Genomic DNA, 70550 nt, shown 5'->3' on the forward strand with positions numbered 1-70550 from the left:
ATAACACCACTTAGAAGGTATAAACATGAAGCCCACAAAGGAAATGATTAACGATTATGAAATGAAATGTGTTATGCTGGCTCACGAAACAGAAATATCGGCAAGGAAAAGGTTGGAGGCATTTTGGATTCTTAAAAGAAACCCTTCATTGAATAATAGGAATGAATGATTGTAGACAACGAATGAGTTCTTACCACTTCTACCGCTTTATGACCTATAACTGCGTGATATTGTGAGTGTAGATCAAATCGCTTGTATCGTTGCGATCTAGTATTTTATTTATCTAGCAATCCACACACAGCAATATTCATTCGCTGGTGAAATGAGCAAGTAACAACTGCGCGCAATTAGCCGCAGCTTGCCCGGTGGAACACTACGTAAGACTATTTCAACGTATATGGTTTCCATTTTTACTAGCTTGAACAATTATCGAAACACTGACGCAAATGTGGTGTGACACTTGACGGATTGAACGTGAGATTGTTCTAATCAATCTCAATTTAGGCCTCTGAAGACAGCGAAAAAGCCGAAACATCATGCAAATAAAAGATTCCATCCAAAAACCAGGCATATTATCATGCTTAGTCCGTGTGCGTGCGTGCGTGTGTGTGGGTGGAGGTTTGAGAGAAACATGAATGCTAAATCTAAATTCTATTGTTCTCCAAATACAGAACTGACGCGCTTAGAGGAAAACCATAAAATATTTCATCTATGCTTAAATGTTCGGGTGAAAAAATTGAAGAGAGCGTTGATAGAAAAAAGCAATTCTGATTTTACAAAAAAAATCGCTACTGGTATTTCCTATTGATCGGTGAAGGCGAGCGAACCGAAAAAACCCTGAAGTCCGGGTTTAGCCGGAAGATCGGGCTGGTCAGAAAATATAGACAGAGGTATGCCGAGATTTCAAGAAAATAGAACGTTTGAATTAGTGATTTGATTCATCGAGTGACCTCCGTGAGTCATTGTATTGCCCAATATGCGTTCATAAAACCTCAACGATTCGGAATAGAATAACGTATGACAAATCATAACAAATAATTAATAACTGTTTCAGCAGAATAATAGTTCCCTTCTCTTTCTTTCCTGCTAAGCAGGCGCCCGTCGCCGTTTTCTATACTTTTCTCGCGCGACGTGCGTCAACGACTTTTCTGACGGTAACATTCTTTTCTGATGGAGGTGTACTGGGCAAAAACGAAATCCTTACAAAAACACCTACCATGGAAGAATGTGGAAGAGCTAAAAAGAAAAATGAGAACTCGTGTGAATTTCATCATTCTTCAAAGGAAATGAAGGAAATTGGAAAAAAAAAGTTTTGTGAGCCACATATAACTAGGGGGAGTTACTTGTGAAAGAGCAGGAAGAAGAAAGCGTTGGAAATTTTTCGCTTTCAACATCATTTCTTGTTTGTTTTCTAAAATCATTATGAAATTATAATTGAGGTCCTGTGATAGATAGTGATAGTGACCAACATTTTATCACATTCTCGCATTCTGTTGATTTGGAGAATTTGAGCACCGGAAATTCTTTCTAATACGTCAATATTCGTCTGAGTGTAGTAAAAAGAATTCCATTTCCTTCATAATTTGTCTTTTCAGTGTTCACAACAGGTATCATCCATTTATTGTGATCCAGTCAATTTGCTAATTAGTAATCTTACGGATTAAATTAAGCAATTATTTGTTAGTATAGCATTAATAATTCGACTAAATGGTTATCTATTATGTCTAAATAGTTGAGTTACGGAGTCAAAATCAGAGAATTAACCTTATGCCGTTATCATTCCATGGGTGAAATGTGTAGAAATCATGTGTCTGTCCTCCGAAAACCAAAAAAAAGTCCTTGATTTGAAAAGAAAACTTCGCGCATTAATTTTCCCCACCCGTACTAAGTGCATCAACTGACAATCACCGTGAAATATGAGAGGGCAGTATCGTACTTGTTTCTATTGAGGTCATTCCATCAATGAGCCGTTCATGTCATTGTCGGTGCTCAGTGTGCATCGACATTTACAGCTGTAAGTACTGCGACAGGAAACAGGAATATTTGTTCTTGCCCGTTACTTTGTTACCGCGCCACCCTCGTGCACGCACCGCATCTACGAGCGAGCGGTTGAAAATCAATGAAGTCTCCTCAGTAGCATATTCAAGTAAGATCAAAGAGTAGGCTGAGAGGACCAAAGTATGTACAAGGGGCTCGTTCTAACGTACTTGGAAGGTCTAAAACGATTCCCACGCCGCTTTTTACGACTACTAGGAAGAAATTAGCAGAATCACCGATACCGTAGTCTACAACCCAACTTCGGATCCTCTCACCATGTCAGACTCGTGGTATTCTGCCTTTAAAGACAGCGTATCACCAAAGTGAAGATGTTGTGGTCGTTGTGGAAAAATATAGAGTTCGGAGTGTATATTACGAGTATGAGCGTTGGTGCCCTCAACTCCGGGAATCCTGAAAAACGGGATGGGAAATGTTTGTTCTTACGAGGTACGTTAGAATGAGCCCGCTTGTACACGGTCTAGTCCATTTAGCAGCCTACTCTTTGGGTTTAGTTGAATAGGCTCTTGAGGAGACTTCATTGATTTTCAACCGCACGCTCGTGCATGCGGAGTGTGAGCAGGGGCGCTGCGTTTGGAGGATTGGAGAAAGAAAGGATTTTTCTCACGTCCATTTGCAGGACGACTGCAAATGGACGTGAGGGCAATTAAGCGGCTGACGTACGTTATTTTTACCCGACTCTACATTTCCGAAGTGTTCGGTAGGGAATTATGAGCTTATTTTGATTCCCGTGAAAGAATTATGAACGGTTTAAAAACCAAGCTATTTTGAGCATTTGCAAAATCCTACCTTTGTTTTATATGCTATCGGTTGTATCTAGTAGGAAAAAGGAAGTCAAAATCTACGTGACCGTCAAGCAATACAGAAGATGTACGGGACAATATTTATGAACATTTATCATGTGTTTATTTTTCTGTGTACATCTTTCAGCAGTGAATTTGTTTCCGATCTAAATCATCTCATATGAGCGCCACAAATTCCAACTAAGCTATGACTCGTCCACATGTCGTGGGTAAATAGAGTAACATTCACACTTCTTCATGAAAAAAAGATGTTCGCTTGGCAATGCAACACCTTTAAGTGCAACCCTTCGCTGATGTGTTGTGAAGGGTTTACATAAAGTTATGACGCTGCTTTATTTTACAGTCCCATCCATTCTCCACAATGGAATGTGAAATCTCCAATGTTTCTTTGTAACGTTGGCTCAATGTCAACAATTTCCAGTGGTTTCAAATCTCTTTGGAATTTCTCATTGAATGTATGTGACAAAATCAGCAAAGGTCGCAAAAAAAAAACAGAAGGGATTCATCTTTGTATGAAGGTGTTGAAGCCGTGCATACGAGTGAGTGAGCGGTCTGCTCGCGATGGCCCCGCCTGTACCGAATGCAACCGGCATGTGAGTATACGCGCTGGCACGTACCATAACTTGCACGGTTACAAGCTCGAGGTTACCCAGATAGTGCAAAAAGGTGCTGATATCCAACAGACTCCCAATGCCCACCTCAAATACGTCAAATACGTTGAAAGAGCATGGAAACTACGGCAACAATCTTTCGTCTCGTTATGCTGAAGTGCCGAACATTGTCGACTTGAAGGTACTCAGGTCACTCGGTGTCGATACGCAGTTCAAGAGCATCAACTCCTGCAGGGTATGAAAAATGACGGACGGAGCCGAACTGTGTTCAAGGACAACGACGCCTCGGCGAAGATGCAGCTAACCAAGTCAGGCGATAAAACCAGTCCGCCACTTCACTTTAGTAAGGAATTGTGGTTGGATGAAGGCGAATTGTGGAATTTATAGCAATACTTCTGTATTAGAGATATCTGCGGTGTTTCTGGAATACGTAATACTACGTTTACGTAATACTCAAATATCGGAATATTAAAGGATAAGGATAGTTTCTGACGTTAGTCAATCCGCTTGGGATGCGCCCCGTTCACTTCAATTCAGAATCGTTTGAGGCTCACGAACGTGTAACTGGCCTATACAATGACTTGCGGTGGCTAGCCGAAGCGTCAAGTCAATGTTTTTATCCTCCCAGACAAGTCTGGTACCAGCTTATCGACCCCGGAGGGATGAAAGGCTTGGTGAGCACTAGGGCGGATTCCAACCACCGATCGATCGTGCAGGCAGCGGAACCTCTAACCACTACACTACACCCGCCTCATCGGAGTACTAGTCTGCGAATTCCTCGGAGTCGTTAGTATCTAAAAAAGCTGAAAAAACACGAGAGAAAATGCCGGTTTGAAGGTGGAAACGATTTTAAAATGCAAGTACTTCCAAGATAAATAATGGCACTATTCTGCTTATCTGGGTAATTGTTGATTTCTAAAATTTATTCATAACTACGTACTACGATGGGCTTCGTCCTTCGGTGCTCATATCAATCACATGGTAACGAAGGCGTAAACAAATGTAGAAACAAAAGAATTATGAAGAATGGTGGAAAATTTTAAGGGGAAGGAAAAATATCTAGATCGAAAATCACGTTTGCTACAAATGATTTATACCTACGCAGAATGGCTAGTATTTCTTCTTTTCAATTTCAAATCCTTCCACTTTTTTGTGATTATTCACCTGTCTATTTCAATAATTTTTCAAAGATAAGATTTCAAGAGCAAAATATTCATAACATACACAAATTGTTCAAAAAATATAAATAATCATGTAAATACAATGATATAAGTAATGTAAATAATGATAATGATATAAGTAATGTAAATAATGCAACACCAGTAGATTTAAGGTGATGTGAATGATTATAAAAAATATAAAAATAATGTTTGAAGCAAATGATATGTAGCTAACAGCTGAGGATTATGACAAATAAATTGGCTACAAATCTGTCACGTTGTTTAAATAAACAAATGGAAGCCAATGTTGCTTGTCTAACACAAGCGAGGCTACAAAAGAGGCTTGGAATAAGACAGAGATCCGAAGGTTTCGTTGAAATTTGTGGAATTTCTGATGACTAAGATTTCGTAGGCTGACGAGACTCGAAAGCACGAAATTCTAGAAATTTGGGTTGAAGCTAGAGATGATTGATGAAAAACTCCGGTTTGATGACAAATTGCTGTGAGAATCAGTAGCTAACCACTTCCAGCTACTATGTCCCGGATAAGAAAGGATTAACAAATAAGCTAAAGTGCACGATTAGAATGCGAATATCACCGTCACCATGCAAAAAAGATATGGATGATCATGTGAGGGATTAGACGCAATTTGCGAGAATCCGGAGAAGTAGATCCGCGTAGCAACGGAAGCTCAGATCCAAACACACACACACCCTAATAATTGCATGATACACTGCTGCTAACGTTTTTTGTTCGGGCATTAAGCTGAGCAACCATCGGATTTAGTAGGGGATCAAAGGTCGCTCTCAAATCCTGCCTACTCTCTCAGTTTGCTTTAGATTTTTGACTTGAAAACCTGAATTTTTTTAAACATACTCAAACATGAGGACGTTCTCTACAAACAGATAACAAATATCTATGTATAACAACAACCATAAAACTGTTTTCGGTTGTAAATATTGCATATTTGAAAAAGTACAAAAAAATTACGGACATTTACGGAGTGTAGGGGCTGTGGCTCTCTCGGTGATTTATTTAGACGCGGATATTCAATGGCATTAAAACAACTGAACAAATTTAATTAAAATTTAAAAGCATGAAAACCAACAAATATAAGGATATTGAGCCGTACTTAATGACATCTGAAATACTATACCTGTATCCAGAAAACTGGCGCATAAAAACCGACCATTTTATTTCAGGATTCTCCGGCCGCTTGTTTTCCTTTGGGGTTTACTGGCTAGACTTGAGTATAAATCAATAAGAAAATAAATAAACAAAATAATGGACAAATGTGAAAACAACTTTGACTCCAACGTATAGGACTCGTAAAAGTTTTGACAAACTTTTAGATGTTATATGTGAGTCGCGCGACATTAACAAAATAATGAATTCTGCCGAGACCTTCTAAAGTTGCCCCACCTTGAACTCATAATTATTTTCCAGTTTTTCAAAGACATAAGGAGTTCCCTGACGTTGCGGCTGATACTACGGCTAGGATTTCTTGCTCCCATGACCATTAGGTATAAAAAGTAGTATGGCAGCGTTAAATGAGATAAAAATAAAGTGGAAGTTAATTTTCTACTTAATTATGTAATTAATATATGACTAGTGCATTATATGATGCATAACATGAATTTCTGCCATTTTCGACGTGTCTGTTTTTCTCCAGAGCTTAAGCAATCAGAAGAAAACGATATAGTCGAGAAGGAAGAGAAGAAACCCTACTGCAAAGATACATCATGTGTCGTACATTTCAAGATATCGGAAAATATTATGATATATCTTTCTGCATGATGTCAGTTTCTACCTCTAATGAGGCAGGAACCCAGCGGCACCGAGGCGAAAACAACTGGCTGATTTTAGGTGGAAGTTACAAAGAACGCAGTGCAGGCCCTTTCGACTTCGGTTGTGCGCTCCTCAAAAGTTTCCTCGTTCAGGGTTCGCCTGTAATTGGTGAATGTCATATAAATAGGAGTTTACGTCACGAAACTTTTATATATTCAAAATCGGAAGGTAGCAACTCAAAAGCGTGGAGGTATGCGAATTTGAGTGGTAAACGTGGAGCAAAAAGTCGAACTCGTAACATTTTCTAATGAGCAACTCGTTCGTAATCCGTCGACATTTGATTACTCTAAGCGGATTATCACCGAAGAGTTGATGTGTTCTCTGTGAGGGAAATAATATTTGTTACACACTCAGAGACATTCTGTGAGGGGTTGGCATCGTTCTTTTGATTCCGAGCACTCGCCACTTCTATTATTTTGGACTATAGGATTATATTATAGGACTGAAGCACGACCAAAATCCCGTAATGTATCGTTTATAGTAGATCTATGATTGAAACAGGCGCGTAATTTGGTCGTTTCACTTCGTTTGAAGTCGTTAAGATCGCTTCAGTAGTTAGTTAGGCTGATTTTTCTATTTAACAGAATTTTTGATTTTTTTTTCGCGAATTTTCCTACTTTTCTAGTTGCTCCTTAATTTGCAGAGCATTATGAATGCATGAAGAAATAAAAAGGAAAAATAAATAAACAAAATAAATAGTAATCAATTAAAGTTCTATAACAGTAAGAAGTAATCTTTAAACGAATCTGTTGCTGGAGAATCATAAAAACGACAGAAAATCCTCTTTTTTCTGAAAAGTACAACAAATGAAAGGTGTTTTTCGGAAAACTGTAACGTTTCCAAGGAAACGTAACAATTTGCTGTTTATGGACTACAACATTCATTTGAATTCTTTCTTCCTGGAAAAATGAACGAAAGCGTAGACAGTTGCCGCAGAAAAAAAATCTACGCTACTTCTCTGGTAGCTCAACTATTCACTAATGCTCACAAATTTTCACCGAGTGCAGGAACGGGATGGCACTTAGGATGACCGAAACCACGATGTTTTGACCAAAAGTCAATTCATAACGCATGGAAAATCAGCTCATATGCACTTCGCCGAGTGGAAAACGCTTACGTAGGGGAATAGCCAAGGATGATATGTCATCAGCTCGAAGAAGAACTCCTTACGAGGTCAGAGAGCGGATGCATGAGGGCCGAGCAACGACGAAGGACCAGCCGTGCGACGAGAGAAGGAATCGTCGCTCGCTCAAATTAGCACAGCTCAACGCGAAAAATAATCGTCAAATTAACTGAAATCATGCAGTGTTCGGGATGCAAAGACGATACTCACAGTGAACTCGCAGCTATTCGTGTTCAACAGCCTCAAAAAATTCCGAAGACGGAATTACAGCGATTATCTAGGCGATTCAAATCTGAGAAGTGTCCTAACAGTTTTTTGTTTTTGTTTGTTTTAGTGCAATTTTCCATTATTTGTTTCTTCTACACAAGAACACGAATTGTTAAGCGCAAACAGAGATGAGTGGAAGGAATCAAAATGTGAGAGGAGTGAAATTCTGACGTTGGCAACTTTCAAAACAAAAATGTCTAATTCCGCTGAGATTTTGGCTGCTCTCTCCTCCCACTCAAAACAAATCAAATGACTGGTTTGGGAATGTCCAAAGACCTCCATTATCAGAGTAAGTGGAATTTAAAATACTGGTTCGGGAAATAAATGATGATTTCATGGAAGCTTAGTAATTTTCTTGAACACATAACACAGCTAATTTTACCCTACGGAAAAAATACGGCTACACATGACCAAAAATGCAAAAACATCCTCGTTGAAGCTTTGTATTATTATGTGGAGAAAAAAAAGGATCCCTTTCAACTGGGACGACGATTTTCAAGCTTTCTTTTCAAGCGCAGCTTCCTTTCCATAAGGTAATTGACCTCTCAGGACATCTCAGCCATTTCACGCAAAATGTGCACTTGCGAAGTAGGTGCCAAAAGTTTCTTAAACTTTAATACGTCCTAATATTTGCCCTCAATTTCCCGAAACCGGCTGAAGTACGATGTTATTATGGTTATGTAATGGAAGAGAATACGAAGAAAGTGTTGTTCGTTGGATTTAATTTTTTCGGAGAAAGTTCGTCCCTTTGCTTATGTACATAAAAACACAACAGTTTTCCAGCATCGCATAAATATTTTGAACAGTGCAGAGGAGAAGGGTTGTAGAATTAATCCTTAGAGTGTCCAGTAAGGATTAATCTGGCAGAGAATTCGAACCATTGGGAAGCACCGGTCAGAGATCGGCGAACCCATTTCTTGGGCGATTTTATTTACGATTATAAAAAAAAACAATGCAAGGGAATTACTGTTGTGAAAATTGTATTGTCTACTCCTATCATCGATGTACCAGCGGTGTATTAATATGTTGTATTATTATTATATTTCAATTAATCCACTCGTAGGTTTAAAATTATTATCATATTAATGACCATTATTAATATTACTACATATTAAGTGATTCTTATTTGACTTCTATCCTAGCCTAGGCAAAAAAAGAATTTTCATTGAGAAAGGCGCGTGCAGCGTACTCGGTAAGAGGTTGGACTGTGCTGTACGATGGAACTGCCCTAGTGTCCACCAAGCTTTTCTTCTCTGTGAGGTCGATAAATTGGTTCCGGAATTGTCTGAGAGGAGAAGGACACTCGCTTAATACACGGTCAGGTCCCGCAAGTCATTCCCTGGTCGAACACGCGAAAAACCTCAAAGAATAGTAGCCAATCGCAGTGGCGCATCCCAAGCGGATTGTGGCGCCAAAAATTCCTCAAAACAGTAACTTTTTCTATTTTGACATGGATTCACAGAAATGTTTGTGATCTAATCAATAATAGGGCATTGAGAGAAAATGACCACGGAACTGAGCAAATGATAAAATCCTCGGCTGACGAATTTAACTCGGTTAATAATCTATAATAAAATATATATAATTTATAATATGACATTTCCAATAATTTAATAACTTTTAACTTCATCGAACCCGGAGAGATGAAGGGCTTTGTTGGGACTAGGGTGGTTTCGAACGGTCGACCGTGCACCAGCGGACCTCTTACGGACTGCACTACACCTGTGTCATATATCTGGCATCAGCTAAGAAAACGGTTAAGATGTGGAGAATTAAATGAAGGACAAGGGATAAAACGCTTTCCACTGCTCAATCCGATAGGTTTGACTTCAATTCAGAATCATAGAAAATTACGAAAATTACGACCGTTTTTGTGCGGTCTAAAAAACCACCTCCGAAGGTCATCAAATCGGCGTCTGGGTCTTCCCAAACAATACTATTACCCAAAGAATCAACCCCGGATAGGAACTAGCAGGAACTGAACCGTCTATTGAGTTGACGCGATAGAACCCCTTAGAGACAGTGTATCACGAAATTGACGATGACGACGATGACTTCAGTACGGATAAAGGATAAAAGATAAAGTTTCTGGCGTTAATCAATCAGCTTGGGATGCGCCCCCACGTTCACTTCAATTCAGAATCGTTTGAAGTTCACGAACGTGTGACTGGCCTATACAATGACTTGCGGGGGCTAGCCGATGTGTCAGGTCAGTGTTTTTATCCTCCCAGACAAGTCTGGTACCAGCTTATCGACCCCGGAGGGATGAAAGGCTTGGTGAGCACTAGAGCGGATTCGAACCTCCGATCGAGCGCGCAGGAAGCGGAACCTCTAACCGCTACATTACACGCGCCCCATCACACTTAATTCCGTCGGTAAATCTAAAAAAAATGCTTGCAGCCGTGTTACTCCTTCACCACAACACGACTTATTACGCGGTAGAACACGAACAATTCCGCTTTTGCAATAGTCATGAAATCTCCAAAATGTTTTTATAAAAGAAGTAGATGTACCACGGGCGTCCATGCATAGCACAACACGAAAAATTCAACAGAAAAGCATTCAACAACAGTATCATTTTGAAAAAGATGTTGAGCATAAAAATAGTAATGAAGTCATAAAACGAGCAAATCTTGAACTGAATAAGAAAAGTTCCTACTGCGTATTAAATGACTTGAAACTTATGGGAAAGATTTTTTTTTTGGATTAGATATAGTAAACGCATAAAAAATCACATGATAAAAATAGATGATTATCGAAATAATAAATGAGAATAACGGAAAATTGCACGGCGTTCAATCCCTATGGGGATTCGTCGACGCAACTCGACTTAAATTCAGAACTGTTCCATGCTCCATCGAACTTTAAAAGGAAAAGGAAACTTAAACTTTAAGGAAAAAGTAAAAGTAAGTGAGGGAAAGAAAGGTCGGGACGACTCGCTTAGGCTATCTATATCGTATCTAGGGCAAGGTTAATGTCGGTTTACAGATTTTTGTTAGTTGTTTTGTTTGTTGGTTGTCAGATCATCGTCTTTTGCTACGAAGGAGACCACATCAAAGAAAATGAATAAAGAAAGCTGCCCTTCAAATAATCCAGGAGTATCACTATTAATAGGATACATGTCATGAGCTTTTGAATGAGAATACAAATTATGGAACAAAAGGTACGAAAACATGGAAAAGAATCGAAAATTTTCTAATCCTAAGAAATGGCTCATCCAGAATCGGCTGTGCGCAGCTCATGAACACGGGTAATAGCTAGGTGGATGCACAGTGATGTAATAAAACAGCAGAACAAAGACATGTTTGAGAAATCTATGTGATTCCGTGGACAAATGTGTGAAAATTGCAGATCGCGTAAAAATAGGAGACGTAGGCGAAGAAGACGTGAATCCGTTTACGTATGCCACGAACTCTTTACACGTATTATCGTTACATGGTACCAAGATCATGGATTCTGTCTGTTGCTGCAGAGCTGGATGGAGAAGGAGAAAGAGTGTGGCACGTGATTCATACGGACACGTAATGAAATGAAATAACTTGCGGACATACGATACGATGAACCTCTGACGCAGATAACTTTGGTCATCGTTGTGCGTAAATAAATCTCTGGGAGCCAATTTGAAGAAAATTGGAATCAACTGACTCTTGAAAGACGTTTTAGATTCGGCAAAACATGTTTTGTGAGAGGGCCATTCTACTCCTCGAGCAGGAGAACCATGTGATCCCTACCTACCACAGAAAGAACCGTGTACGCAAATATTTATCATTAGGCGCGTGGATAAATGCGAAAATCTTTTTTTTTTCTTACCGAAAAACAATATTGTTTTCTTTTTATTGCATTTCCAATGCATGTAAATAAGCGAAAACGGATTTTTTAAAGAAAATGAGAAAATAGTGCAAAAAAGTTAGCGCACATCCAGGAAAGTCACCAATATTCGAGAATATCGTAGTCGTATCACAAGGTCACTCATTAAGCTTGAGGACATCTTGGATGACGATGGCGAGGGAACGAAACGTGAGGAAAAAATGCTAGTACCCGCACATTCACTGGATATGGGCCGTCTATGCAAATAAGTGCATCATAAATTGTTTCTCATTTATACAAATTATTTCCTCAATTAAAAGGCGGCTGTGGCGCAGTCGGCTAGAGGTCCGTTGCAGCCACACGGTCGATGGATCGGTCGAAACCGCCCCTGTGTCTGCAGTGCTCTCCATCCCCCCGTGGTCGAAAAATTGGTACCAGACTTGTCTGGGCGAATAAAAACACTGACTTGCTCATTGGCTGGGCCCCGCAACTCATGGTATAGGCCAACACGGGTTTCAAAACCGCAACGGTTACGAATTGCAGTAAAACGCGTTGGAATTGGATTGATACGCGTGAGACTTTATCCTTTAACTTTCTCGAATTGAATTTAGGACATTCAAAGGGTCATAAAAATGCATCATTCACTAGATGTGCATAACTCTTTTCTTTTTGGTTTGTTGAGTCATAGAAGAAAACACATCTATGTACGTATGCACGAGAAATAAAAGGTGAGTAATAGGATACTCAGCATTCACACAACATCCTCACTGTAACAAGATTTTTGAGGACAAATTTGGACTAGAACTTCTATGTTCTTCGAGCTCTTTCCTACGAAAGTCTGACACAGGAGTAAAGAGATCGAATCCGTTCGGGCAGAATTTGAACGATTGAGTCAAGAGCTTCAAGGAAAGAATTTAAGATTAATAAGAAACAAAATGGGAGAAAAGGGAATAAGAATAAAAATAAGAAATGAGAATTTCACGCATGACGAACGACGAAATGTTAAATTTGAAGAGCGAACAGGTTCACAATACCTTTCTTGGTACAGAAACACAAAAAAGTTCTTTTCCGTTAAGATCATCAGACTGGATGATTGCTCATTTTGTCCTTTTTATTTTCTTGGACTGATTCTTTTCGATCACGTTCAGCTTTTCTGTTACAATATTTTACTAATTTTCTGTCTTTTCTTTTATTATTTCAGTTGATTTTTATATTTGTGTAGGATCCTGATTGTACAATTATATACATAAATAAACAAATGCATAACTAGCAATATTGAAGTTGTAAGGGTCTACTGGAAATGATGGCAAATCAGAAAAAAAACTCTGCAAACTCGATCAGTCACACACTTTAAAAGCGTATTTTTGGATACAGCTGACTCAAACGTTTTTTTTTAAAGAACAACTTCATCCTCCTCATCCTCCTTTGAAATGCTATCTGCTCAGTTTAAATATAAAGATGTAAGCAACTTAAAACATCCTAAATTCTAGCCATTGTGTGTACACTCTCATTACCTAACAGACGTTGTTCTTGTTTTTCCTCCGTCATCCATAGAATCATCCAAGAATTTTGCATCTCGTGCACATGATTATTTTGCCCTTATGTGCACACTTTAAAAAGGTAATCGTTGGAAATGTGTGAAATAACTTGCTTTCCACAGAAGCCAAATCATAGAAACAGGTTTCTTTCTTTTCCTCTAACACGGATCGTCAAAGCGTTCGACTCCTCCCGTGCTATTTGATCCACGGCAACGAGTCGAGAACGAGTCTATCGCCATATTTTGTGCGAAAATAACGAAAGGCTATAGACAGTGAAGGATAAAAAATATTACGAAAATTATACAATATCTAAAAATGCAGTAATATAATAGCGAGAATTTAATTTAGAGGAATAATATAATTTGCCTTTGTAGAACATGAAAAGACGACTTTTCTCACAAAAAGATGGAAATAGGTAAGAACCACCGCTAGCTAAGTTAGAATTTGCTCCTTGTCTGGGAATTTTACGTTTTGCGTTTCATTTAATGCAGTCATATTCAAGCATTCTTCTGAATTCCATATCCAACTAATTTCTATGTACTTCGAATCCAGAATCCACAATACATAGAGGACATCGACCAAAGCGAAGCGAGTTTTTCTATGTTGAAAACTAACAATGTTATTCAACAGAAGAGGATTAAAAAAGAGATGGAAATAGGACGAATGAGTACGATAAATAGAAAAATCACCATAGATTACTTAATCGGTGACATTTGCCAGTGGATAAAAGGATCAACTCGGTTGAAGAGCTTGAATCAACTCTGTTGATCCTCAACATGCAATTTTCATCCCAGCGTTAGCTGATTAGAGACCAGATTTTAATGGAGCATAAAATAAGGAAGCGGTCAGCTTGAATGCGAGGCCCTTCAGACCACCGTCAAAGTGGACGCAAAAACAACAAAGGAATAACCGTACAGTGATGAGATCGTCCTTGGCGAACATCGAAAGGTAACGAAGGTGGCGCGGCGAACGAGACACGACGGGCGAGGAGAACGGAGCTGGCGAAAGAGCGGTCATGGAGCGAAGTGCACGCACCCACTCGGACCGAACAGAGCTCTGCATCCAGACGTACGTAAGCGAATATGCAATGGCAAGAATGTTTCAGCGATGCGGTCCTGGGAGGGAACGACATCGTCGGTTGCGATTTCGAATTCTTGGAATGGTGCCATTTAGCCGTCGATCCTCATGACATCGTATTTCAAAACATCTCATGAATTAGTAATAATTCAGGCGGAACACTCGTGAATTACCCAAACAACAAACCAGCTATCCGGCTACAATTTGAACGCCCGCTGACGACGTTGTCGTTGTACGGATCATGACGTCGTTTCATCTCGTTCTCGGTTTTTCTTTCCATATTCAAGTTTCGCCATCTTTGCGTTCATGCATATCAATTCTTCACAAAAACGAGGGAACTTTGTCTCGGGCGAACTGTCCTGTCATCTCCCTTCTTTGAAATTAAAGTGTTCCACTTTTCTATTCGTGGATTACGGTGGGCGCCGATCCGGGGAAAACAGTGTACAACTTTTTTGTTGTTATTTTCGGTTAATACTGGTTATTGATCTAACCCTAGCATTTACGAATCGCTATCATATTTATCGAACTGAATATCGAATATTATTCTGTCATTCGTCCAAACAATTGAATAATCTGTTTCTTTTCTTCACATTTCTCAAATCCTAATTGCATTTATCGTATAGGATTTCTCTACGGAATTTAGTGAGAATTTTATGAATGCGTACATTTCGGAAGTGTTTACTTGTACAGCATCAGCGGAACCGCGTTGATGCAATTCATCTTTAACGTTACTTGGTTACTGCATTAATTGCTGCGTCAACATAGTATGTAATGTGGTGGCAGATCGCCGTAGCGAATGCCAATCAAAAGATCAATCACTATTCTCACTTCTAACGTTAACGTCCGTTTCATCGTCTATAGGCAGAGAATTATGATCAGTCTCATTCTGCTTATGTCCACTTCAATGCAAACGTTTTTGAATCGGCGGCATAAAAACAAAATAAATACTCGTAAAATCTTAGGCATTCATGAATCGCATCGAGCGCATACATCAAATTGTCGAAAACGACGTTCATACGATGCAGCACAGAGCTGAATGAAGGCTGCACGCAGAGCGCGTATTACTTTGCTTCTCACTGGTTACGACGTCTGTCAGTGTGATTCAAAGTGATAGGTGATGGTAGATAATTAATTAAATATCTAGTAAGTAGAGAAAATGTGACTAACAATAGAATGATATAGCAATAAATAAAAAAATAACTATTATATAAATCCTGGCTATGAATAAACAGGTGTGAGAGTAGCGCAGTCGGTAAGAGGTTCCGCTTCCTGCACGATCGATCTGAGGTTTGAATCCGTCCTAGTGCTAACCAAGCTTTCCATCCCTTCGGGATCAACAAACACGAACCAGACTTGTCTGGGAGGATAAAAACACTGACTTGGGACATCGGCTAGCCCCCGTAAGTTACTGTATAGGACAGTATACAATATACAATATAGGACACGTTCGTAATCTTCAAATTCTGAATTGAAGTGAACGTGGTGGCGCATTCCGAGCGGATTGATTAACGCCAGACATTTTATCCTTTATCCTTTATGAGCCATAAAACAAAAAATAATGATAAGAGATGGAAAATAATAATTGCAGACGCAATGCCACAGTGAGAAACGTCATCCAAGGAAAGAAGGCGGTCCCCTCTGCCTGCTACTGGCTAGTGTTCATAAACACCTCTCGAAATCCAGCTTAACGGATCTCTTAAACGCTTTTGTATCGTTCGTACTGCATTCCTCGGGGGTTTTTTCCCGTCAATCATGTCCAAGCATTCGTGGCCCAGAAAGAAAAAGAAGAAAACACAATACAATAATACGGCAAGAAAGCCCTCACTACAGTTATAACCACTTCCAAAATAAAAATTTGATGAGGCTGCTGGATCCTAGTCTTCGCTTCGGAATTTCCGATGAATCAGATCATAGATATATATCCAAATCGAACATTCAAATGTATATTAGAGGAATTTTAACATCAATATTTTAGCAAAACGGGCACAGCGTGCACGAACAATTCTAAAGAAAAGAACTTCCAGCAACCAACTGCAAGTTGATCGAAAATCGACAGACGAAACCTGTAAATCTTTTGTGTAAAGTTTGTAGAAGTTCTAAGAAATCAAACGCTAAGAAAATCACTGTTAGTATTTTGTACAGAGACAGTCTGGAACAGAACAGTTCCCTTCTTATTTGAAAAAAGCTTTGGTATTTCCACTTCAACGACAACGACAACGTCTTACAAAGTGCTTGCGAGTGAAAAATGTTACCATCATCGTTTCTTGACACTTCTCTTATATTCAAAGACGAATTAGGTGGTAAATAAAACTCTTTTTTTGTGACGAGCAGAAATCTCTTTCGTGTATTAAGCGATTTGTTTTTCGTTCAGTTCGATCCATTCAGAAGGATTTGCAGGAGCCATTGATGCAGTACATTTAAAGTCATTTTTTTGCGAAGCCTTGCGTGACAAAAACAGCGAAATCGTCCTTAAATATATACTGCTTCAGAGCATAGTTCTATAATCACAGGGATGCCTTTATTTACGATCTGTAATTAGACCATGATTTGTAGCATTTGTGCAGAAAGAGATGAAATCCGTGGCACAAACCAACGATCCTTTTATTCGGTTGTGTTAAAAACATTACATGAAGTACAGGGTTTCGAAAGGGACTCAGCTCGATACATCACACTCATACTTTGCTAAATGCAAAGCGAACTGCAAACTCACAAAGTTTCGATCCTCATCAAAGTGAAGCCGAGAATAGAAAACACCTCTGTATCCCACTCTCGTCAAGCTTAAAAAACTTCCATTCAATCGAGACACAGAAGCTGTTACGGAAGACTTGGACAACCAAGGCATCTCCTTGGTTACTAAGTTACTATAAATATAGGGCACATCAAGATAATTAGAGTTATACAGTAAGTTTGCGACCGGAGCTCCGCTAGACAGTTTCGCACAAACTTATCTAACATATTTAGTGCCACTTTTGTGAATGCAATGCTAAAGGTGGAATTGGATGACAGTGAAAGTTGTTGGTCGGCAATTACACCCCTGGGCTTTGGCTGGTGAGACAGTTCTCTGTATAGAATCAGCCAACGGTGACCGAATGCAACGATACATATCAAAAAATCAGTTTTCTGCTGAGTCTGCAAGAGGAGTAGTTCATGAGAGACGGATGCGTTCCGGGTGTTCAACTCACGTTCGCTCAGAAAGAACAACATATCCAAATCCACCACTTATGTCCAGATTGGGAAATCGACATGATGAACGATCCTATCTCCGAACCAGGGAGGAAACTTGTGAAGCGTAGAGATGCGTAGAGCTTCCTGTAGAGTAGAAACGACTAGCAACAGCCGACTCCGCGATGGACCTCTTCAACATCGATAAACAACGGGTGAAATACGGATTCGAGGCTCTTCCAGACACCAGACGATCGAAGATTAAAGACACCAAGGAAAGTAAAATAGGGTGAGACGTGATGCTTTCCAACATCTCCGTCGGACCAGAGCCGTGAACTACTGGGTTTCTCGCGTTATTCGAAGCATTACATGAATGGTGCCGGTCCGCTTTTCTGATTTCTTCAACAAGTCCATCAAAGAATAACTGGATTCTCTTTGTGTCCCTTCCTTACGGAGCAACTCTTGCACGCATTCGGACAAACGGAGATGTTAGAGAAAGGTCACACATACATAATGTACATCCATAAATACACTCGTTCACGTGTACGGGTTGTTACCTCCACGAGGATGGACATGATCGTGTTGAACCAAAGTCATAAGTACCTTGATAGGACAAATGCGCGAGGCGAGCATTTGCATATTTGACAACATCTGCACGTCTCGTCAGACCGAACTGTAAGCCGCGGTAGTGTTAATTTGAACAAACTACAATTTCTTGGATATTGCAATATTTGTTGTACCTTACAGGTGTTGCCGCTGGGTACGTGAGACGCGAATAAGAGAAGTCCCGCCATCAAACTCGTACAAGTCCATTCATTGCACACTTACTGTAAACAAAGAAATAGGAGGCTATGATGAATGACTACAGGTTAAAAGAGTACTAACTTATGATCGCAAGTGCTACGCTCTTGCCTAGGCACTAAAGATGGCAAAAAAAGATGCAGTCCATAACGGGTTCAATAGTGATGCCCAGGATACCCATCAGATCTGCTTGGAAGGGATTTTATCCTGCACCACCAAAAAGTTTATCGCCCCAAACGTCAGACAACGATGACCCTCCATAAACAAAGATGTTTCAAAGATGCTTCAGATTCGTATTGGAGACAGAAATCCTGATCTAAAATGGAGGTTCTGAAGTGAGGTTTTGGAACAACATATAAGAGCACTTCGCGTTGCTTCTCAGATGTCAGGTTTTGCAAGATATGGAACAGCTTCAAAAGATTCTTTCTATGCTAACGTTTAGTTGAACTGAACACAACTATGCTCATGCATGAGACCCCAGCGTATATATATGTATATTATATAATAAAGGATGGGGCCACGTATACGAGTCTGATTGCTACCTGCACGTGGTGGCCCTGCTTTAACTAAACGCAATCAGGCGTTCGAGTGTACGCATTGGGAACGTACGAGCTATATAACCTGCACTGTTATATGGCGAAAGCTTCCCATACATTGCAAAAAGGTGATGTCGTCCAGCACATCGCCAAAGCCCATAACCTGAAAGGTCAACTGCCTGAAGGGAGCATGGAATCTTTGGCAACAACCATTCGTTTCGTCACGCAGAACTGCCGAACACTATCGAGTGAACTCCAACAAGCCGCTCTATCCAGACTTCTGCGATATCTCTGAGTGCCTTTTGCTGCACTGCAGGAAACACGCATGAAAGATCGGCCTGTCATCAGCATCGAAAATTACACCATATACTGCGGCGATGCTGATGAGAACAAAGTAGGTGGCTGCGCGATAGCTGTGAGGAACGATTACAAGAACCTGATGGAGGAATTTGGCTCAACGTCGTCTATATGCGCCTTTTTAAGACTGCGGGATCGCAGAGGACGTAAACTCTGGATCGTAAGTGCCCACGCACCTACGGAAACCGCTGAGCACAACACCAAGGACGCCTTCTATGATGAACTCAAAGCTTTGATGTCTAAAATACCAAGCCAGCAGGTGGTCATTGTCGGGATCGACGCAAATGCGAAGATGGGACTCGAACAGCAATGCGATGTGGCACGTCAGAAAATGGTGACTATGTAGCTGAGTCGCACTGTGCGAACAGACGGGCCTCATCATCGCCTCCACGTTTAAGAGGAATCATCGACGCCGTTAGCTCATGTGGCAGGGGTCAACCCTTTTAACGTCTGAAGAGCAGCGCAAGCGGAATATGAAGACTCTTAAGCTTCATCTCGACTACGTTCTCTGCTCGACTGCGAGGAACATTCCTCAGTCAGATATCCGAAAATCTAGAGCTGTTTGGGACGTCGCGTTCGACTCTGACTACCGTTCAGTTCTTCTCAGCTTCAATACGGCTCCACAAAAGAAATCGAGGAGTTCCTCTTCAATCGAAAATCGACATGGCAGGTCTGAAAGACGATGAGTGCAGAACAAAATTCCGCCAACGTGTGTCAATTCATGTTGGAGTACGGACCAGGAAGAAGTTTAGCGATGCGGATTCCTTCACAAAGTGCATCCAGGACGCTGCAAGGGAAACGCTCCCGGTTCTATTGCCGCGGAAGAAGCTTGCCTTTGCATCTGCAGAAACAAAATCCACATGCAATTCTGTATGTGTCACGCACAACGCTGGTCACTTCAACCAGGAAAAGCGTCTTAGAAGGAAGCTGCGTCGTCAACTGCAATAAAACCGCGATAACGAGTGGACGTGAAGAGCGATGGAGTTTGAGAAGGCGTGGGAGGACAGGAACCCGCGGAAAGCCTATGCTCTACTAAGCAGCAAAATGAAAAGGTGTTCTCCTGTGCTCAACACTGCCAATGGAGTTGCTGTCGGCGAAGCAACCCTTCCAATTTGGAAGGAACACTTCAAGACTTTGCTGAACCGGCTAGCACCGTCAGCTCCTGAACTCGAACACGTTCATAGACCGACATATGCGGTTAACGAGGAGCCACCGGGTCGGAGGTCCTGGTCTGTATTCAAAAAATGAAGAATGGAAAATCTGGTGGAGACGACGGGATTAGCGCAGAAATGCTAAAATATCTTCCTCCGTCTGGGATTCGTGAGATGACAAAGAACATCCGTCCAATATGGATAGACGAAAGAATACCCGATTCGTGGAGACACGCTATCATAATTCCCCTCCACAAGAAGTTAACCGTCACGGACCCCAGGAATTATCGAGGAATCTCTTTGCTGCGTGTTATGTACGAGGTATTGGAGCGCATTATCCTGGACCGACTCAATAAACATAGCGAAGAAACAACGCGCGACGAGCAAGCTGGCTTTCGTCTTGGCCGATCCACGATTGACCAGGTGTTCATCGTCAGGAGAGTGATCGAAATCTGACAGCGGTATTCGGAGCCAATGCAACCAGCGTTTCTGGACTTTGAAGCCGCGTTCGACTCTCCTCGCCGGGGACGTCTTCTCAACTCACCGATGGAGTACCAGAAAAATTCGTTCGCTTGCTTGATGACATGAATCAACGAACAACTGCTGCAGTTCGAACATCAGCCGGATGTACAACACCGTTTGAAGTGGTAACTGGAGTAAGACAAGGGGCAGTGGCAGGACCTTTCCTGTTCAATTTCGCAATCGACGACATTATGCGAAGAACAATCGACAGGTGTCCTGCCGACATTGTCTTAGCACCATCAGGTTAAAATCCCACCACAGTCAGAGCATAGCCTTCCTCTGATGAATATCTACTTTGGATACGATTTTAGAGGATTCAACACTTGGAACAAAGACCGTTGGCGTGCCACATTCTCGTAAATAATCCATTTCTCATCACCAATTGTGCAGGAGTTTTAGGAAAAAAACGGTATCACGTTTAATGAAGACGTGTGCCATTAAATAAACTTCATTTAGTTCACGAGGAACCCAAATATTGTGCTCGCTTACGTATCCCAGTTTTTGTTATTACTTTCTCGACACCAACCTCAGTTTTCCCTTTTGACGGCCGAGAGTTCTGGAGATTAAAATCACTGCACAGATTTTTGTGAACCATTGTTGGCACTGACGTCCTTGTGGAATACTTTCACCGTAGACATAACTCTTCAACTTTTCGTAAGCATGACGAGCGTTCTTTGCTTTACGGAAGCAGCACAGTAAAATATGGCGAAAATGGGCCCGCGTATGTAAGTCTTAGTGCAAGTGCAAATGTTACCTGCAGGTGGTGATCCAGCTTTTACTAAACGCAATCAGCGGGAGCGTAGGAGCTATATAACTTGCTAACTAACTATATAACCGTCATATGGCAGAAGGTTCCCATCACCTTGATCACGTTGACTCCCGTTGATCTTCGCACTGGTCGAGCGGGCGCCAGTAATTCTTCCATTTGTCCCGATCGCGTGCCAGAGTAGCCCAGTGGTTCCTCCTTTCGCATGGGACATGAAGAGCATCATATTTTTCTTTCAAGGACTTCGTGAAGAAATCTGACCATCGGGTCGGCGGTCTTCCTGTAAAGCGCTTAATATCGCAGGGAACCCAGTCGCTCACGGCTCTGGTCCAACGGTTGTCATTAAAGCGCATCACGTGTCCGGCCCACCTTATTTTACTTTCCTTGGGAAACGCGGCGGCGTCTCTAATCTTCGATCGCTGACGTAGGAGAGAACTTCGAATCCCGTCGCTCACTTGCGTGAAACGGGATACTCCTAGCATCACTCTCTCAATTGCGCGTTCAATGACGCTCACCGCGTTTTCTTCCTGCTTGCGAAATACCCAGGTTTCCGAAGCATAGGTCAAAGCAGGAAGGAGTGCTTTGACCTATGCTTCGGAAGCAGGTGGTGTTGAAGAGGTGAGCACGGAGCCGGGTGTTCCTGGTCTTCTTCAATAAATCCTCGATGCTCTTGTACGCTCCCCAAGCCGCTCGTCTCCTCCTGCCCAGCTCGGGGGTCAGGTCATTCATCATGTTTATTTCCCGACCCAGATAAACGTAGCTGGTGCATTCGGATATGTTCGTTCCGTTGAGCGTGAATGGGGCATCCGAGACCCATCCGTTCCGCATGAACATCGTCTTTTGTAGATTCAGCTGAAGACCGATGCATCCACATGTTTCGTCGAATTCGGTCAGCATTCGTTCCGCTTGGCTGATGCTAGGTGTTATCAGTACGATGTCATCAGCAAAGCGCAAATGGTGTAGCTGCCGACCATCAACCTTCACTCCCATGTCGTCCCATTCCAACTTTCGCATTGCGTTCTCGAGGGTGGCTGTGAATATTTTGGGTGAAATTGTATCACCCTGTCGGACCCCCCTCTTCACGTCAATGATGATGTTCTTGTAGAATGGCGAAATTCCGGTCGTGAAGTTACTGTACAACTCTCGAAGTACCTTTATGTATGAGTAGGGACGCCTTGGTTGTCCAAGGCTTCCACGATCGCTTCCGTCTCAACTGAGTCGAAGGCCTTTTTCAAGTCGATGAAGGTGAGACAGAGCGGCATCTTGTACTCTCGGGATACCTCGATGAGTTTCGAAACAGTGTGAATGTGGTCAATCGTGCTGAATCCTTTTCGAAACCCTGCTTGCTCGCATGGCTGTCCTTCATCCAAAACTTTTTCAATCCCATTAAGGATTACTCTTGTAAAGAGCTTGTAGATGACGGACAGTAGGCAGATTGGACGATAGTTGCCGATGTCATGTGGATCTCCCTTTTTATACAACAACACGGTCTTGCTGGTCTTCCACTGTTTAGGAACCTTGCATTCCGACAGATAACGTGTAAAGAGCCTCGCCAGGGTGTTGATGAGTACTGGCGGAAGGCTCTTCAGGTGTTCTGGTCTTATTCTGTCGGGACCGGGTGCCGTACGATTTCTTACTGACATGATAGCATGTCGTATTTCGGACGGGAGAATCTTTGGAAGGACATGTCCGTCTTCCCTCAGATGGTGAGGAGGTAAGTGGACATGGCTGTCGAAGAGAACTGTCAGAGTAGAAGTCGTAGATGATTTTCTCCATCCCCCTTCTCGATGCAATGGCTGTTCCTTTTGGGTTCCGGAGAGCAGTCATCCTCGTCTTGCGACTGGCGAAGTCTCGATGGGCATAGCGGATGCTTTTCCCCGCCTCTGCAGCTTCAGCCAGCACTTCTGCTCTTCTCTCTTTAAGGTCTTCATTTATCGCCTCTCTGCAAAGCCTTGCGAGGTCGGACGTGAGTTGTTGGTTCCCTGCGGCTCGTGCTGCTCCACGCTGGCGTATCAGCTAAGAGTTTCAAGAGACAGGCCCCTCTTGGTGGTTTTAAAACTCTCAGCCTTCTTCGCGCAGTCGTAAAGGTGTTCAACAAGCCGGTCATATTCCTCGTCGATGTTGTCCATTGCGGAATCTTCCCAAAAGCCGGCTAGCGTAGCGAAGAGATCCCAGTTGATGGTAGTCCTGGGATTTCACTCTCTGAACTTGGCGGATTTCTCTGCTCTCCTTGTGAAGGAAAATTTTCCTCGGAGGAGGCGATGGTCCGATCCCGTATAGAACTTTGGTACAACACCGACGTCCGTCAGGCAGAACCTTTTACTGACGATGATGTGGTCTATTTCATTACGATACCCTCCATCGGGTGACTCCCACGTCCAGCGTAGAGAGGAGGGCTTTTGGAATTGCGAGTTCCCATGGATGGTCTTAGTCGTCATGATGAACTCGGAGAGCCTCTACCCCTGGTCATTCCATTGTAGGCCATGGGTCCCGATGTAAGGTTCCTCCGGCGTTCTTCTTGGGCCACCCTTGGCGTTGAAATCGCCAATTATGACCTTGTAGAAGGCATGGTCTTCTCGGTAGAACTTCTCCAGGTCCATATAGAAAGCTTCGACTTCTTCTTCTTCGTAGCTTGATGTTGGAGCGTAAGCGACACAGATAGTCAAAGCTGGTGTTGGGCCACATCTTCTCATCCGCAGACGTCCGATTCGGGTCGTAAGTTGTTCAAAAGAGTCGATGTTCTTTGCCATACTCGTGTTCACAAGGACGCCAACTCCACCAACGCCTCTACTGTCCTACTGCATGTTCCTAAGAACAGTTCTTCTCCAGTTTCATATACGGCGTTGAGAGGGTGACGTCGTCTCGTCTCGGTCAGTCCGATGACGTCGTACTTGATCTTCTTGTCTTGCATCATCAGATCTTCGATGGCCACTTCCGATGCAAGCGTACGTGCGTTATAAGTACAGATCGCCATCTTAGTCCTTTTCCGTTTTGGTAGCCTAAATGACTCCTGCAACCCCGTCCTACCTGGCGCTACCGTACCAGGCTTTCCTCCGGAATCAGGAGACTCTTTTCTATTACTGTGTTTTGCGTAAAAATTTTAAAACCCATGGGCAGGTTGCAAGCCTCTAGTCCCATGAGTTTCTGGGAGAACTTTCGTTCTCCCGGAGTGGACATGTGGAGCTTATTTGTTGGAGGCGACTCCAAACCGCCTCCCTTGCACCTCCCAGTCACTTGATTGCAGGCTTTTCGATTTTAGAAAAAAGAAAGAATTTTAGAAAAAAAAAAACTAAATTCCGTCTGGAATCTCTAGCGAACGCTGCTCTTTCAGTGCAGTTTCAGCTTCTCTACAGCATTCTATGTGTACTGAGAAGGGAAAAGAGAGCAATGATCAGCAACAAATGATTTCATTAACAGTTCTGGGAAGTAACTTGATTTTATAGACACCTAGTAAATGGATGACGATCATACGCTGTTGCATGATATCGATTTCACTCAAACAAAATCCCTGACTAAATATATAGGATTTGCATGACATATTTTTTTTAAAGGAATCAAAGCAAAAGAGTGGATAAATAAAAAAAATGAGTGGGAGGAAACCTTCTCAGAATAAATTCTGAGGAAAAAATTCCGGGGAGAATTCTTTGGATTTCTATGTTGAAGCTGTAGGACGTCGACAGTTTCTAAATAAAAATAGAGCCGAGTGCAGAACTCGCAAATTCGACTCTAGGCAACTTTTTTCAAAAGCCATTATGCGTCGGTGGCCTCACGGAAACGAGAAGTTTTTCCACATCGCATTCGTTTGCAGCAGCTTCTTGCAAGAAATAACACGCTGTGTTCGGCTCCAATTCTTTGCATTATGCGGTTGTCGGAGGAGGAATTTCATCTTTTCTGCACTTCCAGAATTGCACTAATGCTTCTCCGGAAGTGGTGCATCCAGCAAAGACATTTCGTCTTTTACTCAAGGGCAATGTATCACCAAACAGGGTTGCTGAAACCTCTGGAGTTCGAGGTGCGGATGATGTACCACTATGAGCGTAGCCCCACTCAATTCTTGAGATGTGAGAATGCGCCACCTTCGTGAGCGCTCTGCATCCACGATCGAAAAGCGGTGAGGTTTTCTCAGCATCCTGTTCAAGCGAAACCAGTGAATAGGTTGCCGAGGGGAGAGGACGTATACAAGGACGGCACGTTCTCAGGTACGTCGTAAGAAGAAACGGCGTTTCTCACGTTGTTTTTTAAGGCGACTAAGGAGAAGTGAGCATGCTGACGTTCACTGTCGTAGCCTTCACTCCTATCTCTATATTTGCCCACACAGATCCCAACATTGGCCATTGTATGACACGCTACCTTTAATCCCTGGTACGAGGTTACGATAGACACGTTACTGTTAAGAGATGCCCCCTACCAATGCGCGGTCTGAGCCGTTCCAGAAACTAGAACTTTATAGTCGACAAATTCGTGAATTTGAAACATCCGCTGATCACAGCAGTAAAAGTAGACAGTAGTAAAAGTCGAGTGCGAGTCCGTAAACCTCTGCAATGAACTGGGGGCGAATACATTTGCCTAATTCTGAAGGGATTGGTCTACGGTTAGCACTTTACCATATTCTTCACCATTTAGGGCGAGAAGGTAAAGCCCCTAACCGTCTTTTTTTTCAGTGGGGTTACGGGAACTATCGGAGAGGTAGCAATGAATGCGAGAATGAGTCTGGAAGTTTTCTGAATCTGTTAAAAATTGTTTTTGTTTACACTTTTCACATGCTTAGCACATTTTTGAAATTCGCTAATTTGTCACCGGTTACTCCTTTTTTTCGACCTATCACAGCATTTTTGAACAAATGAACTCTAAGAGGTAAATTTTTTAGGGATTGGTTTGAAATCAGTGCAGCTCAATCAAATAAGACTGCGTTTGTATTAACAAAGTGGTTCATCAAGATGATGTTCCTTCTCTGAAATTTTATATAATGATATATGTAGGTGCAAAAAAGTACTTTTTTTTGCTTAAAACTACTAATTTTTCATCTCTAATGATTAATAGTGTTACGACAAACGGAGATTAGCATTTTATAAGTTTAGTTCATGATATGAAAGAGGAAATATGAAGTGAGCCTCGTAGTTGAACACAGCGACGTTGAAATAGAATAATTCGATTGCTGGCAGATTGATTTGCTGCTTAAGTTTGAATCAGATAATTCTCATTGAAAGACAGTGTTTTTCACTTAAAAGACTTCATTGGAAACTAAGAATGACTCGTTTCAATTGAAGTAGCGTTCTCGTCAGAGAAGAAGGATAGTACGCCGTCAAAAAATTACGGATTCCTAACATAGTCCATGTTGTACGAGCAGTAATAAAGGTATGGATGATAACCGAAGTGTGAATGAGAGAAAAACTTGCAAAGATATTATATTGGAGTAGAATTCTAGAAAGTCCTGATGGACTTAAAGCATTTTTTTAAGGACATTACAAAATTTTCGTGCCAGGAGTTATGTATGTGATAAGGATTTTACTAGTGAAAATCTGAAAAATAAGCTAAGTTTGCATAAATTCTTTTCCCGGTGGACCCTTCAGTTTCTATCAAGAAAAATTTCATAGTAGGAATGAAAAACGCAGAAATGCTATGCCAAGAACGTTGCCACTTTCAACTTCTTTCTGTAGCAAGGGCAAGTTTTTCCAAAATTCAATTGCCCGCACACTTTGCCGAGTGTTCCTGCACAACCATCGAAAAACTAAACGGCAAGTGGTAGTAGCAGGAGTAGAAGAGAAAACCGGCTAATGAAGGAAATGGTAGGTATTTACTGTTCGGAAGAAGCAATTTGTTAAGGATGGTGCCTGTCAGAAACTTTCTACAACACGTATAGATGTATTCTTTGGGACCGGAGACGATTTCCCTATCGATATTCACATTTGCTCAGGGAAAATGATACAAAACGATGAACGCAAACTATTTTTCGTGCGAATTTTCTATTTTAAACCGTTTCATATTCATCTACGGGAGAACCAACGGGTCCTTTATAAAAACCTTTGTGACTGGTAGTTGTGGTACGTGATTGGGTTATGAGGTGCTTGGGAGAATAAGTCCATGATGCCTCTAATTTTTCCAGGCTTTGACGAAGGCAATAACGCCAAAACGTCAAAATTCGTCAATTGGCCAGCGGGGAACTCGAGAAAAAATTAAAATCCAAGACGATGCAGATTATCTAGTTGCCCAAATTATTAGATAACCTTAAATCTTGTATTAATTTTATGGACTAAAATTAAAGGATAAAGTCACTGGAGTATCAATCCACTTGCGGATGCGCCAACGCGTTTTACTGGAATTCGTAATCGTTGAGGTTTTGGAACGCGTGTTGGCCTACACAATGACTTGCGGGGGCCAGCCGATGATCAAGTCAGTGTTTTTATGAGGATGTAGCGCAGTCAGTTAGAGGTTCCGAAACCTCGACCGTATGGCTACAACGGACCTCTAACCGACTGCGCCACTCCTGCCCCATCTACTAAAATTATGCATTAAGAATTAAGTGGTAGTATTAAGCGGTATTGCTTTTAAATTCGATCTTTATTGGTTAAGTTAATCATAGAAAGCCTGACAGAGTTCTTCTAAGTACAGAGTTCTGAACACAGGAAAAGATCTCCGTGAAGATTTCACACTTAAGGTTTCAGGACGGGAGCTTGGCTACCATACCGCATGGACGTGCGACTGGAACAACGTCACGCTCCTTATACAAGTTTTGACCAGTACCGTAGTCTGCCTACCTTCTTTATTTCGAATCATTTTAGCTATATTAAATAAATTTTGGGTCGACGAAAAAAATCTAAAGAAACAAACTAATAGGCCAGAGCTTTTAGGTATTGATCAATACCTATTATGTATCATGTGCTGCCTATATAACGTTCTCGAAGCTTCTTTGCAAAAGGTGTAAAAGACCGGTTCTCTTTGTTCACTTAAACCAAGATGTCGTTTCCAAAACAACATCGTTACAAAATTTCAGAAAATTCCGCAACATCGCGCACTGCTCTGTCGACCGCCGAACCATGACTTTGAACCTCTAATTACCATTTCTTCAACGCAGTAAAAATAATTTCTGCTGTTCTTTGGCAGAAAACACCTCCTCTCAGTTCGATGAGATTGGTCCAGCTGTGGCCGACTCCTTTGAGGTCCAGCCTCCCGGTTCAGGAAGATAATAATCGCTAATCTGCCTTTTAGGTGGATGATCACTGTAGTGACGAATAATGGTGACTATACCACGACTAATTTTCACTCCAACCTTCACTGAAAGATATGAAAATAAAGAAAAGAATGTTCAATCTCTTGAAACTTCTTCTTAAACCTAACAAATAAATAAATAAACAGTTAATTAAAATATGAATAAACATTGCGCTTCCAAATAGATTCTAGCAGCGACGAAACGCTCCTTTTCAGAAAAAAATAATGTTGAAAGTTAGATTTGGCACTCTGAAATTCGCTTCACTAATTCCAGATTCTATTCGCAAAGAAAATGGACGGGCCATAACTGCCGAGATGATGTGCACTATTTTGTGGGAAATGCGAAGACGAAAAACTTTGAAGCTGACGAAATGCCAGTGAGAAGATGGTGATGCACCCTCGACTGTAGGACAACTAAAGGGAGAGCTGGGATTTTTTAAACTGCACCGAATATTTGACTTGTTTTAGAAGAAAGCATGTGGGATTCCAATACTGTCGAAAAAAAAGACAGAGAATTACTATTAAGTTATTGTAAAAAAGGCTAGACATCTTAACCAGGTATTCAGGATACAAATTTTTTCACTAAGAAGAGAACTATTTCAAAAGCAGTCGTTTTTGAATTGAATATAGAGTTAAATTAAGTATTTTGTTGTTATAACTTACTAACCATTTTTATTTATTGCTTATTTATATAATCATTTTAATTGATTTCCTTGAGCTGTAGCCAAGATTGGTATTGATCGCCTTTATTAAACAACGGCTAACGTTTCGGCGTTATCGCTTTCGTCAGAGCCTGGAAAATTCAAAGCCATTAGTGATTTATCCGCTCAAGCGCCTCATCACCCTACAGAAAGCACCCAAACGGTAAGCAAACTAAAACAGCAACACATTGGCTAGTACTTACCTCATTAGCTAGACTTGGGAACGCAGCAGACCACCACGTACCACAACTACGAGTCACAAGGGTTTTTATATAGGGACCTCACGGCCCGCCCGTAGATCAAAACCCGCATATATAATCATTGTTCTTTATTTGATACACAATATGTGTTTTGATTGTTCAGAGAATAATCCAATTGTATTTTATATATTAACTTCACATATCTCATCAAACGGTAACTTTCATGACTGACCCCTACAACGACGAATGCAGATACGCCCATAAGCGAGAAGAAATATTGCTGTTGGAGAAGATTGAAGTATGAAAACAATAGAATGGAGTATAAAGGAAGCGAGGAAGCCTATGAAAATAAAAACTTTTATAGATTTATTCTGAATAAGGACATTTTTTCTCAAAAAGGTGACTCCAAAAGATTCGGTTGGTGTTGAAGAGGGCCGAGATGAGTATTCAGCAAGTAATAGAGTTTCGTAGCTGAATTCGTTTAGCTTCTGGAGCGTGAATCGTGAAACAACGCCTGTGAAAGAGACATGATCATCTGTTTCTTATGGATTTTTTCCCAAAAGAAGAATGGGACCATTATTAATTACTAAATATTAATACAAGAATGAGTGTAAAAATTAAATACATAAATATTAATTAGGAAAATGATATTTTATAATATTTTCTAAAGAAAATTCACATGATTACGCTCCCATGAGCTATTTCCAAGAACGAAAAGTATCGTATGCAATTTGCTTTTATATTTTAGAATTCATAGTTTTCCACGTAAATTTTGTTACTTCGTGGTGGAGAAAAATGTTACTGATCATATCTTCAGAGTTTGGTGCATTACATCTGTAGTTTACAGCCAATATTATTGAACTGAATGTTCGTAAATTCGTGCAAGAGGACGCTAATCCGCATGTTTCATGTCAACTGATGAGAAAATTGGTTAATTATAGAAGTTGGACGTAATCTCCATCCAGTGCATCTACGGAGGCTGTCGGCAACAAATCAGCAGCTCTCCAGTTTGACAGCCATTTTTGAACTTTAAACTTAGATGTCCTAAATTGTGTTCTCTTCCACGTTGCGTCCGTAGTTGTTTGTTTCAAGGGTGGTACGCTGGAATTGATGAAAACCACTGATCGTAAAGTATGTCCAGCAAATATTCTCATGTCGTGATGAATTATCTATTTCAAAAGAGCAAAATGAAAAAGAGAGCTCTTTTTTAAAGAAGTTCGATAAAATAGCTTACTTCCCAGATTGAATGACTTTCACATGAAGAATCCTTCAGCGCGATGACAATTTCATTGGTTTTAGATCCATGAATTTCCAATTTTAACCCATCCCACTTTTAAACTACTTCTTTTGTTAAGGAAAAAGCAGAGGTTTGAACTTCTCTTATTTCTCATCTTAGAATCCATTCATACTGCCAGTTGGAAGTTATACAGGTGTCGGCTTGAGACTTCGAGCTGTAATAAGGAACTGTAGCACAATGGCAGTTTTATTATGAAAAGCCACCACTGAAAGTTGTCCTCAGCTCATTTTAAATCATACTCAATAAGTCGTATATGAATGGGTTATCCTTTAAATAATACGTTATTCTATATTCATTTTAATTTCAAATTGTAACAAAAATAGCTACTTTAATAGCAGAAATATGCTCTTCTTCATTTTGAACTATCCTTTTCCATCTTCCTGTTGTCTTTCGAAACCTCTTCTAAATCTCATATATTTCTAAAGAAAACTGCTTCTCTGCTGCCATTCTGGTTCGAGAGTATAGTTTTCGACTTGAAAGTTTTGAAACCACTGTTGACACTACTGGCGTTTGCTTATTCTCTATTCCCCATATATGTCTTACACCTTTCAGTGGTTTTTTGCCGCTGTTAAGCTCATAAAGCAAACTATTTCGGATATGCCGTCAGTTCCATTGTGATTTGCAAGAAAAAGCACTTGAGATCCGCCTGGACTCTCTAAAACTTCCGATAGTACAGTAGCAATTGACTTATTGACTTATTCGGCGGGCTGATGTCATCGCCTGACGCGATTACCCGCATCTTCGCCGAGGTGTGCCGTCCTTGAACACAGCTCTGCCCAACCTTCTCGATCTTCTGCGAGAGCTTGCACAGGACCAATCCATTCGTCGCTGTTCCATATTCTGCAAAGCTTTACGTCTCGCCTGAACTGCCTATCCACACCGAGTGTCCTCAGGTCCTCTTTCACCGCGTCAGTCCAGAACTTCCGTTTTCGGCCAGGTGGCTTCTTCCAGTTCGAACCCGGCAAACTCCTCAGAACTCGTTGAACAAGGCGATCTGCCGGTCTCCTTAAAATATTACCAAAGAAGCGAAGACGATTTACTTCAGCCACTTTCGATGGCGTTGCAAGATGTTGATGTCTTCCACGTGTCATCCGCCGGTATACCACATCAATTTCTACGTATAGGTCTTCATTGTGGCATACCCATGCAGGCCAAAAGTAGCCAAGTAGCCGTCTAAGCAGCAGTCAAGCCTCTTCATAACCGTTGATGGTGCTGCCCAAGTCTCCGATCCGTACAGAGGGGCGAATTACGGATAGGTATACTCGCAGCTTGACTTCGTTGGTGATGGGGGTTGACCACAGGCATTTCGTTAAGGAGTTAAATGTAGAAGAGGCCTTAGCGCATCTTTGCTGAACATTTCTAACAATAGAACATAGCTGCCGTTGTTCTTCAGCGTACATCCCAGGTAACAGAACTCATCGACGAGTTCTATCGGTTGTCCGTTCACCCTGATTCCCGTTCGAGGTCTCGAAGAGATCCACATCTACTTGCGTTTATCAGCGTGTAGACGAATTCCATAGGTTGCACCCAGCTTTGACACAAGATTGACAATATGTTGAAGTTTCCTACCGCCTAATATAACAACATCATAGGCCTACTCGAGATCAGTCAAGGAGCACCCTGATGGTGCTAAGACAATGTCGGCAGGACACTTGTCGATTGTTCTTCGCATAATGTCGTCGACTGCGAAATTGAACAGGAAAGGTCCTGCCACTGCCCCTTGTCTTACTCCAGTTACCACTTCAAACGGTGTTGTACATCCGGCTGGTGTTCGAACTGCAGCAGCTGTTCGTTGATTCATGCCATCAAGCAAGCGGACGAACTTTCCTGGTACTCCATCGGCGCGTTGAGAAGACGTCCCCGGTGAGGAGAGTCGAACGCGGCTTCAAAGTCCAGAAACGCTGGTTGCATTGGCTTCGAATACCGCTGCCAGATTTCGACTTCACTCTCCTGACGATGAACACCTGGTCAATCGTAGATCGGCCAGGACGAGAGCCAGCTTGCTCGTCGCGCGTTGTTTCTTCGCGATGTTTATTGAGTCGGTCCAAGATAATGCGCTCCAATACCTTGTACATAACACGCAGCAAAGAGATTCCTCGATAATTCCTGGGGTCCGTGACGGATAACTTCTTGTGGAGGGGAATTATGATAGCGTGTCTCCACGAATCGGGTATTCTTATGTCTATCCATATTGGACGGATGATCTTTGTCATCTCACGAATCCCAGACGGAGGAAGATATTTTAGCATTTCTGCGCTAACCCCGTCGTCTCCACCAGATTTTCCATTCTTCATTTTTTGAATACAGACTAGAACCTACGACTCGGTCGGTGGCTCCTCGTTAACCGCATATGTCGGTCTGTGAACGTGTTCGAGTTCAGGAGCTGACGGTGCTAGCCGGTTCAGCAAGGTCTTGAAGTGTTCCTTCCAAATTGGAAGGGTTGCTTCGCCGACAGCAACTCCATTGGCAGTGTTGAGCACAGGAACATCTTTTCATTTTGCGGCTATACCGTTTTGGTAGAGCATAGGCTTTCCGCGGGTTCCTGTCCTCCAACCCCTTCTCAAACTCCATCGCTCTTGACGTCCACTCGTTATCGCGGTCTTGTTGCAGTTGACGACGCAGCTTCCTTCTAAGACGCTTTTCCTGGTTGAAGTCACCAGCGCTGCTCGCGACAAATACAGAATTGTATGTGGATTTTGTTTCCGCAAATGCAAAGGCAAACTTCTTCCACGGCAATAGCACCGGGAGCGTTTCTCTTGCAGCATCCTGGATGCACTTTGTGAAGGAATCCGCATCGCTAAACTTCTTCCTGGTCCGTACTCCAACATGAATTGACACACGTTGGCGGAATTTTGTTCTGCATCCATCATCATTCAGACCTGCCATGTCGATTTTCGCTTGAAGCAGAACTCCTCGGTTTCTCTTGTGGAACCGTATCTTGGTGCTGAGGAGAACTGGACGGTGGTCACAGTCGAACGCGACGTCCCAAACAGCTCTAGATTTTCTGATGTTCCTAGCCAGAACGTAGTCGAGCTGAAGCTTAAGAGTCTTCATATTCCGCTTGCGCTGCTCTTTAGACGTTAAAAGGGTTGACCCCTGCCACATGAGCTAATGGCGTCGATGATTCCTCTTAAACGTGGAGGCGATGATGAGGCCCGTCTGTTCGCACAATTCGACCAGACGGTCACCGTTGTCCGACGTGCCTTATCGGATTGCTATTCGAGTCCCATCTTCGCATTTGCGTCGATTCCGACAATGACCACCTGCTGGCTTGGTATTTTAGACATCAACGCATTGAGTTCACCATAGATGAAGTTCTTACTGTTGCCCTCAGCGGTTTCCGTAGCTTCGTGAGCACTTACGATCCAGAGTTTACGTCCTCTGCGATCCCGCAGTTGTAGAAGGGCGGATCTAGACGACTTTGAGCCAAATTCCTCCACCAGGTTCTTGTAATCGTTCCTCACAGCTATCGCGCAGCCACCTACTTTGTTCTCATCAGCATCGCCGCAGTATATGGTGTAATTTTCGATGCTGATGACGGGCCGATCCCTCATGCGTGTTTCCTGCAGTGCAGCAAAAGGCACACAGAGATATCGCAGAAGTCTGGATAGAGCGGCTTGTTGGAGTCCACTCGATAGTGTTCGGCAGTTCAGCGTGACGAAACGAATGGTTGTTGCCAAAGATTCCATGCTCCTTTCAGGCAGTTGACCTTTCAGGTTATGGGCTTTGGCGGTGTGCTGGACGACAGCACCTTTTTGCAATGTATGGGAAGCTTTCGCCATATAACAGTGCAGGTTATATAGCTCGTACGTTCCCAATGCGTACACTCGAACGCCTGATTGCGTTTAGTTAAAGCAGGCCCACCACGTGCAGGTAGCAATCAGACTCGTATACGCGCCCCACAGTAGCAAAAGACACAGAACGAAGTGAGTTTACTTACTGCGTGACTTTTCCAGTTGCACAATTTAAAGTCTGAATAGGAATGGATAATATGCCTCCATTTGTTCTAAAGGACCCAACCTAAGTGGTCTCCAGGATGTCCAAGCTCCATAAGTGGGAAGGAACTTAGCTGTGCTATCACTTGACACAGGTCAAGTCCCTCCTATTTGTTACTTTTGTTTCCACTGTAATAGCTTGCGTACTTTCCCCTAAAGCTCAAAACCAAAACTCAAATCGAAGTATTCCATCTTCCATGAACATCACAGAACACACAACAGAAGTTGAAAGAAAAGTAGCATGGATTTTTTGTAGAAGCTAATTGAACTACTTACTTCACGTTTTTCGATATTGCCAGCTCCAATTAAACTAGATTGACTTCAACCATTTCGCTAATACTTCCACAAAAAGTGAAAATTCCAGAAAGTTGTTCTGGTGGTCAGGTGGACTTGGTGGTTTCAGTGATAATTTTTATTGTTTACAAACCTTTGTGCGGTTTTCGCAACTATCCTAATTCACGGATCGATGTCCAAATTTAGCGTGTTTCTCCCCGAATTCCATTGCTTTCCTGTGATCTTGAGAGAGGAAATTTTTCTTATCTCCGCCATACTTTTTATACCGTTGCTTCTCTTGAAGGTAAACTTAACCGTAGTTTCAGGGTCTACGTAATCACAAAACAATTTCCTCAGTTATCTTCTCTCATCTATCCCGCACTTGCCAGTAAAATGTGATCCGTTTCTATAACAGATTTGTTTTTTTTTGTATCAAGCACCAGTATAGCAGTTCCATGAAGCTTAAGCGCAGCGTATCACGAAATTGACGTTGATTGGAAACTTTCAATGAGAAGATAAGGCTGCAGATCACGAAAATGAGTGGGACCATATCAATTCACCCTAAATGGCTTGAAAAACGACGTTAGATAGGGATTTAGCGACCTTTCCTGAACTTCTTTATGAGCGACCTGGAAGCGCGCCACATCTGCAAGTGCTGGAAATGCGCCGCGTCTACTAGTGAGTGCTACAGAGTCAGCTGCTTATTGACTGTCCGTTCGCTCACAGTCGCGACGCGTATGCCTGCGCTGGCAGACGTGAAACTTTATTAGGTGCCGCGCAGGAAGTTTTCATCGACAAGGCCGTTTTCCCCGGCGTTTTTCAGGAAATTTGGTGGAAAGTGAGGAGGTGAATCGAGCGCGATCGCGCTCATACTCTTAACCTACATACCTAAGCTTATCCTTTCGTGGAGGGACTCCAACATCATCAATTTCGTGGTATACTGGCTTTCATAGTTGTTAGGTTTTTCCAGTCTTTGTCTCCACTACATATTCACTGCAGACTCTACGTCATCTTATGTTGATACCTGCACGAAGACGTTCATTGCGTTTGTATGTTCATTGAAATAGTTCCAATTAGAGAGTATAATTTCCAAATCCTAATCCTTAATTTCTACTTTATAAAGGCACGAAAAATACATTCGTGTCAAAACGACCCAAAGCCTAGTGCAGTTGCGTAAGCCGTTGTGTACGATATGGGGCGGCAGAGCTAGCGTTTGCGATCGAGGTAGGACCTTAGTTCTTATTACAGAGTAATGGGTTAGTCTCACATCGATTACAGTCACTCATGCATTTGCAGTTACGCACTCCAGTTCAGGTCGTTATGACACGAGTAGCACGAAGATAGTGTATTGCAAAAAAACCACACTATTTATAAGGAACAAGTGAATGTTGGAGAACAAGCAGCAAAAAAATGGAGGGTGGTGATGTTTCAGATTCAAATAAGCTGTTGTCTTTATTTTGGAAAATAAAGTGAACATACAATATACACAGAATACAGCACCAATAATTCATTTGAGAATACAGCGATTCAATAATTTGGTATAAACGGAAGGTTATAAACACATTACTGAGCTCAAGTGTATATCACTTTCGCTTCCATATATCTTACAGTGATGCAGGATACAGCACATGGAGATTAAGGGATACTGCTCCCTGATATTTAGTGTACCTGTTCCAGCTCCTATCTACATAACCTAGATGTTTCCCCCTTCTGCCCGCTGGCCGCCTGTGTTTCGTATGTACTCTCCTGCCCCGTATCCTTGCTTGTCTATTGTCTTCTCTATTATTGCACACTGCAGTGTCTTGTAATAAATGAGGTTTCATATAAAACTACTTAAAGGAGGAAAAAGTAGCATGCCATCAAGCTCCAACCACTTGCCACCAATGTAATCTTTTCGTAGAAGCGTTTACCGACCACGCCATTTGCTTTGCCATACTTGCCCAGCACGTACGATTTACGTGCGCATTACTCACATCTATTCATAAAACACAACGCAATACCACTGCATGCAGTCTAGGCGAATGCGATGTAATAGCCGAAGCAACCAAACCTACCGTGATATTGCGAAACCAAAAAAGGAGACAGAGGCAGTCAAACCGGCCTCTTTATATTCTCTGGACTTGAGTGGGCGGAGCTTCGCGTGAGAAGGCACTCTATGCGCCAGCTCGCTGATAAGAGCGCGCACATTTGGCCACCAGCGCAGCAAAGCAAAGCTCCAGGCCAACTTTGATCGAGGGAACCGAGGCGAGTTGCGACAGTTGGAGTTACACTGCGATATAACCCACCGAATAACCACATTCCGATGAGTGTATTCTTATATTTGTAAAATTCAGTACCAATTGTGAGTCCAGTTAATACACGTCTTAATGCTAACTGATACAGTCTTCTGATTGGAAGAAAAGCTCTCTAGTACGTTACGACCATAGTGTGAGACTTTTTTTCAAAAGGTACCTTGGAATAGTGTTTAAAGAACTGCGGAAAATCTCAAAAGATGCATCCTTAGAGGCGAGTGTAGCGCGCTCGGAGAGAGGTGCGCCTGTGGCAATACGATCATTGCTTCAGGACCGGCCCAGTACCACCTAGGTCCTTCATTCCTCCGAATTCGATAAATTAGATCAAAACACTGACTCGACAGTCGGTCCGCCACGCAATTCACTGTAAGGCTGCTCGCGTCTCAAACCTCGAACCATTCAGAATTGAAGTCGGACGTGTAGACGCGTCTTCATAAGCGCAGATGGACGTGGTGCACTTTATTCTTTACCATTTTACGCCAATCACGTCACCTGAATGTAGATTTCCAGTTAGCATCTTTCCTATCCCTTTTCACAAAACGTTTTAAATCGTTCACTATAGCCTTCTCAGGATTCCTCGCTTCAGAAAATTTTAGACTTTGTGCTGTTCTACTTTTGGATTTTATTTTTTTAGATTTTAGACTGCTTTTATTTTTTTAGAAAATTAAAATGGAGTGTCAAGTGGACAAAAGGGTTTCTTACATTTGATTGACATGATAGGGGTGCTGAAGATGAGACTGGTGCTGTGTGGAGACGCAGAAATGCTTAAAAATACCTCCTGCCATTTGCGTTCTTACTTCAGAATTGGAAATTTTTCTCGACAACGGATTGTACACTGGCCGTTCCAGTTGCTGCAGGTTGAGGAAAAATCCATTTTCTTCCACTTTTTCTGGAAATGAAAAGAAAAAAGGAAGAAGGAAATAAATAAAAGCCTACTGCGACCTAAGAATAGGGCACTCTCCCTTGCTGCTCTTCTACTCGTTTCAACAACTTTCTCACTTTGTTCAGTAGTTTTTTAATGTCACTTATTGGTTTTTTCCAGTTTTTTTTCTATTTTGTTCGTTTTTGCAAGTGTTTTCTCTCTTTTTTTTTGAATTTTTTAAATGTCTCATTCGGTACCTTCAGTGCACACCACCAATCTCCCAAACAGCTTGAGAGGTCTCATCATCTCGACTAATTGCAAAAAAACTGAAGATTTCGAAAATATGTTCGTCGACCTAACACAAAGTACGACTACAATAACAAATTAATTTAATTAAAGGCATCAATCACCCCACGAATCTGGGGTGGTGCGGGTTTCAAGTGGGTTATGCCTATACGGGGTCCTAGATTGTCAGAAAGAGGATGATTCCGTCCATTTCTTCCTAATTGCCGTAAAAAAACGGCCCGGAAGATGCGGCTTCGAGCGTTCCGGGCGCTGTTGTCCATGAAGAGTTCTATTGGAGCGCGCCAGCCTTGCGCATGTGCCACTTCTTCCGGGCCGTTTTTACGGCAATTAGGAGGAAATGGGCGGAATCACTTTCCTCCCCATAATCTACGACCCCGTATAGGCATAACCCACCTAAAACCCCTACCACCCCTGATTCGTGGGGTGATGCCTTTGAAGTTTATATTTTATTATTATATTTGTTTATTTACATTTATTATATTTTATTATTATATTTATTATTTTATTATATTTTATTTGTAGTCGGGAAGAGAATTCTCTGTATAAGACCAATGTCAAGAACATGCTTTTGAAATCCCAAATTTGAATTCTCTTCCTTCGCTCAAGAGACAGATTACAAAAATATGTGGAAATAAAAACTACTGAAATTTATGCAAAATTCTAGTGTAAAATGGTGAATCATTCATTGCACTCGCACCATGCACCAGTGCACACGGCATTGTTCGAAATTATTAATTAGTCTGAATTCTTGTCTACTTTTTTGCAAGGTTTGCTTGAAGAGTGACGCAAATTAACTGCGAGCTCACATGGTTAGTGAATACATTTTTTTTCCAAATTTTCTCCTTACAGATTCTATACGTACACTACAGATTTGCCAGTGTTCTTTCCTTAGATTGCTTAACTTGCTGGATCGGACGGAATGGTTTCCTTTCGACGCACTATGACCGCGAGCAAATCTGTAGATATTTTGCGCATGTAAACTCGCCCAGTTTTATCCTCATTCTCATGATATTCGTAAAGTGTTCAAAGACACGGAGTAGTTACGGTTTGCATCGTACTCTCCATGAAGGCATAATTTTCGTTTGCTCACAGTTCAGCGACATCTCTCCTCATTATCCCTTCTTTAAAGGCTACAGGTAAGCGTGCGTTGGTCAACAGTTCGTACAGTTGGCACTTCGTCCCATAAAAATACCTGCATGGAAAAAAAAGCTATCGAAGTACGTCGCAGAACCTCAACATGAGATCTGCAGGTGGTTCTCGAACGTCATGTGATCATGTTTCGCGAAAGCAATTCCTGCTACTGTTTTCGTGAAGAACCGCAGTGGGTCCTGGACAGCGTGAGTCTCCTTCCCGTCTAGTCCCATAACAAGCTGTTTACTGGCTACAAACTTGCGCTTTTGTAGCTTGTGCTCCGTTGCACATTCACTTCCACCTTTTTCTCGGGACACTTGTATATACTACTTCAGCCCCTTTCAATCTCTCTTCAGCATGTCTGCACATTTTGTTTAGGTTTGATTTCATCGAGAAATACTAGTCAAGTCTTTATTGTTGTCCATGTTATGCAAATTTTGTTATCTTTATCTGCATGCGGGTCAGGTATAGTTAAGTGCTGAGAAGTTCCACTGCATCTGTGCCCTAAACGGTTCGACACAACGCCCACCAACATAGCTTTCATTGCTCTGGTTGTCGGTAATTTGGTAGCAGGCAAGCATTTACTCCTCTAATGTTTTGTTTTTTCATGAATCACAACGGTCCGCAGTTATCTGTTGTATAAATTTGCACTATTCAATACCTGCACAACGGAATATTCAACTAACATCCTATTAAATTATCTCTTTATTTGTTTTTGTTTTAGTCATTTCATCTAATAACATCATTGATTGCCTATGATCTTATAAAGCACCTCCCCTTTTTTCCCTTAATTTTCTTCTATTCAGTTACTATTCTCCGTTTTTAAATCTCACACCTAAAAGCATCACTCCACGAATCTGAGGTGGTACGGATTTCAGGTGGAGTATTCGTATACGGCATATTAGATTATGGGGAGGAGAGTGATTCCGTCCATTTCTTCCTAATTGCCGTAAAAAACGGCCCGGAAGATACGGCTTCAGGCGTTCTGGCGCACTATTTTCTACAGGGAATTCGACTGGAGCGCGCCAGCCTTGTGCGGCGCCGTATCTTCCGGGCCGTTTTTTACGGCAATTAGGAAGAAATGGACGGAATCACTTTCCTCCCCATAATCTACGACCCCGTATAAGCATAACCCACCTAAAACCCCTACCACCCCTGATTCGTGGGGTGATGCCTTTAAAAGAAATTTACCGTTGCTCTGCCTCGCACTAGATTGTAATGATTAACATCCTCCTAAACATGTATTCTGAACGCAACTTCACAAAATACTGCACTAATTTGCCTTATGCTTCTATGTTCGTTATTTATTCATTTACTTCCCTCTACGTCAGTGAATGCCGACACTTATCAACTAGTTTGATTTTCTTGTAAGCTTTATCCAAAAAAAATCCTAAGGATCCTAAGGATCTATCTACATCTACTTGGTCCAAAGAACTTTTTCTTCTTTTTTTGAACTTCTTTAGGAACGCTCCCCTACTGTCTTTGTTATTTTTTTGTACAATTCTTTTTAAGAATTTATGAAGAATCTTTTCCTCGACGGGCGGTTGTGGTGTAGCAGTTAGAGGTTCCGCTTCCTGCACGGTTAGGATCGGAGGTTCGAATCCGCTCTAGTGCTCACCAAGCCTTTCATCCCTCCGGGGTCGATGAATTGGTACCAGACTTGTCTGTGAGGATGAAAACACTGACTTGACACATCGGCTAGCCCCCGCAAGTCATTGTATAGGCCAGACACACCTTCGTAAACCTCAAACGATTCTGAATTGAAGTGAACATGGGGGCGAATCCCAAGCGGATTGATTAACACAAGACATTTTATCCTTTATCCTTGTCCTTGTTCTCGAAGATAAGAAATCTGCACGATTACACCTAAGATGGTTTTTTTCGTAGAAGAAGGACCACACCGCCTACGTCGCCTCATTACCAGTGATTTGTTTTCGTATTTTCAAGTCAAAAAGACCCACCTCTGTTACGAACTTCCTTAACTCTCAACAACACCATCAGTCCGCAAAAAAAATGGAAAAAGGATGAAGTCCACTGCGTTGATCAATTCCTATTGGGATACGCCTACACGTTCGACTTCAACTCAAACTTTCGTTTGAGGAGAGGGATGAAAGGCCTTTTTGGGACTAGGGGCGCACGTCCATCAGTAAATGACAAGAATTACCTCAAAACTTCAGCAAAGAATACCCGCACATAATATCGCCTTATTTTTTTCGCGCATTTCACAATGCATGTTCATTGATATAAATGTTGGATCTATATTATTTATTTATTTATTGTAGAAAGTCTGCAAAGATCTGGGTTGATAATTTGGTAATCGCTACGAAACCATCAAAGCACCTCTCTACTATAGAACCAAGAGACAACTGTGAAGCAGTGAAAATTCAGCGATGACAAACGGAAGACAGACGGAAACGATCTGACCGCACAAGAGGTGACGATTGTGTCACCGAATCGAAAATAGAGGATCGCTCAAGATCCTAAGCTGAGCATGAATCAGAAAGCATATAACACAACGTAGCGTCATCCACGATCGGTCTCACGGTGCCCAATACGTTTGGCTCTCACATTTCAATTTTTCTTCGTTCATATAGTAATTTTCCGGATTTATCCCGATGCCTACTGTAGTTTTACACCCAAACTGTTAATTTTTGCAGTGTTGTTTCGTTCTTTTCGGATGAAATGAACGTACTTTAAAATACAATAAGTAACGAACGTTGCACAACAGTTCTGGACCAATTACGAACTCTTGTGTCATTATTCCCACCAAGTGAAGTGGCTCGAAAAGAACAAAAAACACTTCTGTCCTCCTCCGTTTTAAGCTGCCTGTTCTTATTGGGCTGCTACTTTTTGCATGGAGAAATTTACCTGTGGTTGCCGAACCTCATATATGTTGCTTTGGTTGCGTAAAACGGGGTATCGGATATCGCCAGTAATGAGAATTATTCTCAATTTCATTTTTGATGGAATTTTTCTTACCATTCCACGAGATTTTTGAAAATGACGAGATAATACTGAAACGTTACATCTGTTCTATTTACCATTCCACTCCTTTTGGTCTCATGCACTTCGACCCCTTCCTTGATGATGACTTGTGACGCTGCCATATATACGACTATTTCTCAGGTTTACACATTCTTTCCCATAAAAATTTACATTTTTGTCCTTCTTATTGATTTTTTTTTTTACAAATTACAAAGTATTTGCGGGGGGAAGTATATGGGACCCATTATTTGGATGAACGCTTGGGAGCGAATACGTGACTTCATGTCTCGGATCCTCTCAAATTCTATCCTGTGCCACCTCTCTGGAACAAAATGACTTATCATTTCGTATCTGTAATGCTACGGACGACATGCTGAAAATAACAGAAAATAGTCCCAGCAGCGGCTACATATTGTCATTTCTTGTGTGAGATGTTTTGTTTATAGTGTCGCGATATTCGTGAAAACAATGCAAGCTGTAAATGACTATCAAAATTTCTACAAGCCCTCTCTTCTGAGAACTTTGGCATACTGTAATGAATCCACATATGTTCCCTTCTTTTGCTTATAGGTTTTGGTGGAACTTTATGCACGTCCTGACGTCTCAACAATCTCGTCTTCGTCAAAGAAACAAAATTGGCTCGATGTGTCTGATGTTATGCATATTCCGTCAAACTCCTCCTCTCTACTCGCCAATCCTCGATTTCGACTACGCTGCGCAAGAGCCTCGATAGGAAAACGTGCTGAAGAACAGTCCCACCGACGAGGCGAGCCACCGCGTTGTTTCTCAATATGGTGAGACTGGAGATTGGGCGAAGATCCAAGTAATCTGCCGGACTCAGACCGAGGGCGGAATAGGCCTAAATCCTAAGCAATGGTGTCTGGAAAAGCGTTAAAGAAGTGCACGTTGGGCAATCTTTTAGCTCGCAGAGCAACTCGAAGGGCACAAAATCATTTGTAATGGGTAAACGTTCATTTTTGTTATTCATGTGTAGAAATTTCTAACGACAGAAACCCAGAGCGCCTCTACTGATTAATAGCAAACAGTTCCCTTTTGCGAGGTAGTATAGTACACTTTAATTCGCAATCATTTCCTCCATATTTCTCATTCTTATTTCGATCCAGCAGAATTCGGCATTTTAAGGCGGTAAGAACTCATTTTTGTTGTTCATGATGGATTTTTTCTGGGGTGACTGCACTTACTTCGCAGAAGGAAGTATCCAGAGATAAAAGATGAAGGATAAAGTGCATGGCGTCGATCAAACCCTATGGGAATGAGCCTACGTGCCGACTTTACTTGAGAACCGTTTGAGCTTCATTCGAGTGCAGTCTTAGAATGACTTACGGAGGCAAGCCTGTGGATCACGTCAGTGCTTTTGTCCTCCCAGACAAGGTTGGTGAACGTTCAGTTGGCACTAGAGCAGAATCGAACATCCAATCGATCATGCAGCCACAGTGGAACATCTTGCCGATTGCGCTACACCCGTCCTCTCATCTAGAATTATCTATTTGAATTAAAAAACTTTTCATTAGAATGATTGCTGTGTGGTATAACGTAGTTGACAACTTTACCGTGCATTTCAAATCCTCCACAATGGATCCAGTATAACTCCTAAGCTTCACTGCTTACGATTATCTCCTCCTTGAAGTGTTACTCGTTGATCTACCATCACTTCTGCGCACTATTGTCTTCCGTTTTATTCAATCTCTAACAAATCTCCAGCAATTTTCAAAAAATTGTTTAGACTCAAAGGCAAGTATTCCATGCAGGGCTTGATTCTTTTGATGTCAAGCTCTCCCCTAATTTGTGTGTTCGCTATTCTCTTTTTTTCTGGAGTCAACGAACATCTTTTCATTCGCTTTTCACTCACGTTTTCAGTATATGTAGCTATACATTGACTTTTATTGAGTTTCTACATGGTATTGTCCATAGCTTCGTTGGCTTATCAGTTTTTCCAGTATGTGTACACCTAACCTACCAGCAACAAACTTTCCAAGAACACCTTAGCAAAAGAATAGGGGTCCTCACACTATTATGGAAACAAGAATATCTCTATTCTCTTCCTTGTGGTAATACGGTGTATTTTTGCTGCAATGTGCTTATTTTTACGACCTTTCTTAACGAAGCGTCCTGCGGAATAAATCAGAATTGCTCGATCACTGCTTAGGAGGCTGGATTCTACCTTAGTCGGTTAGCTATCTAAGTTTGCATCCCAAAGGTCAACTGCTCGTTCCTGCTCACAATTCCGTATACTACTTCCGCATTTTTTATCGTCAATATGCATCAAAGATTCTACCCTAAGTAAATAATGCAACACTTCCATAAGTATATGTGGGAAAATTAAGGGAACTTTCGAAGAAATTGCTGAAATGTTCCCGTCTAATCAAAAATAAGAAAGGTTTAGGACATAGTATGTAAGTACTACAACGAAAGTGCTGAAAACGTTCATTTAAATCCAGAAGTTATTTGTATCAGCGACACAGGACTGATCAATTCATCCGACGAAGCTCCGATTGACTATTTTCGTTGGTCAGGAGATCAAAAATAACGAAGAGAACTATATTCTTACTCTATCACAATAGCTTGTTTTTGAATTTCTTTCTCGATTCTCTGGAGTGCTGAGGCGTTTTGTATTACAAGGTGTTTGAGAGGATAAATCGCTGATGGCGGTGAATTTCTAGAGTCCGACGAAGGCGGCAATTGTTAATTAAATATGTGTATATATACCGGTCTGAACGTTCCGGTACGGCTTCACTGATCAATAAAAATTTAAGGTTGTGGTAGGTTCTGTCAATTTTCCCCGTAGTATAAGCTTTTTCCTTTCTCTAACAACGCTTTCTTTGCTTTTTTTTTAAATGTCAAGTACTGATGAGGGATTTCACACTTTTATTTACAAACGCTAAGTACTACATTTACAAAATGTTGTAACTTGATTTTACATCCACATTACTTCGAAACCGCTGCAATTTGAAACGAAACGTGAAATCATTTAAAATTTAATCAAATTGTGAGTTCTCCCTTTTTTTCTCCTAACAATTGGCGCAGAATGATCTACTAGCACGGAATGACATAGACATCACCACGATATTCATGAAAATAAGGTTCTACGTCAGATCACGTGAGCTGTTAACTATTATTTAACGGATAACTGTTTCCAATTTCCGAATGAAGGATGTTACCAAGCTGATTAGGCAAATCTGCTGGGAAAAAAATTTACGGGATACTAGGTAGGGGTGGAACGCATCACATGTCGTTGTATCAGCCATGAAACGATTCACAACACGGTTACGAAACAACATATTTACTTTTTGATAAATCCGCTTGGAATTAATGCGCAGTCCTTCTGCAGCAGTAACCGTTCTGATTTTTCCACCAATCCTGGAGTCGTTCTCGGAGCTTTTCGGCGCAGACGCACCACTAAGATGGCGCGGGTGGCGCCTGCGCCGCTTCCTTCTTTTTGTTTCTCTCTCGCTTCCTCTCTCTATATATATTTGTACTAATGACAGATTAAGCCCGTTATTATATAGCACAATATTATGGTTCAACGATGATATAGAGAGGGGTAAGAGGCTTGCGATAAGTAGTTCATCACCGCTCCTCCTCCTCAGATAATTGCAGTCATCCTGCTTTTCTATCCCTATCTATGGGAGTCTTACACAATTGTATCACTCATTCAGTCATGTCCTGGTTCAGTCAGTAATGCTCAGATTCAGTCCGTTATCCAGCTATGTTTGCACATCTTTTGCATAGTTATTCTCCGTAGTCGGTTTCATAATCAGAGTTCCAAAAAGCTATCCTTTTACCCATCACTGCTGTGCATCGAGCCACTATACCTGGATCAGTCCTCTGCTTCAAGCAGGAACAAAGCTCCGTGACTTCCGAGGCCGCAAAGCTACCGCGAGCACAGCCAAGGTGGCATTGGGTGAAATGAAAGAAAACTGAGTTGAGCGAATAAATGAGGATGCTGCTTAGTTGAAGTATTCCTGGCAGACACTGTGCGGATCAGACTGAAATGTGCGTAAGTTTGGTTCTGAGATAAAGATGCGGTTCATGTCACAGTTACTTCATCATAGTAATTGGAAGTCTATTGTACATGTCAGCAAATTTCTGAACAAGGAGATCGAACCTTTCACGACATCTCTTGAAGAAACAAGTGATTGCTCTTCGTCAATAAAAGTTCGCTTGTGAAAAAAATCAATGTCATTATGTGATATGAGAGTCATGGCATGACATATGAGATGACTAAAACAAAATCTCAGAAGATAACCTCGCTTCTTCAGTTTCTTGTGCCATAATTTTGAGGGAAATAGAATTTGCCAAAAAAAGGGAATGAGTGGTGTGCTTTAGCCATGCCATGATGACTCGCTAGAAGTTAGGAATAGCTCTAAACTGCGTAAATTCGAGCCATCCTTTTGCTAATTTTTGCGCAGCTTTAAGGACCACTATCGTATTCCTTTAAAAGGCGTTTCCATTTTGTTTTATATTCGTTCGGTGAGTCTCTTTGAAAATAGGATACACCCAAGAATGAATTTTGTGGGTTCTTCAAGTTATAGCCTTTTCTGTGGATTATTTTTGATCATCGAACCGTAGAAAATAATCTCTAGGATTTTGAATACACAGGCTGTTTGATGAATGTTTCTTCGAAGTTTCTTTCATGAAGTGATATCCAGCCGTATCAGCATCATTTCGTGAAAAAAACTGAATGAGCCTAATTAAAACGAAAGTTTTCTTGGCAACTAGTCTTCTATTTTCAATAGAAGACGGATTACATCTGTGGTCCTCGAATAAAAACATATTTGTCGTATGAATGACGACAGAATAACGAGAAAACCTTAAACTTGAACTTCCAATCACATTAATTTTTAACTCGACAGTTGTCCTCCCACAAATACCTGAAAAAGAGAGTAGGTGGTGAGTAGACGAAGAGTATTCGGATAATGCTGTAACTCACAGCCACTCGGAGATTATCTCCTCACCAACGACTTTCACACCATCTTAAGTCTTTTGTTTTTTCGCAGCAGTGATGTGACTAAATTTTCCAACCATCCAAAAATTATCACATTCTATAGGATACTGAATTTTTGCACTACTTTGTCTTTAACAATAAATTTTCTTGGATAACCTAAGTTTTTTGAATCTCTTCCACAGTGAAATCTATTATTTATTCCTAATCTTCTGCTTTTTTTCCACTCGTGGGAACTGCTGGTTGAAAAAACCCTATTTCATAGCATTGGAGAGTAAAAGTACTTACTCAATCGTCGACTTCGCTGGTAACGTTTCGTCAAAATTCGTCGTTATTTCATGCAAAACTTCCTAAACTTTTCCTAAAATGACTATCCACAAGAAATTGGCATTAGCTAATGAGGCTTCCTTTGAATTTATTAAAATATATTCATTTCCATGACGTAAAGATTATAAAGGTTAAAGAAGTTGTCTGTAAAGATTAAAGATCAGATATTATGAGACGAAAGTTTAGAAAATGCTCTTTTATCCAAAAGTAATAAAACTGAGGAAATTAAATCCAAAAAAAAATCATACGAAGAGTCCTTTCAATCGTTGGGTGATAGTTTATTTCCCCCTTTTTGATGATTGGACAATCCCTGGATCTTTAAAGAAGATGTCTTCCTATGTCTCTAAGTAATCCACAAAATCTGCATAAAGATTAATCTGATCCGCGGTTCGCTTGCGTGCAACTTAAGCCTCGATAAACAAGTTGTTGTTTGTTCCAGGATTGTATGTCACCTCTGTTTGTACTTTCGCCTGATCCTCACCTATGTCGCACTTTGAGCTCCACTGTGTTGTGTTGGATTGTCCGCAAATGCGAAACTATAGCATTCTTTTGATTTTTTCTTTTGAATTCGTATTTTTCACCTTTTTTTAATCTTTCGATACTATTGAAGATAACTTGGTATCAGCGTGGGATTTCTGCTTTAACTTCTATGTTCATAGATTAAAAAATAATATTGAAATTATATGCCTGATTTGCTGTGCGAATGTTTTTGTTTGAACTTCATCGATCAACTGAAATCCTAAAGTATCACAATCTAGGATTTAATCTTAATCCTTCTAAGACTAAGCTCTTTTCCTTTTTATTTCCTTCAACACTATCCTATTAAAATGTCTATTCCGCAGAAATTTTAATAGAAATTTCTATTCTACTAGAAATTAGACAAAGGGAATAATTTGTAAGAAGGGTCACACATACTGCCGTTCTTGTCCATCCAGGACTTTTCCTAACTTCCCAGATAAAGCTCCATTTTTCCATGGTCAGCACCGAATGTGTTCGTGCGATCTATGCTCAAGTCGTGCTATCGACACTCTTTCTCTTTTGACGCGTATATATCCTCTTCTTGTGCCTTGCTCCAATTGCTAACGTCCGATTGAGCATGTGCCGTAGCCACTATATTTGGAGAACGTACAGTCCGTGCTCTGTTCAGCAACGGCCAAGGTACAGCACGACAGCAAGTGCAATGATATAGACTCGGGTCAGAACGACCTAAGGCTGTTGCGTAAGCGACTGCGTTCAGATCGACGCGGTAGAGCTAGCGGTTAGGATCGAGGCGAGACCACTATCGGTCATAGTTGGTTTGCAGCGATATGTGGAATTGCCAATGTCCGCCCTTGTCCCCTACCGCTATCGCTGCGCTGCGTCGCTGCGCCGCTTCGAACGCAACCGCCCTCGCTGCTGCACTTAGTCCCAAGTCATTTTAACTCGACATTTTGACAAGTCTGAAAACGGGCATAATTAGCGCAAGGTCTTATTTTCTACTAAAAGAGCGATCCCCTACATGCTCCTCTTCTTACAAACTGAAAAGAATACTTGGTTATTCTGCGGGACTGTAGATAGCGTGACGTGACGTTCTCGACTAAAAACGTTAAGAAGAAGTGAAAGAATAATTAATGATGGAGCTTGCATAATTAGTGAAAAGGATTGCCTAATTTCCCTAATGTCTCGTTAACCTTTTTTTAAGCTCTTAATTTTAAAGAAACAACTAAATTACTTCAAATAAACATAGTTTATTTGTTTTCCTCGTTATAATTGTAATAGTATTTGTTCTTTGATCCGTAAACTCTTTCGATGAGCACAAAATTAACTCGGGGATAATGAGACATGGCAACAGCTGGGAACTCTCCCCGGTTAGCTCGAGTCTCGAACGGACGTCCAGTCCATTTTTGCAGCTGAAGCGGGAATCTCCTGGACAAAGTTTTCTTTTCTCCATATCCACAGCGTGACGCTTATGCGTGTGTAAAAAAAACAGCACTGAATTTTTTCATCGTCGCGAAATTTCAATGATATATTCAAATTTAATGCGCAAGTCTAATTAAGTCCGTAGAATCGGCATGTCTTGTCTCAGCTCTCAACTGTTAATAATCTACAAAAAAAGTATTGACACTTCATTTCCTTTCTGCATTCATTTTCTTCTTTTTTCGAGGAATCCCTTTTTTCAAGGAGAAATTCTGTGTTGATAAATCTGTATGTGGAATGTTTTACATCAGGAATAATAACGAAGAATTCCGTAGAGATTTGAAACAGAAAGGGATAGAAGACCTGTCAGGGCTGCAAAATAGCTCTTACAAATCTTGTTCCATTCATTCAGATAAAGGAGAGAAAGGAAGATCCTGTGAAAAAAGAGATAATGAGGATTTCTTGTCTATATTCTTTCTAAAAAGATTATAGTTATTTACATCCCTCTTAATTGCTCTATTTATTTTCATACTTTTGTTATTGAACTTATGTAATCCCAGAATTCAGGTAATTCTCGACAATTCATTCCCTTCAATAATATAGTTAAGATTTGTGAGAGCTATTTTGCAAGCAGCAGCACGAAAACGCAAAATAACCCTCATAAATTCAGGAATCAGATGGGTCAGAGGCACCAGACTGATCAGCTTGCCCTACGCAGCAACTCTTTGCACTAATGTGTTGAGCCGAGTGCTGAGCCGCCCGAGATCGTCTTACCGCTTTTACATACGCACAGAGTTTGTCATCAAATACCAAAAAGAATTTTGTGATGAACATTTCGGACGAGCACGACTGATATAAATCCTTCTTTCGCTTCTATTTCCTCATTTTTACGGGTGCAAAATGTTACTTTGTTTGGAAAACTTCCGATTCATCTTATTTTTGGATTTCTAAGAATAATCAGATGGACGCTTTTGATGTGATTTTCGGATAGAACGTGATTCTGACTCTTTGTTGGTATATTCTTCCAGCTACCATAAAATCCATATAAATATCCGCCTTCCGTAATTTTGGCAGGAAAAGCTATTCAATTTTACAACGCACGCAACATGTAAACACTTCAACAACATATGCTTGCGGTCTGTTGTAAATCACGTCATAGAGATTCGTCACTGATCGTGGGATTTTCTAAGAATGTGTTTTTTGTATTCATTCCTCACTTTAAAAAACCAAGCTGGTGTAATCCTATACACAGCAAGTAGTTAATATTTGTGAATTTTTCTTTAGCTACCGGTAAACCCGCATTCACAAGTCATCATACAAGAATGAGATTCATATTTTCGTGAAGCAGCAAGTTTTGCTACCCTGGTGTTTCATTCTTTACATCAAGGCCGGGAAATTGCTATGCATAGGTTTTCATTGTTCCTTCAAATAGTCTAAAAAAATCATGATGGAAGTCAACGAGAACAAAAAACATTTCAGATTCGTCAAATAAGTCAATTTCCCAAGAAGCAGCTAAGCTAGGTAGTGTGAGCGGTCTTACAGAGTGTTGGAATTATGGGTGAAATATAAAATGATTCACCTCAATCCCATGTTATTCACTGTCCATGTGCGCCCATCTTTGATTCTTGGCAGGTGGGTACCCAAGTTTTTATCGACTCGCTTGAACCATAGCCAAATTTCTTATTAGTCTTCCATAACAGCTAAGGCTCCTCGCTGAGCTCCACTAAAGAATTTTAAAACACACTCGTCAATCTGGTTGATGAATATTGACCGAGAAGCGGCATCAGCAACCGCAGAGGAAAATGAGAGGATGAGTTTGCAGCTGTCCATGGATACCGTAACGAAGCACAATGGAGCAAGAAGTTGCGAGCGAACATAAACGAGGTTCATCGTTCTCGTTCATTATGCTAATTTTCTGATCTAAATATGTACAGCTGGAACACTCTGATTCATTCGTTCTATCAAGTTTGAATGGGGCACAAGAAACTCATCTGTTTCCTATGAACATCGTCTTGTCCAGGTTCAGCTAAGCCTCGATCCTTTTACGGCCATGAATTCGCACTGCCGTGTTATCGAATTCCAATCCTCCCACTACCTTTTTGAGGGTCGCACCAAGTGGTTTGGGTGCGAATGTGTCGCCCTGCTCACCTCTCTCTTCACATCTATTGTGACATTATTGTAGAATGGAGAAGATTCTTTCGTGAAGTTGCTATAAAACCCACAAAGTGCTTTCACATATCGAGTAGGAATGTCTGGTTGTCAAAAGCCGCGAAGAACGATATCAACTCGGTTGGATCAAAAACCTTCATCAAGTCCATGAAAGTGACATTTTGCACTCTCGCGAGATTTCTATGAGCTTTCAAACGGTGGGTACACGAAACGGTGTGCGTGTAGACGCCATGCAAGCACATTAGGTGATTTTGTCAATTTTATGCTGCAGCACGTTTTTTCTGGTATTAGATATGTTTTTCAGATGTACAGGCTTGATCTTGCCAGGATCGACTGAAACACGATTCTTAACCAGCATGATGGCACGTCGGGTTCCCGAAAGGAGGATCTCTGGGATGACATGTTTACCTTCCCTCAGATGTAAAGTAGGCAGTGGACGTGACTGTCGAAGAGATCTGAGCAGAAGTCGCGAATGACTTTCTACATCCCTCTCTTCCTCAATGCTGCAGTTGTCTCATCTTGGTTCCGCAGTACGGCTATTTTGCTCTATGATTAATTTCCGATGGGCGTAACGAACGTTCTCTACAAATACCGCCTCTATCACTTCAGCCACCACTGTTCCTATTCCCTCTTTGAGGTCTTTCCCTATCACTTCCGTGTGAAGCCTTGAAAGCCCGGGCGTTAGCCGTGGTTGTATGCAGCTCGGTGTATCAACACGGAAGTTTTCAGGGTTTAGTATTTGGAATGGTGGAAGTTGTAGTTCTGGAACTCTTTGCTTTCTTCGCACATTGGAGAAAATCTTCTACGAGAAGACTATATTCGTCGTCCTTGCTTTCCGGCTGTATCTTTGCAAAAGGCGGCTACTGAAGTAAAGAGGTTCCAGTTGATCTCAGGACTTCTCTTTGTGAGCTTTGCAGTTTTCTCCGCTTCGCGTATGACGAAGAATCTTTTTTAAAGTGGCGATGGTCCCATCCCGTAAAGAATTTTGGTACAGCGGCGAAATCTGCTACATTTTACTTTTAACCGACGATAATGCAGTCAATTTCACCATACCCTCACGGGGAGACTTGACTACGTACGCCTCACAGATCAATTCACAGCTTAGAGTAATACCTCCCTGGTCATTTCATTCAAGACCGTAGTTCCATTCCGATGTGAACCTTTCCAAGGTTCTTCATTAAGCCAAATCTTCCGTTGGGATAACAAAGCATGATCTTGTAGAAGGTAGGTACCGTATAGAACTTCATTAGGTGCATATAGAAAGCTTCGACTTCTTCTTCCTAGCTTGATGTTGGAGCAAAGCGGCGAAGATATTCAAAGCTGTGGTGCTTATCCACATGTTTTCAACAGTAAACGTCCGATTCGGGTCATCAGTTGCTCAAAAGAGTCGATGCGTATTGCCGCACCCGTACTGTCGAGAACACCGACTTCACTGAAACATCTATTGTCACATGTTCCTAAAGGCGGTTTTATTCCAGGGCTACATCCAGTATCCAATGGACGCAGTCGTCAGATCTCGGTCAGTCCGATGACATCGCACTTAATCTTCCCGGCTTTTATCATTAGATCCTCAATGGCCGCTTTCGATGCAAGCTAACCTAAACTGCATGTGCAGATCGTGATCCTTAATGTTTTCCGCTTTGGCGGCCAAGGTGGAGCCTGAAACCCCATCATTCCAGGCGTTCCACTACCAGTCGTTCCTCTGGAGATAGGAGACTCTTCTTACTGTTACTGTTTCCTGCGCTGCCGCTACATCTACTGCGTTCTGTCAAGGCTACATATCTCCAGACAGAACTTATTTCTTCCTTATCTGCAAGAAGTGTGTTCCCTGAATCCACTTACGACTCAGGCCAGGCAGAAGATCGTTTTGGCCTCCTGTCCGCTACCTCGAGAAGCGCCAAGAAGCCTCACTACATCGATATTTCTGGACAAAATAGATGCTAAGACACTAGCTAACAGAACTTTATTGCATATAGAGCAAGACTACCCTTGAATGAACTGAATCGGTACAGTCGATAAACGGAACACAAGTGTCACGCATTGTTTTTAAGTTGCATATAATCTCTGTCCTGTCAGAAAGTACATGTGCACGAAGCTCCGTCGAAATTGGTGTATCCGCTTTGTCTATGGACGCTTATATGTACTATCAGATTTTCTGCTTCAAATATAGAGCCAATTAGGGTAAGTGCTTCACGTTCAATTCCCTAAGGGTCTAGGTGAGCTAATAATCTTTGACTTTGCTTTTAGAGACGATTAAAAACGCTTTGTCTGATTTTTCAGTTCCCTTTACGTGCCAATAAAGTAGTAAACAACCCTTCATATGGAAATAAAGTAGTAAACAATGTGTTGAAACTAGTAACAAGCATGTCTGGGCAGAAAATGTTCTACATTATATAGATAGAAGCAGCTCCTTTAGCATTGGCTACACCCGGCGACAGGTATCCGATCCAGATTAAAACTGAAAATATAATTCTTAATAGTTTTATCTTGCTCAGAAAATTCGCGGCTTGTCTTGTTTTTCATGTTTCACCAATCTATGGTTCCGATTCTATGGAATATTTTCATAATTCCATAGAAATGTTGACCCCTCAACTGGTTATGTAGCTCACATGCGCATTCATGGACCGTTGCGATTCTTGGTTGAAGTCACACCAAGTTCACGCATCCCAAGTAGATTTATCAACGTAAACTTTTCTCTTCTCACTCTTCTTGTCCGCTTTTGCATACGTTAAAGAAGGCGAAGTTGAAAGAAGGCTGGAAATTTCCCTTTAAATGAAAAAGAGTTCAAAATCTTGCCTTCTTTGAGATATCTACATCATAGTCGTCGATTCCCTATTCCAGTGGGTTGTGAGGAATTCTTAATCATTGTGTTCAATGCGTGCGTTCTCATACATTCCATTTACTCCGTTGAACTTGCACCTACAGTCTCTTTGCCATCTTATTTCGTTTTTCTGAGTAGGTCGAAAACTAGACTGACATATAGGTAGATTCGTTAGTTACTCAGAATGTCATGGCGTCGAATTCCACAAGAACCCATATTTTGTAATAATAAACTATAATTGCAATTTTTCTCCTCTGAGCGTTATTATTCTGAACTTCTATCTCAACAAAACCGAAAATTGTCGTTTCGTAATCTTCTCACTAACGAAGAACTGTTAGGTTGTTAAGGTTAGGTCAATTAGCGAAACGTTTAAGAACAACGGAAATAGGCATTCAGTTTGTACATGATGTGCATATTTCCGGGAGGAAGCACTAGGAAGGTTTTAAATTCTTCTTCGAAAATTCAATTTTGAAATTTTTGAAATTCGAACGATACGCAGTGAGAAAATCCAAGAAAATGTCTGCTTAGTCAAACGATTTCAGATTAGAAAATTGTCTAACAGAATAGTTTTCTGAAACAGATTTCTTTCTCTGCGAATTCAGTTTTCTATTATATTCACGTGTTTAGTTATTCCACCTTCGCAACAGCACTTTGCGATTTTTTCAACTTTTCTTGTTCTGCCTCCGCGTGGAGCACGTGAGCGCGGTTATAAGAGATTCCCATAACGTCTCGCCAAGAACTAACCAAGACTGTCTACCCTCGGAAGTTAAAGAGTTGTTATCAGGCTTGTCAGAGAGGATCTAAAGCCACTAATATCACAGATTAGTCATCCAAAACCATGAAACTCATTGGATCTCACAAACATTTACATACTTCTACAATTCGGAATTGGAGTCGAATTCTTAGGAGACCGATCACTTTCACTTTATTCTCGCTTTTTTCTCTGCCCTTTCTTTACATAAACATGATGATACAGTGATACTGAGACGAACTTTGTTTGATTTTCGATTTTATATTTTGTATCTTGTAAAACTTGGCAATGTCCAAGACTTCTATTACGCTGCTTGCTGAAGTGACTTTTTGAACGAATCTTCAAAGTTTCAAGAGTTCCAGGAGTGGAAAGTTTCGAAAATCTTGAACTTTTTTCTATAATTTTACTTCGTATCCAGTACTGAGCGACTATTGTTCAGATGTTCACTTATTCAAGGATATGGAGCCGAGTCGAGGTGATTGTTGATCGTTTCCGACTCAGCAAAGAAGTAATCTTCGAGAAAATTCTTCTCACTGAGTCTGTCGCATATCTCATGAGTCTGGTTAACGAAGAACACGAGCTTACACAGTTGAGAAAATCTGGTTTTGATTCTACCTCGGATACGCTGGCCTACATTTCCTCTTACAAATCACCCATCTATTTTGTTTGATTTCTGCTACTTTCGCGAGGGACTTCGTCGGGAGAGGAACACTTCCCACCGTGCATTCCTCAGACATATTCCCATTACTCGTGTTTCTATCACCAATATCAAAGGCCACTAACATTTTTCCGCTGTTTTATGTCATTTTTTTTCCTTCTGAATTGGAATTGAATACATTCCTGAATATTGTTGTCTATTAGCAACAAACCTTTGCTACCTATACAACCCACTTAAGCCATCTAATTATTTCATGATTTTTTTCTCTGAATCTTGTTTTTTTTTCTCCCAGTTTTGCTCATTTTAATCACTACTAATCATCTATGTGGTAGAAACTTGTCGGACCTTGGTCCTGGAAAGCCATGGATTTATCCATTTCCTTGAAAACATCTATAGATGTGTCTCAAAGACATCAGCTCACGAATCTGGGCTGGTACGGGTTTCAGGTGGGTTATACCCACATGGGGTCGTAGATTGTGGGAAAGAGGGTGACCCCGTCCATTTCTCATTAAATGCCGTAAAAAACGACCCAAGAAAAGTCGGAAGATGCGGCATCGAGCGTTTCGGAGCGCTATTTTCGACAACGAGTTCGATTGGAGCGCGCCAGCCTTGTGCACTCGCCGCATCTTCTGGGCCATTTTTACGGCAATTAGGAAGAAATGGACGGAATAACCCTTCTTCCCATAATCTACGACTCCGTATAGGCATAACCCACCTGAAACCCGTGCCAGATTCGTGGGGTGATGCCTTTGAACAAAAGCAAGAAAGAACTGTGCCCACTGGAAGAGAAGAAATAATAAGAACAACGCGTACCATTTTTTGGATGGCGAACTTATCCCAAAACGTTAAGTCAGTCAGGGGCCCTCTGCGATGGAGTGGGAGGATTTCATGCGGAAAAACGCGCTAACTTTGCTATCTTTAAACGGCTAGTCAGCATTCGGAAAGAATAAAGAAAAATTATATTGACGAACTTGAAAAAAAGCATATTAAGGCAGAATCCCGGCTAGCTATTTTCATAGAAGAAAAGCAGATAGAAAAAAGAAAGTAAAATTGTGAAACCACCAATCGACTCAATGCTTATTGTGGTCGATGTTAGAGAAGAAACTTGCTCGTGGTCTCTGAAACAGTTATCAACAACATACTGTACTTTCTTATTCTTTCCTAGGGTTTTCAGCGGGAGGTCAGACGTTCAACAACGAAGTCGAACTACAGGATGTTTTTTTTTCTGCAGGTGTGCTTGGCGCCAGGCGAAATGCAATCATTCGGGAGTCGCCTCGTTGAGTTCCAGTCCTGTGTAGTTACACAAATCATCTCATAAAATGATAGATTTCATAAAATGTAGCAAGTCACAGATGTGGCATGAAGGCTGATCCGATGCGAAACCACTTCTTTGGGATGAAGTAAACTCTTGAATGTTGGTACACCAAGGTAGCAACATTTCGAAGTTAGCTCAAGTGCTGTTGCGTTCAGATTGCGCCAAATCGCATGTCAAAGGCAGCATACCATGAGACCGACGATGTCGGGAACTCCTCACAAAAATGTAAGACCAGGGGTGTGAATTACGAGCATGATTGTGGTCTAGCTAAATTCCCCGCCCTGAAAAATGGCGTGGGAAACGGCTTTCGACAACGCGCCACCGCCAAGCTGCTGAGGGAATTGGTGTAGCTGGTTTCAGCCCTATTAGGATTAATAATTTTTCTGGTTGTGCACACTATAATGTTTCATAGGGTGATTGTTAACCTCTAATGAATGATCATGAATGATAATGACCGTGAATAACCTGAAATAATGCTGCACGCGCGCAAAAACAAAAGCACAGAAGTGTTCCAATCCTGTGTAGTTACACAAATCATTCCAGGGTAGGGTCAAAACGAAATGAAGAACAGTGCAGTTGCGTAGGCGGCTGCTCTCGACGCGGTGAAGGTAGAAAATAGCGAACTGCAGCGATGAATGGTGCTAACTCCCACCGATCCTAACCGGTACGTTCCACCGCACCGCTTCGAGCGCAGCCGGGACTCGACCGTATATGTTTATCAATGAAATCCAAGACCCCTTCACCACATATTGCACGAGTTTTGCCCGATCCCAAAATCGCCCAAAAATCCAATTCTAAAAAAATGTCGTCCTGACCCTACTATATTTGTCCTCCCTTCGCTTATAATTGGCATAGAGCGTGCCGTAACAGGGTGCGCTCTTCCAGGGAGCCCTTTTTTGAAACCGCTTCTGGTAAATTCTCATATTTAAAGAATGTTAGTCGTACACAGTTAGAGGACAGAGTGGAGCAGAAATCCAATGATTACAAATTGGAATCCTTAAGAGTACACCCTAGCAGCGAATCACTGAATCACTACTTGGATACTTAGATGTTCAAGATGTCCTACTTACCTTGGAGTAGGACGTGAACTACGATAGGGCACAACAACACGAAGGAATGAGGCAGAAATCAGTTCTGTACTGTCTAGAAGCTTCAGAGACCTGGGAACAAAGCTATCGACCAGATTGATGGAAAAGGACTTGAGCTGGACAACTTAGCCCTATTCATCTGTTTGTTCACTCACTATGGGAAAAAATCGAGCCCAGAAAAAAAACGAAAAGGGACTTCTAGGATCTTGATATGCTCGCTTCACATCCTCGGCGACATCTTTCACCAAAGACGTGAGACGCCACCCTCTTATCAAATGGTTTGCGTCGACTGTTTATATATTCGCACCTTTGACCATTTTTTTGCATACGTCCTCCTTAGTTGACAATATACACACTGTTATGAGCCCAGCTCCTATTTCTTACGACAAACTTGGACAGATTCCACATACAACGGTCCTGCAGTATGCACTTCACATTAAATCAGCGTATGGCTGGGTGAGGAGTTAACGTGGAGCTCCTCATCCTTGTACAAATATGTAATTATCAAGATCCTAGAAATGTTCTAAATTCGGGTAACTGCCCCTTCTTCATGCTAGCATAAGAATTAAATTAGATGAAAGAACAGCCCTGTAGTGAGGAAAAGAACAAATACATCTTCTCCCTCCACAGTAAAACATTTTTCTTATTTTCTTGCTTTCTAGAACAATTCTTTTGTTTTCTATTAGTCTCTCTTCGATGTATCGTGAGGATTCCCCTCATCTCGCAATGGGATTGAATAGCAACCTTTTCTGTGAAGATGTACACGAAAATGAGGAGATTCGTCCCTACGAGTGATTCCTTGACCTCATCTCTAGTACTCCGCTACTTTGTTCCTTCTACCCACCTCCACGTGCAGATTATTCGGGATGGATGAAAGTGTATGCAAATGACATTCCTTTCCTTTTAACGTCATGCGAAGAAGTTTCCAACGTCTCAGTGTTGAACCTATCCAGAAGTCCAATAATCCAATGTTTAGCCGGACCTTTTTCAGTAGCTCTCTGCTATTATTCCCAAAGATCATTCCGAAATGAGGAAAGCGAAAGGTATCCTCGTCTTAGTGGCTTTAAACACTTCAGTTTTGAACCGATGGATTTTTTTCGGGTGGTAACGAAAATTATTGGAGTCTTAGGCATTTGCTTACGATGACATTCTTATCGTTGTGTACATCAAGGCGTTTTTTAATTGTTTTGGCGTTGGCGCTTTATTTGAGAATGCAGATCAAATGCGGTGTAGATGCCCATCACCCACGGCACGTCACCTCATTTCTATCATCATTATCCATGAGAAGGAGGGCAGTCTGCGATTTTATTCTATTCCGTTACATTCTACATTTTCATAATTGGATAAGTTCCAGAACGAAATCACACCCTCTAAATCATATAATTAAGAGTGTGCTGAAGAGAAATTTTCTTTATTAACAGAGTTAATATCTTCACCAATCTGGTACTGTCGAAGTCTCGTAAATGTTAGATTACCACTTCTAATTATCACCAACTTATACATTCCTTGCGCATTTGTGTGCCTGTTTCTGCTAAATGCCTAGTACGAACTTTAACAATCCGGCATCTGAATGTAACGTGTTTCAAGGAAATTTCGGCCGTTGGATTCTCCCTAGCGGTACCTATAGTTTGGAACGATTTTGCAATTATTCCAGCCATAAAAGAGAAATGCCAGAAATCCATGAATTATAAGTGTCAAGAGCACCCGAGGCATCAGTTCACCCAACTCTTTACACCCATGTGATCGGAGAATTGAAACCTCATCAAGAGGATTTTGTTACTCGTAAGGGTGTAAGGAACTGCTGTAAGCTGGTACTTCTATCACTGAAGTTCTTCTCGTAGTAATGCATCTCCTATAATTGTGTCAGCGCTTAATATGTGTAAAGAGTTGCCTCGTAGGTGAACTGACTGTTCGGGTGCCCTTGATGACTTTTGGAGGGTGCTTCTTGTTTTGGCTGTGATACTGTAAACAATGTTTGGAACCGTAACTGCATGTGGAGAGATCCAACCTCAAAACGTTTTTTTCCGAATCCTGCCATTAAACAACACATTGAAGAATACAATACATAGAATCGAGGAGATTACGGTGAAACAGCACGGCATAATTAATGTATTAAAACTGGCCCATAAGATCTGGCGTTTCAAGTTCAGGTTTTCATAAAAATAAACAAAAAATGAACAGGAAACCAATCATTGATGCACTTTTCATCGTTGTTTACAACTTCTCAACATTTCAACAAGCTGTTCAATGGCCTCGACGGTAGAAATCCGCTGGTTTTCAATCAAGGAAGTCGTCGTTCAAGCCAATTTTGTGCATTCTGAAGAGGCATCACTTCTTCAAAGTACACTTCACAAATTTCTCGAGCAACTTAAGATCCTTAGGCACTTCGATTAAACCCAAAAAAAGAAAAGTGCTGGTGGAAAATGGCTCTTTTGACAATCAATTTTACTTACGTGAAAGGGACAGAAAGTATGTCAGCATAAGAAAAACTAAGCAAATTATTTTGTAGATCTCATAATTGTCTATCGAATGACATAAAACTCATCGTCAAAAACTTTATTTTTTAGGCAAAATTTCCACTCAAAAGAAACGCCAGGATTTATAAGTCAACCTTACATATAAATGTAATTGTAAGCTCATCTTTACGGCAATACCAGTCTGTTGTCCTATTCCTATCACGCAATTTGAATCTCCTGAATTATTGTTTCACTGACAGTTATCATCGACGAGCGCTCTCTTCTTATTGCAATCTACTGTACCGTATCCACTAGTGGAAAAAACGTAGTCGTAAAAATTCCCTAGATAGTTCTATCTTAGGACATATCTATAATAACTCACTTTTTTCTACAGGAATACTATTCCCGGTGATCTTCCAAATATCTGAAATTGAGCTATATTTCTAGAATAAGAAAAACGGACGTCACGCCGTGTTACCAGTCTTTTGATCGTAGTCCTCTGCTAAGCGTTCTCCGCGTCTCTCCACCATCTGCGCCTATGGAATGTACTGGCGTGACAGTTGGGTGTCTGGGAAAAAGACTGTAATGCGAGCTTTGATCAGCAAACGAGTAGCAACATTTTTTCTCACAACAGCACCAGTAAAGTAATTTTCTGACAAGGTATTTGTGTGTGAATTAAATGACACCGCCTTGTCGCCATTGCACGAATGCACAGAGGAACTTCGGCCAAATCTTCTTATATTTGAAGAAAGCGATCACAAAAGTACATCCGTTCATTGGATTTTGATCTGATCGCAGATCTTTGTTTCTTTTTAAAATAATTCTACCATTGTATCCGACTAATTAGGAAGCAACTTGTTGGTTTTTTTTTTGTTTCAAGTGAATTTCCACATCCTTTATCGTGTGTCACATTCGATAGTGATAAGCACCTTCCAGAAGATCAATTGCTTTCAAATTCTGATAATTCTGATAAACAATGGAATGCAGGGTACCGCTTGTAGTCTATAATCGAAACAAAATTTGGCGCTGATTTGCAGAGGTTTTTCAAAAATAATCGGTCTTTGAGGGAATTCGTGTAAAACTGGAGGAAAATTGAGATTTCTTAGAAGTTTAACTTTTTCAGTTTTTTTTTCACTGTCGAAACAGCTTTCGTTATCGAAAACCACACAGCAGAGCGAACTCGTTGCTTCCCCTATAAAAATTCGAACATTGCAACGGTATTGAGTTGCAATTCTGTCTCTCGCTCTTTTTTTCTATTTCTTCATTCACATTTTATTACTTCTTAGAAGGAAATAGTAAAGTGTGCAAACGCAAAAATGATCGCATTTGTTATCGTTTTATTGTGCTTCGTTTTTATTGTCGTATTTTTCTGCCAAAATTCGTGAACGGACCTCTGTGAGGGGACGACAGTTCCATTTTTCTAAAAAATTTAATGCAAAAATCAAGCACTTTTGTTCCTTTTTTGATTTATTCTCCTATTTCCCTCATCGCCCCTCGTGGTATTTTGGACCTTTACTTGTCCTTACGCCTCCGTTATTCCTCGTTTTAAGACAGATTCATAGATATACGATATACGATGGAAGTGATGCGAGCTTCCCCTTTCGAACCCGATACTCCGTTCGATGCACAAACGTTTTAGACCTTATCGATAATGTAATCTTCTACCGACGCATTCTTTCACAGTAGATTCCTCGGATCTTTTGAAAAATTAGATTTTTTGCTCTGCCAATGAGTAAATGTCATTTGTAAGGATATGAGTTGTTCTTTTTTAGTGAAAAAAAAATTGTCCGAAACTTACTGGATCTACGAGTGCGAGGTGGGATACTTAAAGCTCAGAAGATCCACTACTGCCTACATGTTTGTAATAAAACTTTAACTTTGATTAATATGTCAAGAGATTTATTGCTTGTTCAGAGGTGGTCGACTAAAAAGCATGTGCTATTAAAATAGAAGAGAGGTCCCCAAGTCCAATCAGTACCCTTGGATTGCGTCAACCGCTTCGATCTCAATCCAGAAATTTTTGATGTTTATGATATCGTATTTAGCTTTCCAACAAACGTATGAAATCAGTATTTTGGTGCGTCCAGACGATACGTATGCAAATTTAACGATCGCAGAGGGATAAAGTGTTGAGTAAAACGTTGGCTTCGGCGTTGTCGAGCTATCGACCGTGCAGACCTTCTGTCGTTGAACTAAACGGATCATCTGTCAGTTGAAAATCTCACTAAATCATCTAAGTGTAATGGAAAAGAACGGGTGGATCAAAAAAAAAAGAATAAAATGAACGAGGGGATATTTTAAATTCTCCTCTTGCTCGCTCCACGCATTACAGTACCTTGTAACACAGTGCACGGACAAGTTGACTCTCCTAATGAATTCCTTGATATCACCGTAGTTCTATTCTATCCAACTTTAAGTGGACTGCTAAATCTATTTTCCCTTTACGTATACGGATGCATATTCGTTGATGTTCAGCCGAACGATTACTACCGGGTCGTTTTCTGGATCATCTCCATGTTTATGCTTTCAATACGCCATCGCTGGTGTTTGACCACTGACGTCTGTGCGGTCTGAATATAACTCGTTCTCACCACCTGTTACAGTCTCGAAAAGCACTACCGAAAGCTCAAACACCATCCATCTTGATCTGATCCTGATAATAGCGAACTCTGAGCTCTTACTTAAACAACCGAGAGAACGAGTGAAACACCCATAGCAACGTGCATGTTTAGCTTGGTTGTTCGAGTTTGTTTTTTTGATTTTTTTCGAGTTCGAGTTTGTTTTTTTTTTGATTTGTGTTTAGTTTCCTTCTAAATATTCTTTTATTCGGATCTTTTCTTCTCTTGTGAGCAGCTGAAAATTCTAAATGATAGCTCCGAAGGTGGCCTTCTGTGGTCGTTCTTTCGTTCCTTTGACATTTCTTGAGTTCTTCTAACTACTGACATAAAATTCACTTTTGTAGCAAAATTACTCTTCCTTTATAGCTCATTAAACCAAAAGACAGGTTTTCGAATGCAATGGACCATAATTCATCACCGATCGAGCTTGAAACGAAGCCTCGCGGACTATTGCACACCGACTATGCTGTCTGAGTGATGCTGGAAAGGTGCACAGTAGTGGAGGTCGTCAGTCGTCAGAAGGAAAAGTTCTGCGAGTCCATTAGACATCCCTGAACTTCTCAAAAGCAGCATCCGGGACAAAATCATCAGTGAAATTTATGTAGGGAGCTGAGAAGAATTATTATATATTGTTCACGAACAGTAAATTATATTTGGTTTGGCTGGGCTCTGAGACTTCTCCTTTTTTTAATTTTTATGCAGTGAATAACTATATATATATATATATATATATATAACTATATATATATAGTTATATATATATATCCAGTTAGTAAGCGTTTGGTCGGCAAAAATTATCATTTTCACTGCTATCCATCTTAAAGGCATCACTCCACGAGTCTGGGGTGGGTTATGGGTTTCAGGTGGGTTATGCCTAACGGGGTCGTAGATTACGGAGAGAAGGGTGATTCCGTCTATTTCTTTCTAATTGCCGTTAAAAACGGCCCGGAAGATACGGCTTCGAGCGTCCCGGCGCGCTATTTTCTACAAGTTCGATTGGAGCGCGCCACCCTTGTGCTCGCGCCGCATCTGTCGATTTTTACAGCAGTAAGGAAGAAATGGACGGAATCATTCATCAGAATATTTGAATACGAGGTGATTTTGAGCCATTTAATCCTCAATTACTAACTGTTTATGTAATAGATTTGTATGTGATTTCCCGTTCAACGCCTTAAGAAAAACATTTTTTTCCGAAATTTTTCTGGAGGTTAAACATTTCTATAAGCTTAGCGCTCAAGAAGCCAAAAGATTAGTCGAGGTGATTCAAAACTTCTTTTTAGAACAACTGCAACACAGTCGGCTAAAAAAATCAACAAATCTGCTACTAACCAGCTTCCTTCCTCTGTCTTTTTTATGATTATATGATATTCATCACATTGCAGGCGTTGTTCCACTAATATAGCAATTCGTAAATGCGTCACGATTCTTTCTTGTAAATCTTTCGGATAATGATATCATTTAGGGATGAACTGGTAGAAAAATCCAGTGATTTAGCGAGATGTGCTATTCTTCCTTCACATTTCCTGATCCATGCATAAGCCCCTTTCTGTGAGGATTTTCATCTCAACGAAATTATCTACATTTCAGTTCATGACAAATGATTACATGATTCTCTCGAGAAGCAGCATTGGTCACTTCTCGTTTCAGACTCCTATTCCTCTGAGCCCTTCTTGACAAGATTGTTCTTCTCGTGAATTTAAGCTCTATCTCTCCTTTCAAAAATGCCATTCATTCTCATCTCCGTTCTGCTCCAGCACCATTTTTTGACAAATAGCAATGGAATAACTTTAAACGGTTAGGAGCAAAACACCGAAAATCTTCTTTTTTGAGTGTTTTCCGACCAATGTTCTGTGAGAGCACTAAAAATAGACCTTTGGAAATAAGGATAAAGTTCGTGGCGTTAATCAATCCGCTTGGGATGCGCCCCCACGTTCACTTCAATACAGGATCGTTTGAGGTTCACGAAAGCGTGTACCGCATTACAATGACTTGCGGTGGCTAGCCGATGTGTCAAGTCCGTGTTTTCATCCTCCCAGACAAGTCTGGCACCAATTTATCGGCTCCGGAGGGATAAAAAGCTACCAACCTAAAGATAAGGATTCCTAAGGCTCATTCTTAAGCTTTAATTCACTCAACGATGCAACTCTTTACGCTCGCAGGAGAAATGTTTAAATCGGATGAGGTAGATTTTATTGCAAGTATAAAACGTAGCTTCTGCTGGTAATTTCACTTCTCGTCATTTATAACTTGTGCGATTTGGAAAAACCTCTGATCTTCCACATCTTCTGCTGTTATTCTGGGAAACTGTGCAAACATCAAATATACACTGCTTATGAATCATCTGACATAGAAACATTTCGCGAAACTTACCATTTAATCGCAAATTTACATCGACCTCGTAGTGAAGGTTGATGATGCCTTGCTCAGCCTGATCGCGATCCTCCACACCACTTTTTTGTCGAAGGCAGTTAATTTACAGAGAGTTCGTACAGAAAAGAAGACAACTAGACTGAGAGAGTTAAAAATTCTTCGACTACGTTAAATTTTACGGAGAGCGGAATAAAAAGTCGGCGGCTTTTAATTTTAACAAGTTTGGTAAAAACAGCAAATGAAGTCTTACTTCACAACAAAATCTTTTCTTACCATAATCTGTATAGAATTCAATTTCTCCCATTTAGTTTAGTCTCTATTTTTCTTACACCTTATCAATCCTACAGATTTTCATGAGTAACATTAAATCCTCTTTCGATGAGAAGTCCCCACCATCGAGCCATTTTTTCAAGTCCAAGAGTGAAGAGAACTCGCATTTGGCTAAATCTGAATTATGAGGGGCACTGAGAGTCAGTTCAACATCTAGTTCGTTCAATTTCATCACTTCAATGGTCATCTTATGAGCTGCACTGGAAAAAGTCGTTTACTGTTTTAAACGACCACCAAATGCGGTGTTCGCGTCACTGCCACAAAATTGCTTTTGAAGAGTTTTATGGGCGGATGTTTAAAGACTTCTCGTCCCCACTGGCGGATTTTGATGTCACCTCATGAACATTTAGAGAGTCCATCAAATGAAACACATATGTCCTTTATCTGTTCATGTATCACAAGGCTCCGTCATTAAAAAAAACCACCTTTTCCCTGAAAAAGAAAATTCGAAAAAAAAGTTGCCGAAGTGAAAAGTTAGCGAAAAAAGAATGATTAAATGGTTGTACTTCATCATTTTGATTGTACATACATCTACTCCTGATCCCTTGATACTTCTCTGAGATCTCGCGCCTTCGATTACTTCACTTGTGCGACAACAAAGAAGTAAATGCTCAAACTGAAGCACATTGTTTAAATTGTTGTTGTGTTCTGTTTGTTACTTATTTGTTTCTTATTCGTTATTGTCATTCTTTTTATTTGTTTTAAGTTGTTTCAAATATCAATTTCGACAAGTTGTGCCAAAAGTACTTCTTGATTACAGCGGATAATTACAACGTATAATTTGATTGTTTACTAATCCCTTGTTTACTAATCGAGCAAAGATCTTCTCCTCGAGTCTTAGAGTAGCTTTAGAGTCTTTAAACGTGCTAAGCGCACTTAAAGGGTCTATAATTCACTTATTTTCTCCTCATTTCATCTCACTCTTCAAAATTCTGTCAGATTTGCCCTGAGCGCTATGGCTAATGAATTTCACGCCCAAGAAAGTCGCTACGATGCGAAAACGACAATTCAGTTTTATTCTAGAAGGTCTACGGTATCATGCAGATAGACTTATATACAATCATACCGTTTGTGGCAGAAAATTAACCCAGCCTTTTTTGGAGGAACGATCATGTGGAAAGTTTTATTTCGCTCACTTCCTTTCCTCCCACTTCCATTTCATTCTCTTCATTCATCCTCTTTCCTCCTCCTACTGTTTTGTTTTTTTTAAGTTCTCCGTCGAGACAACTATTTGAGATACATTGTCATTCTGACAATATAAGAAACAGTGGGTTTAGCACTTTTCATCCGTCTTCTAAACTCAAATTGCTGGGAAAACTCCACATGAGGGATTCATAATACGTTAACAATTGCATTTTCTTTATTTTGTCGCAATATGGAGACAGATTATCCCTGGTCTTTTCAGCAAGTTTCCAGTGTTTTTATTGTCCTTCATTAATTGATCATTATGGGCGGTTTCGAACTATTGTATTATTATCTAAAAATATTTATTGTTATCGTTATATTTGTATATTATCACCGTCATATCTATTTAAAAAGGGAATTGATTCAGAAATGAGCTGAAGGGAAATCGCAGGCTGTTTTTCCCTGTCCTGAAATTCTTTTCATCTGCTCGCTTTTTATATCATTAAACGTTTATTACACATAATCATTGTTATTGTGTTTTCGAAATAAATTCTCCTGCTTCCTCATAGACATTTGTTTATGTATTTGTTTGCTTTGTTTTCCTTTTAGCAACCTTAGCACTTATGACAGCTTTCCACCTTAACATGACCTTTGGACTTGGAATGGGAACTGATTTTCACCTGCACATTAATTCGATTTAGTTATCACCTCTGCTTATTCCAACTCATTTCTTTTTCACACACACAAACTGATGTTTGTCATTTTGGAGCATGGTTGATTTCTCCTCTAAATCCCCACATCTTATTGTCTTCTTCTTCTTCTTCCAATTTCCACTTTTACACACACAGAACTGTGGTCATTTTCTCTTTCTCTTGAAGCTTTCCTCCTGTTGAAGTTTGTAAGAAAATTTGTCGGTCTTCTGACATTTCAAGATTTTGAAAATGTACTCTCTGGAAAAATACTGAGAACTGATGACCTTTCGGAACGAGTATCGGTACAACTGATGCCTTTTCCCTTCAAAAAATCCCTCATGTTCAACTCAGGGACATTCGATTCCTCATCTCGTCTTGAACGCCCCAATTACAAAAAAGAAAAGATTCGAGTTTGAGGTACCATTTTTCATTTATCTTTTCCAAACGTTGCCATATAACTCATTATAATAATAGATTTATATTATATTAATTAATATGATTTAATTTGTTATATTACATATAATCTTTATTTTAACACAAATACATAAGTTATTTGACTCTATTCTTTCCTCACATTGTGTAGTGCTCAGATTATGGAAACTAATGCTTGTTAAAAAAATAAGTATTGATAAAACTATTTGCACCGATAAACTTAAAGGTGATTGTGGAAACTTACCAGTGATTTTCTGGAAACTTATCTTTCTGGTAAGTTTAGTTTCTTCTGGTAAGTTTCCACAGTTCCTATAGAAATGTAATCATTTATATTCGATTAAAAACATGGAAAAGACGGATTTTATCGATTGATTTAATTTGAATATTTGTGTAATTCGAATTATTATGATGGTATCCTATTAATTATACATTACGTCTTTATTATTCTAGTGAAAAGTGTAGAAGAGAGCAAAATATCTTTTTCCTGTTAGCTTAGTTTATGTTCGGACGAAACTAAACCTCTTACTTTGATAAATTGCGAAATTAAATCTTTCTTTAAAATCCAACGAATAAATCCACAGAAAGGCGATTCTCGCATGAAGATTGCACCGAGTGAGATGATTTCTAGAGGACAACTGAAATAAAACGGGCACCGATTCATGAGAATATGGAGATGTCTGCATTTCTATTCTTCTGTCGGATATTCTCGATCCGTTCCCTCAGGTTTTTTCTTTTTCTCGCTATTCCTCTGAATCAGTCTAATATCGAGGAAAAATTCGAGATTTTTCTAGAACCGTGGCTATTTTTCTAGTTTTTGTTTGGTTTCTGAAGTGTATCTAAGAGGGGTTGTGTTGCGTATTACAAGCGATTGAGTGCTACAATAGCCTGTTCTTTGAACGCGATGAATATGTCACAAACAGAAACAGAATTCTTCTAGGCCAACGAGCTAATGTTTCATCGACTACGCTTTCCTATTATTCTCCTGGCAAGCAATTTTCCCGGACCTGTCATCCGATTATGTTTCAATATTGTATCCTGGGTAGCACCACTCAATGACTTTGCGCCTTTGCACCAGTTAAGCTTTGTTCCTTCCAATGAATGCCAAAAAGGTCGTTGCAAGAGACGCCCGGGATGCGAGAAATTTGTTAGTGTTAATGCAGGCTAAGTTCATTACCTTTCTTTTGGAAACTTTCGCTTTTCAGCTGTGAAAAAATGCTCCCTTGTGCAGTCGTCCATGATTATGTGGGTATTTAAAACCTTAACCATGTAGTTGAGGTTAAAAAGTGCTCTTCACTTGCTTTATTACCCCTGAGTAGGTCCTTCAGGTGTTGATGAGTTCTTGCTAGTCCCTCTCCCAGTTACTGCGTTAGATGCCCGCTGCTAAACTCGAGGGTTCCCTCTTTATGCGAAACTACTATTCGCTTCAATAGTAGGTTTAGAATTGTTTCTCAAAAGATCTGTTTTTCATCGTTTTCATCTCTAATTGAACACTCATTTCTGTCAAATATAAAATAACACTGTCATAAATCCAATTCATCTTCATCATTTTCATCTTCATCTTTAATCATCTAATGCTTCTTCCAAACTAGGGAAATCGTATTGTTCTCGTGGCATAGTGGATGCCAAATATGTTCTACCGAGTGAGCGCGACGCAGCTTCGAATGGAGAAGGACAGAGGAAAGGAGCTGAATGTCAGGCAGATAAAGAA

The 70550-nt window shown here is 40.9% G+C and overlaps 15 protein-coding genes across 17 annotated transcripts; 6 read left to right on the forward strand and 9 right to left on the reverse strand.

Annotated features, from left to right (window-relative positions):
- Positions 1–3548: 3548 nt before the first annotated feature.
- On the forward strand, positions 3549–3856 carry RB195_017811 (uncharacterized protein; the record flags this gene model as incomplete). Its single annotated transcript, XM_064184974.1, has 2 exons — positions 3549–3650; positions 3704–3856. 2 exons carry the CDS (start codon positions 3549–3551, stop codon positions 3854–3856), a joined length of 255 nt encoding a protein of 84 aa, XP_064040855.1.
- A 15257-nt stretch (positions 3857–19113) lies between these two features.
- On the forward strand, positions 19114–19491 carry RB195_017812 (uncharacterized protein; the record flags this gene model as incomplete). The annotated part of the gene is made up of 1 exon (XM_064184975.1): positions 19114–19491. The coding sequence occupies one exon, from the start codon at positions 19114–19116 to the stop codon at positions 19489–19491; it is 378 nt and encodes a 125-aa protein (XP_064040856.1).
- Positions 19492–19808: 317 nt separating this feature from the next.
- RB195_017813 (uncharacterized protein) lies at positions 19809–20093 on the forward strand (the record flags this gene model as incomplete). Its single annotated transcript, XM_064184976.1, has 1 exon — positions 19809–20093. One exon carries the CDS (start codon positions 19809–19811, stop codon positions 20091–20093), a length of 285 nt encoding a protein of 94 aa, XP_064040857.1.
- Positions 20094–20123: 30 nt separating this feature from the next.
- On the forward strand, positions 20124–21066 carry RB195_017814 (uncharacterized protein; the record flags this gene model as incomplete). The annotated part of the gene is made up of 2 exons (XM_064184977.1): positions 20124–20374; positions 20799–21066. The coding sequence occupies 2 exons, from the start codon at positions 20124–20126 to the stop codon at positions 21064–21066; spliced, it is 519 nt and encodes a 172-aa protein (XP_064040858.1).
- On the forward strand, positions 20390–20752 carry RB195_017815 (uncharacterized protein; the record flags this gene model as incomplete). Its single annotated transcript, XM_064184978.1, has 1 exon — positions 20390–20752. The coding sequence occupies one exon, from the start codon at positions 20390–20392 to the stop codon at positions 20750–20752; it is 363 nt and encodes a 120-aa protein (XP_064040859.1).
- Positions 21067–21685: 619 nt separating the features above from the next.
- RB195_017816 (uncharacterized protein) lies at positions 21686–22066 on the reverse strand (the record flags this gene model as incomplete). Its single annotated transcript, XM_064184979.1, has 1 exon — positions 21686–22066. The coding sequence occupies one exon, from the start codon at positions 22064–22066 to the stop codon at positions 21686–21688; it is 381 nt and encodes a 126-aa protein (XP_064040860.1).
- Positions 22067–22085: 19 nt separating this feature from the next.
- Positions 22086–22598, reverse strand: RB195_017817 (uncharacterized protein; the record flags this gene model as incomplete). Its single annotated transcript, XM_064184980.1, has 1 exon — positions 22086–22598. One exon carries the CDS (start codon positions 22596–22598, stop codon positions 22086–22088), a length of 513 nt encoding a protein of 170 aa, XP_064040861.1.
- A 140-nt stretch (positions 22599–22738) lies between these two features.
- Positions 22739–24334, reverse strand: RB195_017818 (uncharacterized protein; the record flags this gene model as incomplete). 3 transcript variants are annotated; one of them, XM_064184983.1, is made up of 4 exons in its annotated part: positions 22739–23167; positions 23226–23581; positions 23644–23771; positions 24045–24334. In XM_064184983.1, 4 exons carry the CDS (start codon positions 24332–24334, stop codon positions 22739–22741), a joined length of 1203 nt encoding a protein of 400 aa, XP_064040862.1. The 3 variants fall into 3 exon arrangements, with proteins under 3 accessions (XP_064040862.1, XP_064040863.1, XP_064040864.1); XM_064184981.1 differs by lacking the exons at positions 23644–23771; positions 24045–24334 and having other exon boundaries at positions 22739–23227; XM_064184982.1 differs by lacking the exons at positions 22739–23167; positions 23226–23581; positions 23644–23771 and having other exon boundaries at positions 24041–24334.
- Positions 24335–24342: 8 nt separating this feature from the next.
- RB195_017819 (uncharacterized protein) lies at positions 24343–24558 on the reverse strand (the record flags this gene model as incomplete). Its single annotated transcript, XM_064184984.1, has 1 exon — positions 24343–24558. The coding sequence occupies one exon, from the start codon at positions 24556–24558 to the stop codon at positions 24343–24345; it is 216 nt and encodes a 71-aa protein (XP_064040865.1).
- A 7143-nt stretch (positions 24559–31701) lies between these two features.
- RB195_017820 (uncharacterized protein) lies at positions 31702–32079 on the reverse strand (the record flags this gene model as incomplete). Its single annotated transcript, XM_064184985.1, has 1 exon — positions 31702–32079. The coding sequence occupies one exon, from the start codon at positions 32077–32079 to the stop codon at positions 31702–31704; it is 378 nt and encodes a 125-aa protein (XP_064040866.1).
- A 503-nt stretch (positions 32080–32582) lies between these two features.
- On the reverse strand, positions 32583–32789 carry RB195_017821 (uncharacterized protein; the record flags this gene model as incomplete). Its single annotated transcript, XM_064184986.1, has 1 exon — positions 32583–32789. The coding sequence occupies one exon, from the start codon at positions 32787–32789 to the stop codon at positions 32583–32585; it is 207 nt and encodes a 68-aa protein (XP_064040868.1).
- On the reverse strand, positions 32583–33063 carry RB195_017822 (uncharacterized protein; the record flags this gene model as incomplete). The annotated part of the gene is made up of 2 exons (XM_064184987.1): positions 32583–32871; positions 32930–33063. The coding sequence occupies 2 exons, from the start codon at positions 33061–33063 to the stop codon at positions 32583–32585; spliced, it is 423 nt and encodes a 140-aa protein (XP_064040867.1).
- A 301-nt stretch (positions 33064–33364) lies between these two features.
- On the reverse strand, positions 33365–34093 carry RB195_017823 (uncharacterized protein; the record flags this gene model as incomplete). Its single annotated transcript, XM_064184988.1, has 1 exon — positions 33365–34093. One exon carries the CDS (start codon positions 34091–34093, stop codon positions 33365–33367), a length of 729 nt encoding a protein of 242 aa, XP_064040869.1.
- A 110-nt stretch (positions 34094–34203) lies between these two features.
- On the reverse strand, positions 34204–34770 carry RB195_017824 (uncharacterized protein; the record flags this gene model as incomplete). Its single annotated transcript, XM_064184989.1, has 1 exon — positions 34204–34770. One exon carries the CDS (start codon positions 34768–34770, stop codon positions 34204–34206), a length of 567 nt encoding a protein of 188 aa, XP_064040870.1.
- An 18704-nt stretch (positions 34771–53474) lies between these two features.
- Positions 53475–53783, forward strand: RB195_017825 (uncharacterized protein; the record flags this gene model as incomplete). Its single annotated transcript, XM_064184990.1, has 1 exon — positions 53475–53783. The coding sequence occupies one exon, from the start codon at positions 53475–53477 to the stop codon at positions 53781–53783; it is 309 nt and encodes a 102-aa protein (XP_064040871.1).
- Positions 53784–70550: the final 16767 nt, after the last annotated feature.

This window comes from Necator americanus, chromosome II, assembly GCF_031761385.1.
Source record: "Necator americanus strain Aroian chromosome II, whole genome shotgun sequence".
Classification (NCBI taxonomy): domain Eukaryota; kingdom Metazoa; phylum Nematoda; class Chromadorea; order Rhabditida; family Ancylostomatidae; genus Necator; species Necator americanus.